This window comes from Cupressus sempervirens, chromosome 3, assembly GCF_028749045.1.
Source record: "Cupressus sempervirens isolate cs-2001-9-10 chromosome 3, ASM2874904v1, whole genome shotgun sequence".
In the NCBI taxonomy this organism is placed as follows: domain Eukaryota; kingdom Viridiplantae; phylum Streptophyta; class Pinopsida; order Cupressales; family Cupressaceae; genus Cupressus; species Cupressus sempervirens.
Window position 1 is genome coordinate 591,541,015 of NC_143120.1, and position 72,089 is coordinate 591,613,103.

Genomic DNA, 72,089 nt, shown 5'->3' on the forward strand with positions numbered 1-72,089 from the left:
CCATTCTTCACAGTGATATACACAAAATGAAGAGTTTATTTTGTAGCACAATACACCAACAACAAATGAAACTTTTTGCCCTTCATGATACTTGGTTCTTCAACATAGCCAAAGAGTGGAAGATTTATCTCTTCATGATACTTGGTTCTTCAACACAGCCAAAGAGTGGAACCCTAATCTCTTCAAGGAATCCATCTTCACTAGAACTTGCAAACAACACAAAAAAACTAGGAACCATGGAGGCTCACCTCCCATCCGAAGTCACCCACCGAGTAGGGAAACAAGGCCAAACATGATACACACATGCAACATTTGATAGAACTTGTAGACATACATCACAATAGATAATACTCCCTTCCAAGGTTTACACAATGATTCACCATTGGAATCATAAGAGCATTGGGTGAAGGTGGGCTCCTCAAGAGGAGATTAGCCATGTCAAATACAACTCACACTTATTAAATTCACCATACCTCTACAAGGCTTGCATCATACATGCCTTTATTCACAATATTCCACTTGTCACCCCTAAATTTCATATTTCCACTTATTACCCCCACTCATAATATCAAGACAATGGCTTCAATGGAGCCCATACTCCATGAAAATTTCCCCCTTCTCTCCAAGAGAAGGGGCTCTCTAATACATTGTTGAGCCCAACTTATCCCTCCACCCAAGGCTTATCTTCCCTCCAAAGGGTGAGTGAAGCATTCACACACATGATCACATTCAACATTCAAATCAAAACAAAAAAATCAAGAAGGAAAGCCAAGAAATTTACATGAACAAAAACACACATTCACATTGTCACAACACAATACCCAAATCTACAATACAAAGATTCACAACACAATGCATAATTGCTAGACCCATATTCCATGGTTTTAGATTAATTATGTAAAAATAAAAGAGAGAAAATGAACATGGTTTGATACACCAACCATGGTCCAAGCTAAAGGCAATGATAGTTGTTGTAGAACTTCCTTAATCTCCCTCCAAACCCTAACTATCTCTAAACTTAGATAATGGGTAAACAACCCACTAGTTTGTCCAAGACTCCCTAATAAGGCCTTCTCACTAACTATTTTAGCAAAGACACTAAGCCACTTCCTCTTACAAACTTGTTTCCCTCTCAATTTACTATATTTGACTTAGTGGAAACATGGGAGAAAACACATGTGACAGCTCCAATTTCAAATTGATGGAAGAATGCATGGGTAAAGGCCCCCCCTAGGCTATCTAGTCACTATCATGGAAAAAATTAGATCCTTAACATGTTATACTATCACATGGGTAGCTCATTTTCACATAAAAGAAACTTTGGGACCATGTAGTGACCCCACAAAACCCTAAAAAAGTCTAAATTTGAATTTCCTTTGATTGTGACCCATCCTACCCCTTGTCAAGTGGGTTTACTTACTCATTAAAAAGGTAATTAGTTTTAGGGTAAAATGCCACCATGACCAAAACCCTAAATGACATGTTAATTACACAAAAAATCCACAAGTGTCAAGTGACTCATAAAAGCACATTCCACATCACCATGACATGTCCCTAATGCATCTTTATGATTAAACATTTCCACATACAAGAAACTTACATTTAAAAAATAAAATACATCACAATGAGGCTTTTAAATCTTCCAAAGATTCACCTTGGTTAAATTGTGTTCACATAGGTTTGGAACTTGTTTCCTCCAAGAATTTCCATGGTTCCACTTCCTGCACATTAAACTCGAGCATCAGTAGTCCAAGGAGGTCATATAAAATATATGCATATAATTTCAAATTTTATGAAATCCATATTAACATAATCCAAATAAGATTGCCTTTCCTAGTAATTTCAAATAAATCATTCAAGATGTTAGAATATCAAATCTACATATCATAACTATCATAATCAAATTAACATCTATCTGCATATCATATTAAGTCATTAATCATCTTAATCAAATTAATGTTTTGCATCACAACAAAAATCTAATTCTATCTTGTCATAAAGTTGCATCCATATGTGTTCGATCATCCCATATACAGTATCAGGTTCTTAGTATATATCATAAATGCAAAACACTATTGTAATATCAAAATCAATAGATAAAACAAAACATTGTCTATCTAAGTCTCAAATAAGTGTAAAAATATCAAAGTCCTGAATGTCAAAATGAAAGTAAGAATGTCTATGCTATGACGGGTCAAGGTGAGGCCTCACACAGGATTAACAAAGAAGACTTGCAAAGTTTCAATAAGCCTAGTAGTAAGATCACTTTGTTCCTCATCCTCCTCCATAGAAAAATCTAGGTTGACAACATGGCTTAGATTGTCATTAGACGACCCCTCTTCCACAGGCAGTCCCATTTTTGGTAACCAACTACTTTTCTGATAATGATAACTATTGAGTAGGATGTCTATAATTTAAAGAATGTTTTTTCAAATAGATTCCACCATGCCATAAATTCAATAGGACATTTTGCATACATCTCATCCAACCACATTTGACAATGCATTATATATTGTTTTTCAATAAAAAGGAAAAAATACCTAATCAGTTATATATTTTTTCCAACAAATGAGAAAAATTGCCTAATGCAATATATATATTTTCCATCAAATGGGAAAAATTCCCTAATGCAATATATATATTTTTCCAATTAATGGAAAAAATTTCCATATACAATATATACCCTTTGTAGCAAAAAGTGACAAAATTGCCTCAATTTTATGAAATTTTGTAATGGTTGAAGAAAATTTGCATCTAACATTAAACTTTTCATTACATTAAAAAAAAATTGCCAATAGAAATTAAGTTTTTCCCCCGAAAGAAATGCTAGATTCACTATGAATTTATATTTTTTTTGGGGAGGGGGTTTCTTAAAGTTATCCCTAGGCATATTGTTGTAATGAATGCTAGGTAACTAGGGGGGGCGAGGGCGGGGGGGGGGGGGGGTGTGGGGGTTTGAATTAGGAACCACTTAAACTTCTTCTACTTGACCCATTTTGTTAAGTTGTCTAATCTACTTGCATTTAAGAAATATAAAGTAGTAAAGTAGCAACACCATAACACAATATTTGGTAACCTAGAAACCCTCCAATTAGAAGGTAACACTGGGGTGGGGATGAAAACCACAATGCTTCAGTACTGTAGTAATAAAGTTTTCTTGTTAAGGCTTACAAATGATCACTTCTGGTGGTTTTGCTCAATTAAGAGTTATAAAGATTGTTAGTTCCACCTTGTGAAAGGATTTATACAATACAATTAAGTATGTACTCTATTAGGAGTTTTTGTAAAGGATTGCTAGTTCCACCTAGTTAAAGTATTTGAGACTGATGCACCTATTAGGATGAATTGGTAGATTGGTCTATGATGTACAACTATAATTTCTTATGAAGATCATTTGAAGTAAATTTATCATCTGACTATGATAGATGAGTCTCTTCCTTTCCTTGGATTTCTTTTAGCTATCAAATAATTTTTCTTTCATATTTGCTAGTGTTCTTCAATTTCATACATCTTATATATTTGGATAAACAATATGCTTCATACTTATATCAATCCAAATAATTCCTTCATAGGTTGGTTGCAATACAACTAATTCCAAAAAAATTTACCAAGTCAGCTCAGTGCTGTAACTCAAGTCCAATGGATTACTCCGGTGATGCCGAAGTTACTCATGAAACACAATCACCTTGGCTAACTCTAGCACTTGGATGATATTGTATACTTGGTTTACATTGACCACTCGGTAGACACTCCTAACTTGGTTCAAACTGCTCTACTAGCTTGATTATCACCTTGGAACAAAATTGCTTTGTTGACTCAGTTCACACTGGATCTTGGTAGACACTGTCAACTTGGTTGACATTACAACTCGGTGTGAATTATCAACTTAGTTGACACTACAACTTTCTTCAATGTTAACTTTGATTTCTTAGTTCCTTTGTGAGCTCGATTAAAACTGCAGACTGGTAATTTGGTTACTAGTATGTTTCATTATGACTAATTTTTTTACACTAATTGACAATATATCTTTCCATTAGATTAACACATATACCATGACTAGCTATCTTATTACCAATTTTGATGACAAAAAATGCTTTATCATTAAATATTATGATCATGGAAGGTACAAAAATCCATTCATAATCACACCAAGGAATTTTAGAAGAGTATAACTAAATCCTCAGTTGCATCCTTGCACTAAACTACCTTGTTCTAGTTAGTTAAGTAATCTATGTCTATTAAAATCTATTTATGTCCAACACAAAATAAATCATTTGTCATAGCAATAAGATATAACCTCCACTATGTAAATGATTGGTTTTCTTGGATGGGATGAAGAGGGATGGACTTGTTGGTGTTTCAAAACTACCAAGAAACAAAGTACTTGATACCAAGATGTAGAGGAAAAATCATAGTCCAAGGGTTAGCTACCTCCTATATTTAACTAAAACATATTTAGATCTAGACCCAACTTAAATAGAATCACAAGGATTCTATACTCTTTATGTCTTGTGAAACCAATGCGGGTGCACCTGAGGGATAAAAAAGGTTCAATACTTGATATTGTCTTCACATTTCATTCACTCACTGATATTATTTCATCACATTTATCCCCTATAGAAGACATTGCTCATAATTTTTCTTAGATTTAGAAATAATCCTAGGTTACAACTGTAGTGCCTCTCATGTTTACAATCTATACCTTGTCCATTTTTTATTCAAGAGATACTTGATACTCTTATTATATGTACTTTGAGATGACCTAAGGGTCGAATGTCATACTTTGATTTAGTACCATAGATGCTTTACTGCTATGTTGTTCAGTTTATCATATTTGCATGTTGATGCCATTTTGAGATGATAGTAGATCTATGATGATGTCTAGTTATATGGTTTATTGGACATATTTGTTGATTATGTTATGAGATGGATTCTATGCTATGGTTATTTACTTTAGTCTTGTTCTTTAAGCTTTATGCAAATGTGAGTAGTGTAAATGGATTAATTAGTTATTTAATGCATTAATTTCTTTGGCTATTATATTATATCCAATTGCACTTGATTGTGTGTTTTAGTGTGCAAGATTGATATCCCTGGCAGTCACACATGGAGTTAATGATTTAGCTATTTATATTTTACCAATGTCATCCCTATTTGGTCAACGTATCCTTATTTTAATTTTTTTTTAAATCAAAACCTTTTAGTGATTAGTAAATTTGAACTCATATGCATTATGTGATTAGACTAGTGAGTGAGTCTATGCATTTAGAAGTTCACATTGTCACAAAAGTATTAAGTGATTTTCTATGATTTTGGGTTTTGGGGTTTAAATTTTTTTGAATTTAATTTTTGGTAGCTTTCCCTTAGGTGAATTTATATTATGAAGAATAACCTATTTTCATATGGGTGGATTCAGAGTCTAGCTATTATAGTTGGCTATTTTCCCTAATTGACTATTCACTCAAAAAGTGAATAAGTATTGAAAAACTAAGTTTATTAGGGACTTCTCACTTTTTGAAATACAAATTTGAGAGCTCTTTTGTGAATCCTCTTTTGAAGGATTCATTTTTTTTTTCATTCTAGGAGCTGTGAGCATGGGTTTTTTGCAATGTCAGTCTCGTTGGATCCGACTTGGGGAGTTTTTACTTTGCCATCACTTTTAGCAATTTTGGCAAGTTATTTATTTTATTGTGTGGGTTTTAGTTTCTCCCTCTTTTTGTTGTTAGGTAGGGCCTTCCCGTTTTATTATTTCTACTCTGTTTCAACTTCTTTTTCTTTTGGTAGTTTGTTAGGAGGCTAAGAACTAGTGTTCCCCTTCGTTTCTATTTGCTAGTTCTACCCGATTGGTCAGGTATAAACATTTTTCCTATTTTTGGGATGAGGGTTTGGGGTTTTTGAGCCATTATGCTGGCTATTTTTGCATATAGTGTCCAAACTCATTTATTTTTGGATTTTTGAGGTTTTTACACCCAAAGGCCAAATGGGTTTTAATTTTAGAATTTTCCAATTTTGGAGTTTTTGCCTCGTTTTGTGTGCCACCCTATTTTCTTGGGTTTCCTTGACACAATGTGGGTCATGGACCTGGATGATCCATTTGGATATTAGTTAGACCACTATTGCACTTTTATGTTGTATTGGGATATGTGCCACATCCATCCTCACGAATCTAGTTTTGGTTGAGTGACTTTCTGCATTATTTTCTCATCCAATCCTTGTGCTTTGATCTTCATGATAGTGGTGCACCACACATGAGTACACACACATACATATCTATCAGGTGATTTGCGGGGCCTACCCTTCCATGGATTTTCCAAAAGTTATGATCATTAGGGTTAGGTTGGGAATTTGCATGCCTACAGGCACTCATTGTTGGATAATCATGGGTAGGATAGGGTAGCATATGGAGGGGGCTTCTATCTCCATAGCCTGGTGCTTATTTTTGAAGGGTTGGCATGAAGAAGTCTTAATTAAGTAATAACTAAAGAAAACATTAGGTGGTAATAAAACTTAAGATAATAAAATATGTGTGTGAGGCCCTCTGTTGAGGAGTTAAAATGCACGATCTGAGTTTGGGCTTGTCGATGCCAAGTGACTCTCCATGACGTTGGCCCCTACTTAGTAGCCTTTGAGTGTCTGACTAGGACCTATAGTTATGCATTGTTTATGTCTTGGTTTCATTCATCATACTGCCTAGCATGTGTGTTAGCCATGGATGTTGTTTTGTGTGTTTTGTGGTTGGATCTTTATCTCCATCAACATGATAGGTATGGACCTATGGGTGCCACATGGTTGGGAGGCATGGCTACCCATACCACTACTAGGGACCATTGTATAAAGATGGTCTATTGCTCTAGCGTGACCATGGCTAGATGTTTTCACTTAGTACTTCAAGTTATAGAGTATGCTTTCATTGGAATGCTTGTATATCATGTTTAGATGATGTTAGCTTTGACACATTTTCTTATTGTGATGATTAGCATGTAATAGGTGATGTTATCTACTTGTAGGATTATCTTATGCTTTACTTCTAGCATGTTATATTTTCTTATGCTTATGTTGTAGCATGTTTAGTAGTGACATCCCTATTATGATAGTACCAACAATTTGATTGGTGGCTATGGATGTTATGCATAGGGGATGGCTAGGGCTCATGATGGTCCTATGATGTTATTGATAGTTGGGAGGAACCACCTACTTAGTTAGTTGTTTTCTTCATTGTGATGTTATTTCTATTACTGCGATGTTCCCTTCTATACTTTTCCTTCTTACTATTTGTTAGATGGTTAGTCGTTGTTTCCATCCTTCAATATTTTATTTGAGTGTTTATGCCTTGAATTGTGGATCTGGTACTCGCTAGTGTGGAGGTTTTGTACTCTATTTTATGCCTTTTTGTTGTCTTTAAGTTTTTTCTTGTTTTTCTTGGGTGACCATGTGTCAACATGGTGCGATACAATAAAGTGTCGCATGCCCATTAGAACTCTATCATGCATTTCTTGATTGTGTTGTATGCCTCTTTGAGTTTTGTTATGTGATACTTTCTAGTATTGTACCCCGATTAAAGAATTGTCATACAATACTTTAAAAGTATTACATGCCCTCGAGAAAAGTATCGACCAGTCCCATAAAGTGTCTCCCTTCTTCTTTAGAAATGTCATGCAATACTAGAAAGTATTCCCTAGTGTTGATTTAAAGTATCACCTGGAAATTGTGAAAACCTATGTGGGTAGGTAGAAAGCACTTTTTGGTAAGACCCAAACTTTTTAGAAAGTGTTTTGAGTACCCTCTTTGATTTTCTTCAATCCTATGGTGTCACATTTTGAATTTGGTTGTGCATCTTCCGTAGTCAGTCCTTGGGGTTTAAAATATATCATTTAAGTATAAGTTTAGGATATATTTTAATATATGCAATGAGTCTTTTGAGATAGGTTTCAAACCTCTTTGAGCTAAGATAAAGGTTCTAGGAAATTTCAGGGCTTCAAGATTTCAGACTTAGCCAATTTTCAGGAGTCAACTTTTGTCTTTTAGCTTGGTTGAGCTCTTATGTTTTCTTGTTTATGTTTTTGTCAGTGGTAATGCTTGGAGATCTTTAGTGGTTAGTTGTTGGTTAGTCTTCCATTTCAATCTTTATGATCCACATATGATGGTTGTCTTGTGCTTTCATACTTGTTTTTTTTTTATCTTGCTCATATTTCATCCTTGTTCCAAGGATCTCCCAGCGAGGCATTACATCAACAGCTAACTACAACACATAGAAATTAATTTCAAATAAGTGCTGACCAAAAATTGCATTCTTCATACATGAAAGTAAAATTGATTTTAATTTTTTGAAGTTTTGTTTGATGCAACTCCATGATTTCTTCAACATGCAACTAAATAAAATGATTAGTGCCCTATCCATTGGCATTCAGAGTCTACCCAAAAATTGTGACTTAATTAATTTCCTTACAATCAATTTTATCAGTAATCATCTCTAAACCCCATTCTTATGAATATCCCTCTTATATGACAATAAATCTTATAAATTTAATGAAGCATTTAATTAATTCCTTGAATTAAAAGCAACACTAAATTGATATAAAACCTATCCTAGTTGTATTAAATTGCATAAACCTTGCTCATACAATCTCAACATAACCAACACATAACAATTGAGATAGAATTCAGAGAAAATAGACATGGTAGAACATTCCTTTTTTATTAAATTTCCTTGAAAACCATATAGTACTAATGTAAATTCATAATAACTCAAGACAAGACAACATGATCCTTCAATGTCAATGTATCCTTAGATTTGCAAAGAAAGATACATCAAAAAGTTAACACTAAGACTACTCGACTGAATGCAAGACTAGCATAATACTAAAACCACATAAAATTTGGATGCTTTTTCTAGCCTTGGGATCTCATTTATATAGTATGAGATGCAACAAGCTTTAGGCCTAGAGAAAAAGGACATCTATTCTTATGACAATTACAATCTTTGCAAACAAAAGGTCGCTATCATAATAAGACAAAAAATTGTGCTCTCCTGCTTTCTTGCAACAAAATATCTCTATCATGAATCTTCTTGATCCTTGTTGCTAAGAGGCTTCATGCAATGATTGGCTAGGATGCATTTGTTGTTCCTCTAACTATGGGACCATTTGATTTACATGTGATGAATCCAATTCAAATATCTGCAAACTGATTGTGACCTATGGCTCTCCCTCTAGATCATCAGATTGGGCTACCAAATCAACAGTTCCAAATGGTTTCCTTTTTGTTTAGTCACCAGTTTGAACTTCCATATTTTTTACTTTAGTTGGTTGTTCCTCTTTCTTTTTCTTGAGCCAGTGCATCAATTATCTACAACTCATCTAGGTCCACCTCATATTCATCTGTCTCTTGAGGTATCAATTGATTGGCCCGAGAAAGATCTTCCATCCACTTGTTGAAAAGTGCATCATTTGGCCAATTGAAGCTCAAAACCTCTTGTTATTTATTTAGGTTGTCTTTCCCTAATTTCTCAATTTCATCAAAATCCTTTTTAAAAGAATCAAAGAAAATATGAACTTTCACAACTTCCTTAGTTGTCCTAGTGAACCATATGTGATCCTTTCATTTATGATTTTATTTAATCTCATGCACATTAAATTATCTATCTCCTTAGCCCATTCTTCTTTGTCCTTCAATATATCTATAGCCTTAAGTGCATGGGGGAAGAGTCCAAAACTTTAAACAAGATACTTTGAAAAATAATTGATAATTCTCCTTTGAAGCACAATTCTCTTATTGTCAAAATCATAAAGGCCATTACTCATATCAAATATTTTTTCTACTTGTTCACAAGAAGCACTAATGATCGAACATCATAAAATGGTAATTCCATTTTCCCTACTATTCCATTTATTCACAATTGGTTTTAGTGCAGCCTCATTACTTTTCAACTTATTCCACACATTCATTAATTTTAACAGCTTCTCATAAAATGTAGGCCATTCTATCCTATCTACTAGATATATAATTATGTGCTTTATTTTATTTTCATATTAGACACCTAGCTCCACATGCATTGACCATATTTTATTCTTTTTTTCTTCAAGTTCTTCAGTTGTATATACTTGTGGTCCCTATGGGTAGGTAGCATTTCTATAAGTGGGATTGTGTTGAAAGGTGTAACTTGAGGATGAGGAGGATAGGAAATCCTTGATTGACTAGATTCCTCTCCTTTTTTCCTTTTCCCCAATTGTTTCTCCATTTGATCCATCATTCTTTTCATTTGGTGTATTCTATTTCCTCTCTCTTTAAATGCTTCTAGTAGCTTTTCAAATTTAGCATTCAACTCTAGGAATTTATTTGTCTTTAGTTGCAACCACATCTCTAAATTTTACCATTTATTTAGTCATCTAAGAGACCTTTTAGCTTCCACCTCATCCATTCTATGAACCATGAGACTACCTGTGTTTTTAGAATTTGAAATCTCTTGAGTCTTGGCCTTTTCTCTTTTTTGGATGGACCACATCACCAAGGCTTGATGGTCATTACTATACTTTGACCCTTTATGGGGTTGCAAGACTTCTTTCTCAGTCTTAAATTGGGTATCCTTTGATTTCTTTACTGTGTCAAAAATCATTGCATTGACAATGTCCCACTCAGGTAAAATCAAAACTCCTAAGACCTTTAATAGATGCCTACCCCCTTTAGGGGTTATCTATGCAAATTCTTCCATAAGGTCATCTTTGACCCATTCCTCAATTTCAGAGTCTTGCCTGCCAAGTTGCTTTATTTTAATCATTTTACATTTGGCCTCTAAATTGTTAATATTCCTTCTCCATAAGAACTAAGTGAATGCCCTAGAATTAACAAAATTTTCATCATTTAAGAATTTTTTAGAAGCATGTTCCACTACAAGATCTATTTCTCAACCTTTGAAATCTCCCATAGTGAGAGCTAATGTTGGCATAGGGGGCTCTTCAAACACTCCTTCTATGTCTACTGTGGTTATAATAATCTCCTTCTCACCTCCCATTTGCTTCAACTTTTCCCTTAGAGAATCTTCATCATTTATATGGAGTGAAGTTTGGGAGGGAGAATATTCTTCAACCCTAGAAGAAGATCCTTGTTCTAATTTTTGTACCACATACCCAGTTCTTCTTTGTAATATATATTTGCATGGGTTTATAATTAATCTACTATCCAATCTATTTTCTACATAAATGGCCTTTTCTAGATAGGTTTGGGTCAAAATCTCCTTCTTTTCATCTAAAGTTTGCATAAACCCAACAAAATTATCCATAATCATATCTATCTTTGCACCCAATAATTTTTTATTAGAAAGGGGATCATAATATGTCTCAAAAGCATTTATGAAATTAAGAACCTTGCTAACACTTTCCATTTCTCCTTTCTACCCTTTTGTTCCTATAATGAAAACCTTTTTCTAACTATATCCCCAAGAAAATAAACAATAAGCTTCTAGACTTTGGCTTTGGTTCTTTCCCTAAATATTTCAAAGAAGCCCTTCAGGTCTATAAAGAGAGAATGGGATTGAGCCATATAGTATTTCTCTAAAAAATTCCCTATATGTCTCCATCACTTCTTGAAAAAGTCAAAATTATGAATGACAATAATTTTTTCAGAAATACAATAGGAAAGATAAAATTCTAAGTTAGGGGGGGGGGGGGAGGGGGTGAATCAATAGTTTAACCTTGGACCCATATATCTTTCACTACACATCTATCTCAGACATTCAATAACTAAACTGAAATAACAGTAAAATATATACATCTAAATCATGTAAACATGTAAACATTCACACACATAACACTGGATATGATTACCCAAAAACCCTGTAAGTGAGAAGGTAAAACTAGGGTGGGGATGACACCCATAAATCTTCACTATTGCAATAATAAAGTATATCTAATGAAGGTTACAATGTTTTGATCATGAGTCATGATCTACCTTGTGAAATGTCTACCCTGTTAAAGGCTTACAAAGACTATTAGGTCTCACCTTGTTAGAGGATTTCAACACCCTATTAGAAGTGTGCCTTGTTAGAGGACTTTAACTCACAATTAAGTAAGCACCCTATTAAAGGATTTCATACAACCTATTAGGACTACTCTATTAAGATATTTTGACTAAAACAACCTGTTAGAATGTCTTAGCTTTGATCCTACAGTTAGCACTTTCTTGCCTGATAACAGATCACCTCTAAACATTTGTCTTCTTGATTCTTCTCAATCAGATGTCTGTATGGTATATACTCTTCTCTATCCTCTATTCTTCTCTAACTAATTTTGAAATTCAATATCACTTCATAACTTCTAAGCCACCATAAATGCTTTATTTTCAGATGCAAACTTTTCTCTTCATTCCTTCAATTCCTTACACACTCATTCATGAAGAGTTTATGGTTTTATCCTCCTTAAGAAGACTTTGTGACTTAGGGTCAGGTATGAATCTATGATTGAGGTTCATACATTTTTCCACTTAATCCCTCCCATTTTTTGATTGGCTGCATGTAATTTCATAGGGAATCCAACTTGAGATTTGCCCTTATCTCTAAAATATCAAAATTCAATCTTAAGTTAGCTCAAAAATGGTTTACATAGTTGTTTGTGCCATTACAAATAAATATGTCAAAACTATGTCACTTGGCATCTAAAGTCTCTAATACTCGACATACACTAATCTTTTTGTTGTGACTTGGCACCTACATTTCTTAGCATCCACTGTTCACTCAGCTCCTATATCACTTGACAATTACTGTTTTCTTGGCACTTGAGTGACTCGGCATATAAGTGGCTTGACACTCACTATGACTCTGCTTGATCTATGATTTACTCGACATATGTTACTTGTTTGGCATGAACAAAATAAATAACTTAAGTGTGTTGACATTCACTTGTCAAAACCAATCTGAGATCAACAATCTCCCCCTTTGAAATGAGTGTCAAAAACACTTGAGTATACATTATCATCCTTAATATTATGAGCATAACATATATCAACTTGACTTATATACAAAACTTCAAAATTCCAAAATTTTGCAATAACTTAGATACCTTAAAATTTGATAACTCCCACTGAGTTGATATGTCTATTCTGTATCCAAAATTGGGTACTCCTATTGAGTAAATGTGTCTCTACTGATACACTTTGACTTCATGCTAATCATGCTTGATCTCCCTTAGTTGTTTCTCAAAAATATGTCTCCCTAATTCTTATTCTCTCTTTTTCTTTCTCTCCCCATAAAATATATCTCCCCCTTTTGATACTTATATCAATGGGCTATACAATGATTGTGTGTTTTTCTAGAAAAGATTTATGGACATCTAATATCATCTTAAGAGCTGCATCCCAGTTCTCACATGCTAAATCCAATGATTTGATTTGGATTACAAGCTTGACAACAAGGTGAACTAGACCATCTAATGTAGAAAGATTGGGGTATTTCTTTAGTAGGGTTTCAACATAGCCTAGCTCCTTGTGCATTATTTCTATATGGGGGGTTAGGGTTTCTTGGATGCTAGTCAGTTTGGCCCTTATGTTGGCCTCATCTACTATCAATACAACTAACTAACTCTGTGTTTGAAGCAATGTCCTAAAATGCTTCTCACTTTGAGCTAGACTCATTGGTAGTCTTGCACTTGATGCAAATATTTGGCTCTCTAGACTCAGAATGTGACTTTTGGTCTCTTGGGTGAAGAGTGTTGGGTTACATAATTTTGTGCACCATGAGAATATGTTTTCAAGTACCTTTGTCACATCCTCAACCTTAGTTTCCAATGCATCTTGTGTTAGTGCTATATCACCAGATATTTTCTCATTTACTTTGTTTTGGAACTTCTTTTCTAACCATTCAAGTAATTTGGCATTTGTATCCACATTTTCATTATTGACCTTCTCTGCTATATCTATCAGTTGATCCATTAGTGGCTTGATCTCATCTAGAGTTAGTAGACTAAATGCATCTAAAAAGATTTCTTTGATGTCTTGAAGTGCCTACTTCTGCTTGTACTCCCTTCTAAGCATTTCTTGATGCTTTTTCTTTGCTAGGGCCTGCTATAATATGCCCATTTGTTCTATTGCCATGGTATCAAAATAAAAATTTGGTAAAATTATCTCTTCATCAAGGCTCACATATCTATATTGAATTACTTCTTTAGCCTTTGATGAACTCGAGCTTGGCATTGAGATCTAAAATGGAGTAGCTTCTATGCTTGGCTTTTGAAGAGTATGACTAGATGGAGTGCCTAATACTAGTAAGGTTACCAGGGCTTGGATGGAAATTTTCTCCTTTAGTTTTGGTGTCATCTCACTCTCTTCAAGCTTTCCTTGTTTTTCCACAATGACCTAACTTGCACCTTGTCCTTGTGCAATAGATGTAGATAAGTCTATCTAACCTATTTTTATAGTAGCAACTTGTGCTTCCACTATGCTTTTCTCTATAATATCAATCTATGAAACTTTATCAATGTTATTTGATATGACTTCTAGTATCTTTACCAAAGGTTGTACATTAGTGTCTGGAGGGATGATGGAAGGTAGGTATTGTAGATTCACCTTTTCCCCTACAACATAAGTCATTGACTTCTATAGCTCATCCACACTTACCAAAATAGGATTATCACAAAGTTTGGCCTACAGTGTAGACTGATCAAAGATCTTCTTCAAATCATCTTTAGTAAGGGGATTAATGTTATGAGTTGATAGATTAGAAACATCATTGACAATTATTGTCTCAGTAGTCTCACTTGTGACATGTAGAGCACTGACACTTGGCAATTGTGTATCTTGCACTCTCTATTCTTCTAGCTACTCAGGCTCAGTTGTTGCCTTGTCATCTTCTTGCATTTTTGTTCCTCCTTCAATTGTGTCACCTTTTTCATCATCTCATTCATCATCCATTACTTCAATAGGTTCTTCTTCTCCTTCCTTTACTATTGTCAACCCTTAAGTAAGTTTCCACATTTGAGTGATCTTCTTGACAAATTCCTCAATGTTGTTTTGAAAAATACTGAAGGCTCTATATTTTGGTACAAACCTAACTGCATACTTCTTCATAGCCTTAGCAATTTCTGCTTTTGTTAATTCTAGCATCACTTGGGCTAGAGATGTTTTTCTTATTTGTTTTTCTAGGTTTATACAATAGTGCCATTTTTTCCCAATGATGTCATATAGACTCTTAGGCATTGAGTTGGAAATATCTAGTGGAGTTGTCTTGAATTTTTCCATCATGGCATATATGGCCTCCTCCACTTGATTTTTTTCTACTACACCCAATTTATCAAAATTAACATGAGAAAATCCTAATAGGTTTGCACTATTTCTAAAACATTTCCTTACATTTCCTAATACATTGGTGCATTTATTTTTTTGGTTTTGGTAGATAGATTTTGTATCAGTTTTAGATATTAGTGATTTTTCTTGACCAATCCTAGTTTTCACAACATCAGAGGCTTTGTTCGAGCTCATATATACACATTTTTAGGTATCTTTTTTTTTGAAAGTACACAAGTTTGTGTCTACTTTCTAGATTTGATATTAGTATGTAGAAGTTATAGGTGGATCTTGTACTTTTAGCATTGTTAGAATATATAGTCCACTAATATAACTAAGAAGGTTGGGGGGGGGGGGGGGGGGGGGTTGTGAATCAGTTATCAAACTATTATCACAATTATCAACCTTAAACATAACAAGATACTCATACACAATTAACACCAGATATGTTAACTATGGAAACCCTTGATTAGAGGGAAAACCCTAATAGGGATGGTACCCACAAGATGATGTACTAATATAAATATTCCTTTTTAGAGGATGGACCCTATTAGGATTCTATTACAACATTTAGTACATATTATCCCTATTAGGAGACTTTGAATCCCTATTACAAGATTCCAACCCTGTTATGTGTTGTGGAAGCTAGTTGGACCAATTACCCAAACAACTTCAAGGTTAAGACCAATGAACCCACTATCCAAATGATCTTTGTATTATTCCTTGTAGAATAATAGAAATGAAATTTACTTCCTTTCTTTTCCTTTTCCCTATCAAAAAAACTTCTACTCCTTCATATCTTGTAACCAAATCACTCAATTCACATCCAATAATCCCTTGGATTGCTTACTTGCATTCAGTAAGAACTCTAGTCTTTTTTGCATTTTGCAATTCATACAACAATGGATATGCTTTACAAACAAGGCAAACATCTTTCCTTTATACCATATCTTCATAATAATTCCTTAAGTCAGCCTTGAGACTTTCCTAATTAATTATAATAAGATAATTAATTAATTATAACTACAATAGCACTGTCGGGTCATAGTATATACAAAAATTCACATGTGCGATACTAGGGATTGACCACTTGCTGATTTCACCATATGACTATCCTCTATCATTGTGTGACTATAAATTTCTTCATTGAATTTAAGATGTAAGATAGAAATCAAACATCATAACACATCTGTAGAATACTCTATTTTATACTACTCTCAGTAAAGTAGGTACAACTGTCATATGCCTTTGACTTAGACTCTCTACACTTAACCACATCATTAAGACATAGTCTTGAACATGTCCTTAACTGTGCATCACCAATCAAACTATTTTCTATACTAGTAAGATCTCTAATTTCTATTCTCCCAATCTTTATAGAAACAATGTTATATTGAAATCAATGAAAAATACAGTCATGAATGCAACATGTTAATACTCTCAAATCCTTAGGATACTCCCCCAATGTAGAATCATCAACATTCATGCTAAAAATCTCCCTCTTTAGCATTGATAGCAACATAGATAAAAAAACATCTAAGCTCCAAGAATACCAAACTAGTACTCTATTGCTATTGTTGTTATCTTCTCAAATCTTCTTCATCAATCTAAAATAATCAAGATTCTAGAACTGGCATCAGATGTCCACACAATAAAAAAATCTCAATGCAATAGGTGCATATTTTTCTTTTGAATCAATGTCAATTTTTCACTTCACAATAAAAAATTAATAATATATTGGATGCATATCCCTGCTTCCTTACATGAATCTTTCTAAATCTTCCTAAAGAGATATCTCTCCCTCATACATACTTATAAGTTCTTCTCCCCCATTTCTTAGGAGATTCTTTTCATGCAAATTCTCTCCCATTAACATCAATGTCAAAGGCCTCAATATTACTACCTACCCAATCTTCATTAGTATATGCATAGAAAGTGGAATCACTTGATTTATCATACCAAATCCCATAACTAGATGTTCCTTTCAAATATCTAAATATTCTCTTTATTGCCTCATAATGACACTCTTTGGGATCAACTTGAAATCTAGCTACAATCCCAACTACAATTTCTATATCTAGTTTGGTGTGAGTCAGATATTGCAATCCTCCAATCATGGATCTATAATTCTACTCAATTGTAAGTGTCTCATCCTTGCTAGATAACTTGTGACCCATTATTATAGGTGCACCAACAAGCTTGCAACTCTCTAATCCAAATCTCTTCAACAAGTCATTCAAGTACTTATCTTGTGAAATAAAAATACCATCAATTTTCTACACAATCTACAATCCTAGGAAAAACTTCGTCTCTCCTATCATGCTCATTTCAAAACTCAATTTTCATCTCTTTAGCAAATTTATCACTTTCTTCAACATTACCTCCAAATATTATGTCATCAACAAATATTAAAATGATAAATAAAGCATCACCAACTTCTCTAAAATACAAATTACCATCTTTCATACCTTTAACAAATTCAATATTTGTCAAATACTTATCAAACCTTGCATACTATGTTCTAGGCACTTGTTTCAAGCCATATAAAAATTTCTTTAGTCTGCACACCATCTATTTGTCATTTGTCAAAGAAAATCCCTCTGGCTGCTCAATGTAGACTTCTTCTTCAAGTTCTATATTCAAAAAGGTTGACTTGACATCCATCTTGTATACCTTGAACTTCTTACTTCCTACCTAAGCTAAGAACATTCTTATTGCTTCCATTCTAGCTATAAGGCATATGTCTCCTCATAATCTATACCTTCTTGCTATGATTAATGTTTGTAAACTAGTCTAGCCTTGTTTCTCACAACTTCTCCTTGTTTATTCATCTTAGTCCTAAATACCCATTTGGTTCCTATCACATTCTTGTCTTTAGGTCTAGGAAATAACTACCATGTCTCATTCTTCTCAATCTTATCCAATTATTCCTTCATTTCTTGAATCCAATGATCATTCTTACATGCTTCATATGTGCTCTTAGGCTCAACTTGAGAAATTAGACACAATGCCTCATTCACTTTATTCCTTGTCATCACACCTTTATCTTTACTTCTAATTATCTACTCTAGAGGGTGATACTTTGTCATTTTTCTATTGGAGGTAGGAATTGACATCTCAACTCTTATCTCATCTCTAGATTTAGACCTATGTTCTCCTCTATGCTCAAAAAATAACACATTGTTCTAAAAATTATTGTTAGTCTTAAAGAAAACTTCGACATTCAGAAAACTTCAACATTCTATCTAAAAATTCTAGAATTGTCTTCTTCTTCATCCAAAATATAATCTACCATCTTTTCTTTAGTACCAAACTTTTCATCAATCCTTACATTTGCACATTCAACTATTGTCTTGGTTCTATAGTTGAAACATATGTATGCCTTTCTTTTCAATGAGTAGCCAAGAAACATACCTTCATCACTTCTTGGATCAAACTTACCAATGTCATCATATCGCTTAATGTAACATTTTCTCCCAAATATTCTAAAATATTTGACTAATGGTGAATGACCAAACCATAACTCATAAGGTCTTGCTCATACCTTTTTTTGATTTGTAATTTGTTCAAAGTGTACACTATTGTATTAAGTGCTTCTCTCCAGGATGTCTTAGAAACATCATTCTCAAACAACATCTCTCTAGCTACCTCTACTATTAATATATTTCTTCTTTTAGTAATCCCATTCTGCTTAGGTGTTCTAGGTGAAGATAGTTGTATTTTGATTCCATTCTCTTCACAAATTATGTTAAACTCTCTAAAGGTAAATTCTCATCCTCTATCCAATCTCAAACACTTTATCTTAACACCATATTCATTCTCAACTCTATTCTTAAATATCTTAAACTTCTCAAAAGCTTTAGATTTCTCTTTAAGAAATATTACCCACATTATTTTAGTGAGATCATCAATAAAAATCATAAAGCACCTTTCACCATAGAATCCACTTGTTCTTGAAGGACCACTTAGATCCATGTGAATGATCTCTATCTTCTCAATGGTAGTGAACTTCTTGCTCAAAAATGACAATTTCTTCTATTTAGAAAAAATACATTCTTTACACACAACATTAGTAGGCTTTGTAATATTAGGTAGGTCTTTGACGAAAAATGTGCTACTAACCTTCACAATATTATCAAAGTTTATATGACAAAATCTCCTATGCCATAACCAACTATTATCAAATTTCACAACTAGACATGTCATTTTAGTAGGATTCAATTGAAATACATTACCTCTAGATCTATTTCTAGTTCCAATCATCTTGCCATCCTTATACTTGATAATGCAGGTCATCTCTATGAACTATGACTGATGTCCCTTGTCCATCAACTATCCAAGACTCAACAAATTATGCTTCAATTCATCAAGAATAAAAACATTGTCAGTGTTAGTGGTTCCATCTAAAGTAATGGATCCAATCCTTATAATATGATAGACTACATTATTACCAACCCTAACAATACCTCCATTATAGTTTCTAAACTTAACAAACTTATTCATATCAACCATTCATGTGATGTGAATAAGCACTTTTAATTATCCAAGAAAACTTCTTTTCAACTTGGGAAATCAAAGCTCTTTCTTCTCTAATTTCTTTATCAAGATTATCTTCCTTGATAGTCACAAATTCCAATTCATCATCACTTTCACTTTGACCTCTCTCATCAGATTATTCATCTTCATTAGCATACAAACAATTTCTATCTCTATCTCTTCTAGGCTTAAACTTTCCCTTATACTTTTTCTCTCTTTTAGGACATTTAGATGCATAATGACCAAATTCATGACAAGTTCAAAACTTAAACATTTTCTTACCATATTTTTCTCTTCTCACAAGAAGGGATATTCCTTCCTTAGTCTTCATGTCTTCATCAAATCTACTGCTTCTAGCAGAATCTCCTCATGTGCTTTCACTCCTTTTAAGATTAGGTTGAATGTTTAGGGTACTGAAAATTGATTTGACTCTAGCTAGATCCCTAGATTCTCTCATATCTAATTCTACAGATTCTAATCTTTCAAGCAACATTTCCTTTGTGAAATATACAATAAAGGGCATTACTAATTGAATCATCGAAGCTACTTGCTTGAATGTTGGCATTAAGCATTTCAAGATCTTCCATATTACTTCATCATCTTCCTTGGTTCTACCAAGAGATTGAATTCCTACAATAATTTTTGATATTCTACCAATATAACTTCTTACAAATTCATCTTCCATCATCTTAGCATCTTGAAATACACATATCCAATTCTGTAATCTCATTCTTTTTGCATGTGTATCACCTTCAAAAGTATCTTCTAATGCTTTTCAAATTCATGAGATGTTTGAAGTGACTTTACCTAATTGTATTCATTCTCTAGAAGATTTGATAGTAGGGCTTCTCTAGCTCTAATGTTACACATGAACAAATCTCTCTTTTCTTTAGTGCATTGTTTAAGTTTTTCTTTATCCATGATTGTCTTCTCACTCTTTGTCAAGATCCAATTACCTAGACCCATGCAAAATAGATGCATCTTCATCTTCTCCTTCCAACTATCATAGTTGGCCCCATCAAATCTAGGACTATCCTTTTTGAAAATATTATCCACCGATGTTCCAAAGATGTTAAGCTTATCCTTCAAGGACCAAATGCTTTGATACCAATTGGTAGAATATATAGTCCACTGATATAACTGAGGGAGGGGGGGTTGAATTAGTTATCCAACTATTATCACAATTATCAACGTTAAACAAACTTAACCATATGAGAAATATAAAATGAAACCATAACAAGATACTCATACAAAATTAACACCATATATGTTAACTAGGGCAACCCTTGATGAGAGAGAAAACCCTAGTGGAGATCATGCCCAAAACATGATGTACTGATATAAATATCCCTTGTTAGAGGATGGACCCTATTAGGAGTCTATTACAAAATTTAGTATATATCAATCCCTATTAGGAGACTTTGAATCCCTATTAGGAGATTCCAACCCTATTAGGAGTTGTGCCAACCCTATGAGGAGTTGTAGAAGATAGTTGGACCCACTACTCAAATAGCTTCAAGGTTAAGACCAATGAACCCACTATCCAAATGATCTCTATATTATTCTTGGCAGAATAATAGAAATGAAATATACTTCCTTCCTCTTCCTCTATCCTATCAATCAAACTTATGGTCCTTCAAATCTTATAACCAGATCACTCAATTCACATCCAATAATCCCTTACTCACATTCAATAATCACTATGCTCCTTTTTACACTTTTTAATTCATACAATAATGGATACACTTTACAAATAAGCAAAACATCTTTCCTTTATACCATATATTCATAATAATTCCTTGAGTTGGTCTTGAAGCTTTTCTAATTAAAATATAATACAATAATTAATTAATTACAATTACAATAGCACTGTTGGTTCACAATCTATAGAAAACTTCACATGTGTGATACTAAGGCTTGCCCACTTGTTGATGTCACCATATGACCATCCTCTATCACTAAGTGACTGTGCACTTCTTCATTGCATCTCAGATGTAAGATAACAATCAAACATCATAACATAGTTCTCCAATATTCTCTTTCTGTACCACTCTTAGTAAATTAGGTACAATTTTCTTATGCCTTTGACTTAGACTCTATGCACTTAACCACATCATTAGGACATAGTCATGAAAATGTCCTTAACTGTGGATCACTAGAAAATCAAACTATTGTCTATACCAGTAAGATCTCTAACTGCTATTCTCCCAATCTTTATAGAAATAATGCTATGTTGACATCAATGACAAAACTAGTCATGAATGCAACATGTTAATACTCTCCAATGCTTAGGATATCATGCAATGTAGCACCATCAAAATTCATGCTAAAAAATTAATGGTAACATAGATGAAAAATATCTAAGTTTCAAGAATACCAAATTAGTACTATGTTGTTTCTACTATCATCTTCTCAAATCCTCTTCATCAATCTAAAATCCTCTAGATTCTAGAATTGGCATTAGCTATCCACATGCTAAAAAATTCTCAACACAATAGGTTTATATTTTTCTTCTACATCAACATCAATTTTTCACTTCACACTGAAAAATTCACATTACAATAGGTGCATATCCTTTCTTCCTTATATGAATCTTTCTAAATATCCCTAAAGAGATATCTCTCCCTCATACATACTTATGAGTTTTTCTCCCCCATTTCTTAAGAGATGATTTTCATGCAAATTTTACCTCATCAACATCAATGTCAAAGGCCTCAATATTACATACCAATTATTACATATACTTCTCCAACTCTTTAACTAGCTCAAGTGTCAAAAGACTTTGTTCAATACCAAAATACCAAATACCAAGAGTCCTCAATGACTCTCTACTCAATAGATACTCCCCCATACAAGAAACATCAACATTTAGTCCAGTCTAAAAATAGTTCTATGTACCACTAGATCAATGCATTCTCTACATCATCTACTCAGAAGTAGGTAGGGGGCATAACCCCAAGTATACCTCTTAGGTACTCAAATAATTTTTTTAGGAAAGTGCTTCATAAAGATATCTGTAATATGATCTTTATTACTTACATACTTCAATATGATCCCTTTTTCTATTGCCTTGTCTCTCAAGACACTATACTTAATAGATATATGCTTCGTCTAAGAATGGAATATAGGATTCTTATACATACTCACTATACTTGTGTTATCATAGTAAATGATAATAGGCTCTATAAACTCAAACCAAATTCCCTTCAACATTTGCTTCATCCACATAACTTGATTAGAGTTATTTATTGCTACAACATATTTTGAGGGTTTCTTTGATTGAGTGATTTGAGGGGTGTCTTTTGTAATAGTCCTTGCATTATTTCAATTTTACATCATGAGTTATTCATTTTCAAAATTAAATCCACATAACTATGCCACATGGAAAAAAAAATGTTTGGAGAAGGTTAATGAAAAAGGGCTTGATTCTCTTTGTAAATGGAACAATTCCAATTCCCTCATGTCCTAATGTTGATACTAAGGAAAAATTTGCATGGAAAATTCAAGACTCTAAGGCTATAGGAATCATTAGAGATTCCATCACTGAAGATATTTTGTTTCACATTACACCATTGAGTAGTTCCAAGAAAGCTTGGGATAAACTTGAAATTTTGTATGGTAAACTAGATGAAGATAAGGGATTTAAAATTCAAGTAAATATTCTCAAATTGGTTCATAAGAGCTTTGACACAATCCAATATTTAATGAACAAAGCTAATGTGTTGAGAGTACAACTTAAGGATTGTGGTACTACCATCAAGGATTCTCAGTTGATTCATCATAGGATGGACAATCTTCCTTCAGAATATGTTGCCTTTGTTTCAAGATACAATATTCAAAAGTTGACCATGGGAACTAAATGCACTACATATTTATTTGAGTCATTCCAAGATATGTTTATGTTGGAACAATCAAAAATGGATGAGCATGGGATTTCTCAAATCTTCAAATTCTAAGGCATTGGTAGCTAATCAATAGAATCAAGGAAAAAAGAAGCAAAACAAGTGAAAATACAACATGCAACATGAGAAAGAACTCTCAACCTCATCATCACAAGAAAAATCTAGAAATAATGGGAAATTTTCCAAGAAGGAGCTTCTTACTTGTGTATATTGCAAGAAGAATGGACACGAAGAGCATCATTTCTATGAGAAGGAAATCGATGAACTCAAGAATCAAAATAAATTAGTCTAGCTTCAAGAATGACTTCTTTCGCCTTCTTCTTCACATTGAAATATTGATAAAGGAAAGGATGAGATGGGAAATGGTCAAGCCTTAGTTTCTACTTCAAGTCATGATTCAAGGATATGACTTCTAGATTCAAGGGCTTCTCACCATATGGAATCTTCATAGTCTATGTTTTCATCATTTGATCCTTGTAATACACCACCTATATTGATGGTAAATTATACCTATATGAATGTGATTGGGAAAGTAACTACTGAGAATGGGGAGAGATAGTTCAAGAATGTGTTGTACATACCTCACCTAAGTCATAATCTTCTTTCCATATATTAGCTCACATACAAGGATAAAAGGGAGAATGTGGAATTTGCACCTGATTCATTTTTTATCAGAGACTTTGAGACTAGGTAGGGGGCATAACCCCAAGTATACCTCTTAGGTACTCAAATAAATCTTTAGGAAAGTGCTTCATAAAGATATTTGTAATATGATCTTTATTACTTACATACTTCAATATGATCCCTTTTTCTATTTTCTTGTCTCTCAAGACACTATACTTAATAGATATATGCTTCGTCTAAGAATGGAATATAGGATTCTTATACATACTCACTATACTTGTGTTATCATAGTAAATGATAATAGGCTCTATAAACTCAAACCCAATTCCCTTCAACATTTGCTTCATCCACATAACTTGATTAGAGTTATTTATTGCTACAACATATTTTGAGGGTTTCTTTGATTGAGTGATTTGAGGGGTGTCTTTTTTAATAGTCCTTGCATTATTTCAATTTTACATCATGAGTTATTCATTTTCAAAATTAAATCCACATAACTATGCCACATGGAAAAAAAAATGTTTGGAGAAGGTTAATGAAAAAGTGCTTGATTCTCTTTGTAAATGGAACAATTCCAATTCCCTCATGTCCTAATGTAGATACTAAGGAAAAAATTGCATGGAAAATTCAAGACTCTAAGGCTATAGGAATCATTAGAGATTTCATCACTGAAGATATTTTGTTTCACATTACACCATTGAGTAGTTCCAAGAAAGCTTGGGATAAACTTGAAATTTTTTATGGTAAAGTAGATGAAGATAAGGGATTTAAAATTCAAGTAAATATTCTCAAATTGGTTCGTAAGAGCTTTGACACAATCCAATATTTAATGAACAAAGCTAATGTGTTGAGAGTACAACTTAAGGATTGCGGTACTTCCATCAAGGATTCTCAGTTGATTCATCATAGGATGGACAATCTTCCTTCAGAATATGTTGCCTTTGTTTCAAGATACAATATTCAAAAGTTGACCATGGGAACTAAATGCACTACATATTTATTTGAGTCATTCCAAGATATGTTTATGTTGGAACAATCAAAATTGATGAGCATGAGATTTCTCAAATCTTCAAATTCTAAGGCATTGGTAGCTAATCAATAGAATCAAGGAAAAAAGAAGCAAAACAAGTGAAAATACAACATGCAACATGAGAAAGAACACTCAACCTCATCATCACAAGAAAAATCTAGAAATAATGGGAAATTTTCCAAGAAGGAGCTTCTTACTTGTGTATATTGCAAGAAGAATGGACATGAAGAGCATCATTTCTATGAGAAGGAAATCGATGAACTCAAGAATCAAAATAAATTAGTCTAGCTTCAAGAATGACTTCTTTCGTCTTCTTCTTCACATTGAAATATTGATAAAGGAAAGGATGAGATGGGAAATGGTCAAGCCTTAGTTTCTACTTCAAGTCATGATTCAAGGATATGACTTCTAGATTCAAGGGCTTCTCACCATATGGAATCTTCATAGTCTATGTTTTCATCATTTGATCCTTGTAATACACCACCTATATTGATGGTAAATTATACCTATATGAATGTGATTGGGAAAGTAACTACTGAGAATGGGGAGAGATAGTTCAAGAATGTGTTGTAAATACCTCACCTAAGTCATAATCTTCTTTCCATCTATTAGCTCACATAAAAGGATAAAAGGGAGAATGTGGAATTCACACCTGATTCATTTTTTATTAGAGACTTCGAGACTAGAAAGATTCTTTCTATAGGGGTGGTTGATCACACATCTTGGCTATACTACTTCTCACACTTTTCTCATGATGATAGTGATTCTTCAACAAACTTTGATGACACTTCAAATGATGATTCAAACCTTGAGGAGAACTTTGGCTACTTGAACTTGGTTATCCTCACACGTGATAAAGTTCTTGATCCATCCATTTCTTCTCCTCCTATTAATATTACATATATTTTTGTTCCTAATGATGCTTGCATTTACACATCCATGGATTCATGTGATTCAATGCTACATGATATTCCTTGTCTTCGAGACTTAATTCTATTGGATGATTAGTTGAAAAGCATTTTAGGTTTTTTTCTAGTCCTACATTGTAGATTTAGGAGACACTATTGATGAAATTCATCCTCATTTTGGTGAAGATGATTGTGTTGACATTACAGTCAAGTTTTTTTTATTAGTGACATATACACTTAATTAGATGGTTAGTAGCTACTAAGCTTATCTTATAGTTTACAGTGTTAACCAAGTAATTTAGGCTCTACCAAGTTCTACAATTACTACCGAGTTCAAGAAACAATATTTAGTTTGCACTGAGCAATTTCTACCAAGTTGGTGATTATCAGTGTAAACCAAGATTCATAGTGTTTACTAAGTTTTACAGTGAAAACTGAGTTCTCTAGTGTTTACTAAGCTCACATCTTCAGTAATGTGAATCTAGTGTTGACTGAGCTATGCAGTGTCAACCAAGTGATTCAGTTTATACCAGCTCATAGTGATAGTGTTAACCAAGCTATGTAGTTTCAACCAAGTGATTCAATTTATATGCTGAGTTTTTTAGTGTTCACCAAGTCACCAGTGTAGACCAATTTCAAACTACTTGGAAGTGATTAGTATGAGACAAGCCTCTACATCTACTGAGTGCAAAACAATTTTAAGCATTGACAATGGTTGTCGAGTGTCAAAACCTCACCGAGTTTCTCCTGAAAACTTGAGTACCTACAGTTGGGCCAACTTCATGTATTTTGGTGAAACATGTATTGTAGTTGACTTTGGTGAATTGTAAATTGGATTGGTATATATGTAATGTATTGTATCATATCCAAAAGAATGACATGAATATAGAAAGATATGTGTAAGAGTAGAATTATGAAGTAAGAAGGCTCCAAGTAGTATAAGGAGCACCAAAGATTTATCTATCATAGAAAGGTGATCATTACACTCCAAAGAAATCTCATTTAGCGAATCAAGGTTGCAGATCAAAGATCAGCCATCTTTTCAGAAAGTATACTTAACAGTCTTTTGTAAATCTCTTTACCAAGTGCATACTTGACTATATTTTTGTAAATCCTTTTGTAAGGTGGACCTAGCAATCCTTATTTCTCCTAATAGGACAAATCATTAGAAGTGATCATTGTAAGCCTTAACATGCCAACTTTATACCGTAGTACTAAAGCTTGTAGGTATCATCCCCACCCCAATTTTCCTTTCTATTTGGAAGCTTTTTGGGTTACCATATTATGTGTCAAAGTGTTATGCATGTTTTAATTCTTTCAATTACATGTATACAATTAGATCAAATTACATATGAAGGATTAATTGGTTAAGTTTTATTGGTTCTTGATTCACTCCTCCCTTCTCAATAACCTAGCCTATCTTATATTTCCAACAATTGGTATCAAAGCTTTGTAGTTCTTAAAGAAGAAATTTAACAACTTGAAAAAATATCAGAGGCAATGGAGGTATTCAAACTTGATAAGGCTATTGACAATAGAAAGCTAGATTTGGAATTGGCTATTGGGCAACTTAAGAAAGCAAAGGAGCAACTCTCTAAATCCCTAAAAATAAGAAAAGATCTTAAAATACATATGAATGAAAAACTCTACACTGAAGAAAGAAATGAAGATATCCATTCAGAAAGTAATTTGGATGAAGCTAATGAAGCAATCAAAGAACTATTAGAAAAGAATGGTAATCTTCAAGAAGTAGTAAGAAAGCTAAAAAGAGAACAAGAAATTTAGTTAGTAAAATTGTATGAAGTCATGGAAGAGAAAAATAAGATAAAAGAAAAGATAGAAGAAAAGAACAATGAAATTCAACATCTATCCCTTCAACAGGCAGACTTCATTGATTAACTTACTAATGCAAATGAAGAAATCATGAATCTAAGATCAGAGAATGAAAGATTGTAGAATGATCTAAACACTAAAAAGAAAACCAATGAGAGGATGATGAAATATCAAGTAGACATAAATCAATTAAATGAGCAAAAATAATACAAATAGAAAGGAAAAGAAGGAATTGGATATATAGAAGAAGGTGAATCATCCAAGAAAGGAGCTCAAAAGAATTAAAGACCTACTTGCAATCAATATGGTAAGTTAGTTCATACATCAAAAAATTGTTGGAGTAATGGTAAAGCTAAATTCAATTGAAAATGTTAAAATTGCAATAAGCATGGCCATAGAGCTAATGAATGTTAAGAGAAACCTAGATTTGAAGGCAAATTCCACAAATGCAAGAAGCATGGGCACAAATATTTTGAATGAAAAACCAACATATTGAATTGAATAGAGTAGATTGTAAAAGCTATATTTGGTTGGGACTACAACACATGGTGTACATATCATTACTATGGAGAATTTGGAACATTGGAATAAATTGTGTGAAACATCACATGAGATCAAGAGACACCACTAGAAGATGTTTTATTTGTACAAAACTTGGACACCTTTCCAAAAACTACTAGAACATTGGAAGAACTAAAGACGAAAAGAAAGCCAATGTTGACAACATCAAAAAGTAGATTAGACAACAATGGGTTTTGAAATCTTCTAAGAATGTAAGTTTGAGCAATGAAGCATATGTCACTCAAGAGTTGGATGACTCAAGAATTTTTAATTGATCTCCCACAAGGATAACTGGAACTAAGATTTAGAAGTAGGCATCCTACATCATTTCCAGTTAGCTAGAAGGAAAGATCCATAACAACATTCAAGATGCAAAGGGATCATTGAGTGTCTAAAAAAATTCTAGACCTTACCAAGCTAGGTCGGTTTGCAAGACCCTACTGAGCAAGGTCGGGAGTAACTAAGTCATTTTTTGGACACCAAGTCATGGATGGTTCTACTTTTTACTAGATCAAACTAAGTGGAAGATAGTCTATCACCAAGCAAGTGAATTTACCAAGAATTTATGGTGATTGGAAAATGAAATTTGTCAAAAGGATGAAATTGAATTAATTTTTCACCATGACTTTTCAAAGAGCTATATGTGAAGAGTGATTTCTGTGCATCTAAGTGATCTATGAAATTTGTTGTTGAAGTTTTCTATGTTTTTGCAAACCCTACCAAGCATGGAATCCTCCAACAATAAAGCTATGAAGGGGTCCAAGATGTTGGTTCAAGGAGTTGAGTGGAAAACACTAGACTTAAAATTGCGTCTGGAAATTGTGGAAACACTTGATCCAACTAGAGCTTAGTCACATATTCCACCAAATTTACTACTAGTTAATGATATTCACTCACATTTTCATTTTTTAATTCAATACATCAGAACCCTAGAAATGGATGAACTCTAGAAAAGCTATGTATGAATGGTGTATTGAAACTCAAGCATCAACACTTGGAAACTAAGGGTTTAATCCAAATTCCACATATGCCTTAAGAATTTTAGATAAAATGGATAAGTTTTATCCTTAGCCATGTACACACCATGAAGCTATGATTAGAGTAGCCTATTACCATAATGAAGAAAATGATTCATCAAATCATAGGGCTCCCAATGTTGGTCAAGGCAAAGACAACAAAACCCTAAGTTGAGTAGAATTGGAAAAGAAAACTCTTGCTGAATGGGATGGAAGAGGTATGAAGATCAACTATGTAGATAACATGGAGCTAACATTTGGAATTCATATAATAACACATAAAATATATAGCTTTAGTCATCTCAATAATGTATCATGTGAGGCAGTTGATCTCACTCTCAAGGTGGTGAAGAACAACATTTCCTTTGAACTTTCTGAGCTAATGCTGAACCAATTCAACAAAACATGGAGAGCATCATAACTTCAAAGAATAACTCATGTAAGTTTCTTTCACTTTTAACCTATTTATTCTTCTTTGTGCAAATTTTTTTCCCTTAAAAAGGTACAATTGTATGGAGAAAAGATGTGCCTATACTATACCAGGTCAATGAGTATATACCATAAATGGGTGAGAACTATGTCTGTGTCATGGATAACTATTTTGATTCATTCAAAGAAAAGATGAATAAAAATTTTGGAATTCCCAAAAAACTTTTAGAAGATTACAAGTATTATGTTTGTTTTCTGGTAGACTATGACAAAGTATACATACAAGTAGTCAAACCTAGAGTGGTGTGGGTTAAGCCTCTAGCCTATGAGGTTAACATTGATGACACCAAGGACATCATTGAGGCATTATTGAATGAACTTTTGGATCCCAAGGCTACATATTTTGGTACATATGATGAAGCCAAAGCTAGAATTGAACTAAAAATAAAGCTTCCTCAGGATGTCAACAAAGGAAAGAAGAGGATAGAAAAACTGAGACAAACTATTTCTACTCTCCTATTGAAAAAAGGTAAAGGAGATGATGTGATAGAAGATGAAGTAGAAGATGAGGTGGATGAAACTAAATCAAAAGAAGAAGAAAAAATTAGGAAGAAAGGTAAGGTTATCATAACTAGACCTACCAAGTCATCTACTATAGTATTCACTAGAAGGATATCTAGAAGGAAATTGAAATTGGGTGAAGAAGTAGAAGATGTTGTTTTCAAATGACCTCCACCTACATTTCAAGAGAAACTCAAAGAAATTGATTCTGGAACCGACATGAAATTTTTTAAATCATTGAGATATGAGACCAGAAATGTAGAGGAGAAGAAGAAAGTTCAAAGCATGATTATGTCTAAACTAGGTAAATGGAAATATTCACCTAAACAACTTGCACAAAAAATTCCCAATGAGCTAGGGGAAGGAATCAAGCCAAGATGGGAACATGTAAAGATAACTAAAAATGATATATATGAGAAGACTCTAAGGCAACTCATGTCAAGTCTTAATGAAAAATAAGTAAAAGAGTCCATAAAGTAGAATGAAGAAAAACTCACTTTTAAATTTAACATTTTCTTGATACTGGTTAATTTCATTGAACATGTGGTAAAGAATGCCACTTATACATGGAAGAATATCTATAATCTTCATCAGAAGAGTGATTTTGTTGATCATGTCAGCGATAAAGATGATGATGAAGATGAAAAGGAAGAAAAGGATATTTTGATGATGAAGAAGAAATAAATGATGATAATAAAGATGACAAGGAACAAGAATAGGAAGCTACTAAGTAAAATCTCCTTGAGATTTAGAGCATTGAGGAAATTGACCCTGGGAAGATTGCGGTAGCAGTTATGGCCTCATTTCCTCACTCTCCAAGAAAAGCTTTAAACACATCAAGCTTAGAGAAATATTTTGCCAAGTTGGTTGTGGAAAACATTGCAAATCCAAGCACTCAACCAAAATTTTCACCTATTCAGCTAAGTACTTTATTGATTGAAGTGATCAACACTTCATCTATTGAGAAGTCAATACTTCCTCCTTTATTAGATTTGGCTACTTAGCAACTAGGTATTTCTACAATTAGTGCAATATCTACTTTTTTTGCTAGTCCTTCTATTTCCACTATCGTTACTATTCCCAATGTACAATTAGTTAGTACAAAGATATTTGAGAGCAAGCCTCAATTGAGTAATAAGGTTTCTAGAAAAGGAAAAGATAAATAAGAAGACATTGATCTTGATGAGGATATAGTTATCTCGAATTGGGATATCTCTACTCTAAATCTTGATCAAATGCATATAGTAGGTGAGATTTTGTAGAAGAAATCTAAGCAACAAAGGCTTAGAGAGGAGAGAAATAGAGAAAATCAAGTGCTTGAAGATACAAAGAACATACTTGCAGATGCACTCAATATCGAGGTTGATACTTCTCAACCTATTGTGGCTCAATTAGTAGAAGTTGTTCAAAAATTTAATGAAGATCTAAATCAGGAAGAAAAATTGTTGCAAAGAGCAGAGAAGAAATTTGAAAAAAAAGTATTAGAGCTAGTTGCACAGAAGATTGCACTATATCAAGTAGACTTATCTACTATTCTCAGCTTATTGGAAACCTCTGCTCATAATGTCACTTTTCTATTCAGTAAAATATGTGATACATCTATCTTTACTTAGGAAATCAAAGATAAACTCTCCAAGATAAATGAAGACCTGAAGGAAAGTGCACACCAATTGTCACTTGACGCAAGCTACAGTTATGCTCATTACACAAAAATTAGACTTTTGACTAATATGCAAGCATAATTACTAAGGGAAGAAGCTAAGATAAGGGTCACACTCATAGACATAAAAGGCATGATTCTTTGAAACATAGATGCATTGTAGAAACACATTGCACATGAAAAAACTCTAATCCATGACAAAAAAATTGTCCATAGCTAATCACATGATGGAATTATCAGCAAAAGTTTAGATTGCATTGCATACAAGCAAGGTGTTACAAGAAAATTGGGACAAGATGATGTCATTGATTTTAAAGATACATTCTGACTTCTTGTCACATTTTGGTATTTCCATGTAGCATACACTTTTGGCATTTATGTCAAAAGGGGAGAAAGATAAGAAGAGAAGATGTAATATAAAGACATGTAAAGTATATTGAATATATATGTATGGGAAAACATCATAATATTATACATATACATATACAAATATTTAGATAAATATCTCTTACAAAAGCAATTTTGAAAAATCTCAAAACACAACATGTTATGGAGTTGAACATGCAAGATGGAGAATAAAGATTGTTTTGAACTTTTTGAGAAGTCAATTTTGATTAATAAGTGTTTTTGTCACTAATGCCAAAGGGGGAGATTGTTAACATTATAGTCAAGTTTATTTATTAATCACACACACACACACACACACACGTGTGCACACACGCACACACACGCATAGGCACAGGCACAGGCACACGCACACGCACACGCACACGCACACGCACATGCACATGCACACGCACACACACACACACACACACACACACACACACACACACACACACACACACACATAATCAGGTGGTTAGTAGCTACTGATATTATCTTTTAGTTTACAATATTAACCATGTAATTTAGGCTCTACCAAGTTCTACAATTGCTAGTGAGTTCTAGAAACAATATTTAGTTCACACTGAGCAGTCTCTACCAAGTTGGTGATTATCAGTGTAAACTGAGCTTCATAGTGTTTATAAAGTTTCTTAGAGTAAATTGAGTTTTCTAGTTTTTATTGAGTTTGCAACTTTAGTGATGTAAATCTAGTGTTGATCAAGCTATGTAGTGTCAACCAAGTGATTCAATCTATATCGAGCTATGCAATGTCAACCAAGTGATTTAGTTTATATCTATATTGGATTGTATATATGTAATGTATTGTATCATATCCAAAAGAATGACATGAATATAGAAAGATATGTATAAAAGAAGACGTGTGAAGTAAGAAGGCTACAAGTAGTATAAGGAGCACCAAAGATTTATCTATCAAAACAAGGTGACCATTATACTACAAAAGAATCTCATTTAGAAAATCAAGGTTGCAGATCAGAGATCAGCCATTGGTTCATCCTAATAGGTGGAATAGTTAAATCCTTTCACAAAGTAGACTTAACAGTCTTTTGTAAATCTCTTTATTAAGTGCATACTTCACTATATGTTTGTAAATCCCATTGCAAGGTGGATCTAAAAATCCTTATTGCTCCTAATAGGGTAGATAATTAGAAGTGATCATTGTAAGCCTCAATAGGCCAACTTTACTTTGTATTACTAATGCTTGTGGGTATCATCCCCAACCCAATTTTACTTTCTATTTGGAAGGTTTCTAGGTTACCATATTGTGTGTCAAAGTGTTATGAACGTTTTAATGCTTTCAATTATAGATGTATACAATTAGATCATATTACATATGAAGGATTAATTAGTTATATTTTATTGGTTCCTAATTCACCCCTCCCCTCTTAGTAGCATAGCCTATCTTATATTTCCAATAGATCCTTCTTCATTTGTTGTAAGGGAGCATGTTGGCCCTCATCTTCATTCTCTATTTGATTAGTCTTTTCAGGTTGACATGATGTATACTTTGATACAATAGTTGAAAGAGGTCTTTTTCTCTTCAAAGGAGACACTTGAGTATTTGATTCATGTTCTACACTCATCCTTATTTGATCCTTGTTTTTCTTTTTCAACAGAGTTCCATAGTACATATGATTTAGAGGAGGTGCTTTTTAGCATTGAGATGGGGAGAGTTGATAAGGTTTTAGAGATTTCCTATATTTTGATGTTTCCTTCTACGGATGACGTAGGATTCATTAATATATGTTTGATTTTGTTTCTTCCTAAGGGTAGGAATTTTGTTCTACACTCATCAAGCAGTTTCTACATTGATCTTGCAACATCTACCTTTGGTGTACACTCTACATTAAGGGGGGCTACATGGTTTCTCTTCCACTTCTTCTCTCCTATATGGACATTCTCTATTGTATATGCACAATGTATGTCATAGTGGGGTGTCTTTATTACTCCATCTATCTATGAATCTTTCTTTTATTTTCATCTTTCTTTTTTGAGGAGAGTTTCTCCCATATGGTTTTCTCTCTTTCTCCTCTTTATAAGAGATTGCATTGCATATTTTTTGTAGTTGCATATTGTACATGGGTACCTAACATGGCCTAATAGTTGTGACCCAATATCTATCTTTTGTAAGCTTAAGTTCATTCTCCTAAGTTTCACTTAAGGGGTATTGTTGTAATTAAATAATACTAATTACACTTTACTTAAATTTACTTAGAATAATGCATTTTCATATTAGTTGTCATGTAGATACCTAGAAGTTAGCACTCTATTTGAGCACATATTTCCTCACACCTCTCTTTGTGTGATACACCTCTTTATTCTTATCCTCATATTTTTGCACGTACTTTTATGGAAAATAGAGGATAATCCACCTTTGGTGGACATGTGTTTTGTTCTAATGCTTATCACTTGCATGACTCCTAGTCATCATGATTTCCTTTATATACGAGGAACTTCTATGATGTATTCATTTGGAATTAATTATCATTTTGGTCATTATTAAGATTCTTCATTGATCATCTTGTGTCTCTCTTGTGCTATTAATTGAGCTTCTAGATATTGGAATTTCTTTTCTTTTCCTTAAGAAAATTCTTACAAGGAGAAACTAAAAATCAAATATAGTTCAAAAAATATTTAATTTTGTCAAATCTCTCAAGAAATTTGAGTTATAATTTTGTCATACTAGATAGTATAAATCAAGATATGTAAAGTAATTAAATGGTAGGGTCTTTTGGATGGGCTTCCTGAAAAATCTAGTAGGTATTATAGAGATATTTTGGAATATTTCTTAAGTGGGTGGTCTCATTAATTTTGTTGTACAATTTTGAAATTTTATGCTACAAGATTTATGGAATTGATGGTCTTGTGAATTTAATTATTTTATATATTCAATTCAACATACAAAAATATAAAAAATAATAGAAAATTTGATTGGAATTAAATAATTTTCACATGATTGATGAGTATTAGATAAAACTATAAAATGCTAGAAAATTTTCTAATTTTTCCCTAAATAGATTAAATCAAGTCTTCAAACTCAAAAATAAGAATTGCTATTGTTCAATAATTTTTTGATAAGTTCTTATAGAATATTTTATACACTAGTGATAATGATGTCAAGAATTCATGGAAAGCTTTTTCTCTTCCTATGAGTAAGGATCTCTAGCCGAGAGCCTTGCAATCTCATAAGAGTGCACTCTTGTACTTGTAGGGATACATGTTTCCCTTCTTTTTTTTTTCCTTTTGTGTTGCATTTTGTATGTTTATGATTTGTTTTTTGTTTTTCAAGTTGATGAAATATTAAGCCCATAGCTCCCAAGAATCACCTACATGCAAAAACTTGTCAGAAAAAGAGAGAAGCAAATGCTATGCAGGCTGGAATTTCTAGATCCACATATGAGACATTCTTGATGAGCAAAAAGAAAAATTTTTATAATCAAAATTGAATGAATCTAAAAATTCCAATGAGGGATAAATCTTTATACAAGGGGATCCAAAACCCTAAAAGGTAAAACCAAGGTTGCATGATAATACTTGAATAAAATAATTAATTATTATATGCCCAAAGTTTAGCTTAAGTAAACTAGAGATAATAAGTGACTTAATAATTAAATTTAAATGATTAAATTAATAATATAACACTTTATTACTCTAAAAAACACCCTTAAGATAAACTTAGGAAGTACTTTAAAACCTAGAAACTACTATAGAAACTAAATTTGGGTCCTGACAGCAAGGCCTAATGAGGTACCCAAGCACAACCAAATCTCTAAAAAGAGGAGAAATAGAGAAAAACACATGGGAAAACCCCTAATCCAAAAAGAGATGGAAATAATGTTCAAAAGAACTAGTGAAGGACTGAAGAAGGCCCCAAAATAGGGAGTGTCCCAAAATATAGGAAAAAAAGATGATCATGAAGAACACCACTTAAGCAGGAAGTTGCAAACATTGCCAAACTATTGATTGAAAGAAACTCCAATGTATAGAACATGAAAAGGTAGAGAAGACTAAGTTTGAAGAGTTAATCAATCGAAGATGGAAGGTATCTTTATGGCCTCCAAAAATAGGAATGAAAGAATGTCTATATGGCAAATAATCCATCTCACCAAAATGCATAGGTATCCAGCCACTACAATCACCTAATACATAAGATCAAATATTTTATACATAACTCATTCCATCAAACCAAGAAAGTAATAGAACCAAAATAACCCCCCTATAATGTTGAGAGGTAATACATGAACACTAAAATTGAATGCAATATCTCCTATAGAAAGAAAAACTAGAAACATCAAGAATGCAAAAGAAGTGTATGTTAGAAACAATAGTCCACCAAGATAACTGAGAGGAAGGGAGGGTGAATCAATTATCCAATAATTAAAACACTTATCTTCTTAAAGAAAACTTAACCATTCAACCAAAGTAAACAAAAACCATACAAAGATGCACATAGACAATATGTTGACTAGGGAAACCCTTGATCAGAGGGAAAAACCCTAGTGGGAATGATTCCCACAAGATGATGTACTAATATAAATATTTCTTGTTAGAGGATAGACCTTGTCAGGATTATTTTACAACATTTATTACAATGAGTCCCTATTAGGAGACTTTTAATTCCTGTTAGGAGATTCCAACCCTATTAGGGGTTGTGGTATAATGTATGCAAGAAGAGCCCACTACCCAAACATGCAATTTCAACTACAAGAAGAGCTTACTTCTAAAACAAGTAATTTAGTGGTATCTTCTTCTTTCCTATGTCCTTTCCTCTATCCTATCAACTAGACCAATTACTATTAGACTTTATAGACCAGGTCATGAACCTCGAATCCAAATACCAAACCTTGGATCACTCAGTAAAACCTCAACAATGAAGTTTCCTTCACTTTCACACTACTTTTTTCAACTTCACATTCCACACTTGTTACTTCTTTTTGAACATTCACAATTCACATTCATTCATACCATGATAAAGGAAAATTTCCTTCCTTTATATTGAGTCCATAAAATGATTCCATGAGTCAATTGTTAGTCCTTCTCAATTAATTATTATAGGACATCACTAAGAATATGTTACACTTAGCAATAACCTTGATCTTCAACCTTGTAACTTGAATAACTTTTTGCACACATAATATTATGATGAGAAATCTTAGCCACATCATCCTAAACATGTCTTCTCCATGTCCTCAACCTTGATCCTCAAGATGTCAAATCTGCTAAGAGATATAACAAGTTTACCAGAACATGTCTCTGTAAACTCTATCTCAAAATATACATCACCAAAACTTACATAACTTCTTCTAGACTTATCCTTTCTACTTCCAATGTTAATTTCATATGCCACATAGTCTAAAGTATCTCCCATAACCTTGGGTGGTTATCATGATCAACTAGCCATTTGTACCAACTTGATCTTTCTGTTGTTATTTTGTCAAATACCACAAAAGACATCAAACATGCTATGTTGACATCAATAAAAAACTTAGTCATGAATGTAACATATCATCTAACCAATCCACCAAAAATATTTCCAATATTCCAACAATCTCCCCCTTTGGCATTGATGGCAACATAGATGAAAAACATCTATTTCCAAGAATACCAACAAAAGATAGACAATCTTCAAATTATCTTCATCAATCATACTCCCTCATTGATATACCTCAATGTACTCTATGCCAAACTGTTATTTCAAATTCATGCCAAACTCTCACCTATACTCATGCCAAACATCTTCTCAGCATAAGTTTTTGCATGCCAATCTCTCCCCCATTGACATTAATGTCAAAGGTTCCTGCAACCAACATCTTTGCATCAAACTTTACAATAACTGATTACTAGCTCGAGTGTCAAAAGACACTTTTCAAAACAACATCAATAAGAGTCCTAGATGAATTTGTCCATCATAGATACTCCCCCATAAGGAAACATTAGCATCCAATGTAGACAAAAAATGGTGCTCTGTTACCCTAGACTAATGCACTATTGTATCTTCTACTTTGATGTAAGAAGGGGCATAACCCCAAGCACACCTTGCAAATACTCAAAGGTCTCTTTGGGAAGAGGCTTAGTGAATATATTTGCATTTTCTCTTTTGTGCTTAGATAGTCTAATATTGATTTTTTTTCTACAACTTTTTCTCTCAACATATGTTACTTAATAAAAATGTGCTTAGTCCTTGAATGCATACTAGATTCTTATACATATTTACCATACTTGTGTTGTGACAATGTATAACAATAGGTTCACTAATTTCTATCCTTATATCATTTAGCATCTACTTCATCCAAATAACTTGATTTTAATTATTTACTTCTGCAACATATTCTACTTCTACTATACTTTGAGATGTCCAATCTTGCTTCTTGCTTAACTAAGTAACCAATCTTCCTCCAAGAAAGAAATATCCTCCACTAGTGCTCTTTCTATTATCCATATTGCCTACCCAATATGCATCAGTATAAGTACTTAGAGTAAAATCATTAGATGCACCATACCATAATCCAAACTCAAATTTTTCCTTTAGATATTTGAATATCCTTTTCATTGCTTCATAATGTGCTTCTCTGGGATCAACCTAGAATCTTGTAACATTTCTAACTGCATTTTCTATATCTGACCTTGTGTAAGTCAGATATTGCAATCCTCTAATTATAGATCTGTACTTCTTCTTCTCAATAGTAGGTGTCTCATCCTTTGTAGATAGCTTGTGTCTAGTTACCATAGGTGTTCCAATAGGTTTACATGTTTCTAAACCAAACCTTTTCAAAAAATCCTTCAAGTACTTAGTCTGAGAAATAAAAATTCCTTCTTTATTCTATACTATCTACAATCCTAGGAAATATTTCATCTCTCCTATCATACTCATTTAAAATTCTTTCTTCATCATTACCTCCACATATAATTTCATCAACAAATATTACCAAAATCATCAAACCATCATCAATTTCTTTCTAATACAGATTACTATCTACCATACCTTTACTATATTTGATCTTTCTCAAATGCTCATCCGACCTCACATACTAGGTTTTGGGTGCTTGCCTCAATCCATACAATGCTTTCCTTAGTGTACATACTATGTCCTTGTCATCTATCAAAGGACATCCTTTAGACTACTCAATGTATACCTCTTCTTCAAGTTCTCCATTCATAAATGTTGACTTGACATCCATCTGATATACTTTGAATTTTTTCTATGCTGCATAGGCTAAGAATAATATTAAAGCTTATATTTTAGCCATTGGAGCATAAGTCTCCTCATAGTCTATTCCTTCTTGTTGTGAGTAACTTTTACATACCAATCTTTCTATTTTTCTTACAACTTCTCCTTGCTCTTTCATCTTGTTCCTGAATACCCATTTAGTTCCTATCACATTATTATTTTCTAGTCTAGGGACCAATTCCCATGTCTCATTCTTTACTATTTGATCCAATTCCTCTTTCATGGCTTGTTTCCAATAATCATCTTTAAATGCTTCATCTGCATTCTTTGGCTCAACTTGAAATATAAAGCATAGTTCTTCATTAACTCTGCTTCTTGTTATCACACCTTTGTCTTTGCTTCTGATGATCTATTTAGATAGGTGATTCTTTATCATGTTCTTTCCTAAAGTAGGAGTTTTTATCTCAACTCCTGGTTCTACTAAAGGTTCCAAGCTTTATCCCTTCCTTTTCTCTCCTTCATTCTACAAATAATTGTTAGTCTCAAGAAATACCTCATCATTCCTTGGCTTAGTAACAACATTATCACCTAAATTGTAATCAACTATTCTCTCTTGTACTCTAAATTTCTCATCAATTCTCACTTTTGTACTTTCCATAATAGTCTTAGTTCTCTGATTATAACATCTATAAGCCTTACTTTTCAATAAATAACCATGAAATATACCTTCATCACTTCTAGCATCGAACTTACCAATATCATCATCTCTCTTTATATAACACTTACTTCCAAATATTTTGAAGTACTTAACTATAGGTGACTGACCAAACCCTTGTTCACAAGGTGTCTTGTTTGTATCCTTCCTGATTTGAACTTTTTTTATAGTGTAGACTATTGTAGTCATAGCTTCTTTCCAAAATGTCTTGGATACATCATTCTCTGCTAACATAGCTCTTGCAACTTCTATAATAGACTTGTTCCTTCTCTCTACAACACCATTCTATTAAAGGGTCTTCAACTCAACTCTTTCTTTTACTCTAGGATTAGATCTCTATTTTTCAATCTGATTCTCATTCTACAAATTATTGTTAATGATAACTTCCACATTTTCATGGTTAGCCTCTTGGTCAACAATAGTTAACAAATATATCTCTTCTAATACTTCATTTTCCTTAATCAATTCAAACTCATTATCACAATCTTTCAAGAATCTTTCTATGCTTTAAATTCTTCATTTCATCAAAAAGAAAACTCTATCTAGATTTCCTTACTCTCTTAGGACATTTGGATGAAAAATGACCAAATTCTTTACATTTCCAACAAAAAAAATTTCATACCTTTAGGTTCTCTCTTTGTAAGAAGATCAATACCTTCCTTTATCTTTATGTCATCTTCTATTCTAGCTCTAACTTCACTTGTGCTACTATTCCCATGTATACAACATAATGATATTGGATCTGTAAACTTAATACTCTATTCTTTACACAAATTTGATAATTCACCAAGAATTTCCATAACTCGTGTGTCAAAATTTCTTCTATTAGATGTAGGACTATCTTCTCTGAATATGTTCACCATGGATCTCCCAAAGCTATTAAAATTTTCTTCAAGGACCTAATGCTCTAATATTGTTAGAAACAATAGTCCACCAAGATAACTAAGAGGGATGGGGGGGGGGGGGGGGGGGGGGGGGTGGAGAATTAGTTATCTAATAATTAAAATACTTATCTTCTTTAAACAAACTTAACCATTCAACCAATGTAAACAACAACCATAAAAAGATGCACATAGACATTTACACTAGATATGTTGACTAGGGAAAACCTTGATCAAACGCAAAACCCCAGTGGAAATGATGCCCACAAGATGATGTACTAATATATATATATATATATATATATATATTCATTGTTAGAGGATATACCATATTAGGAGTTTGTTAAAACATTTAGTACAATGAGTCTCTATTAGGAGACTCTGAATCCCTATTAGGAGATTCCAACCCTATTATCAGTTGTGCCAACCCTGTTAGGAATTGTGGTATAATATATGCAAGAAGAGCCCATTGCCCAAACATGTAATTTCAACTATAAGAAGAGCTCACTGCTCAAACAAGTAATTTAATGGTATCTTCTTCTTTCCTCTATCATTTCCTCTATCTTTTCAATTGAACCAATCACTATCAGACCTTGTAGACTAGGTCACAAACCTTGGATCCAAATACCAAACCTCAGATCACTTAGAAAAACATCAGCATTGAAGTTTCCTTCACTTCTACACTACTATGTTCAACTTCACATTTTGCACTCTCTACTACTTTTTTAACATTCACAATTCACATTCATGCATACCATGATAAAAGAAAATGTTCTTCCTTTATATCAATTCCATAAAACAATTCTCTGAGTTGGCTATTAGTCCTTCTTAATTAATTATTATAGGACCTCATTAAGAACACATTACACTTAGTGATAACCTTGATCTTTGACCTTGCAACTTGAATAACTTTCTGTACATGCAATATTATGATGAGGGAGCTTAGCCATGTCATCCTCAACATGTCTTCTCCATGTCCTTAACCTCTATCCTTGAGATACCAACTCTGCTAAGAGATATAACAAATTTACTAGAACATGCCTTTGTAAACTCTATCTTAGAAGAGATATCACCAAAACTTACATAACTTCTTCTAGACTTATCCTTTCTGCTTCTAACATTAACTACATATAATAGATACTCCAAAGTATCTCCCATAACCTTGGGTGCTTATCATGCTCTATTAGTCATCTATACCAACTTGATCTTTTTGTTGTTCTTCTGTCAGATACCATAGAGGACATCAAACATGCTATGTTGACATCAATGAAAAACTCAGTCATGAATGTAACATATCATCAAACCAATCTTCCAAAAATCTTATGATGGCTATGGAGGTTATGAAAATGTTATGAATTATAGAATCAATTAGAGAGAATAGATCAAAGCAATGAAAGGATAGAGGAGGCATATCTAATTAGAAGGATCAAGGATTTATTAGTAAAGAGAAGATCTAACATCAAGTAGTAATGTTCTAACCAAAGGATTATTGGTAGTGGGCCATCATCCCTCATAGGTTTTAGGATGTGGTTTATCCTTTGGTTCTTCTATAAGACTATTGGTTTTATCAGGCATTGATAGGTTGATATTTTGGTGCAATGACAACAATGTCCTTTCTAACAATTGGTATCAAAGTTTGGTCACAGGTTCAAATCTTGCAAGCCATAGCGAGTGACATTGGGAGGGGTATTTTTGGTAGTGGACTAGCATCCCTTATAGGGTTTGGGACATGGTTTAACCACCTGTTATGGTTCTATAAGACTATTGGTTGTATCGAGCATTGATAGGTTAATCTTTTGGTGCAATGACAACCCTATCCTTTCTAACAAGGATCATGATGTTGAATCATTCTAACAAGTTATATAGAGTAAATCTCATAGTAGAGTAGTCCTAATAGAATTTTAGTCCTAAGAAACTTTTGTAAATCTCTTAAGTAAGTGCTTACTTAATTGTGAGCTTATATCCTCTAGCAAGGTGAGACCAAATAGTCTTTGTAAGCCTTTGACAGGGAAGACCCCTCACATGGTAGATCGTAGTTTATGATCAAACACATTATAACCATAATTGGTCACACTTTACAACTATAGTAGTGAAGATTTGTGGGTGTCATCTGCACCCCAGTTTTATCTACTTCTTGGAGGGTTTTTAGGTAACCAATTTACTATGTTATGTGCTTTTTACTTTATGCTATGAATGTGATGCATGGTTAAATTATTTTAGTTTACAATTTAAGTTATGAGATGGAGGTTGGTGATATATTTTAGAGGAAAAAATTTGAACTACCAATTCACCCCCCCCCCCTTAGAACTTACTTTCTTGTTTTTATTTCCTGCAATTGGTATCTGAGTGATGGCTCTCTTAAAGGAAAGCCTAACAGCTTTGGAGGTAAGATCTTGAAGATGGAAGTCTATAAATTGGAAAAGACTATTGATAACTAGAAGATTAAAATACAACTTTCCCTACATCAACTCCAAGAGGTAAGAGATGAATTGTTGCATTCATTGAAGAGAAGAAAAGAGATAACTATTCAACAAGATGACACTCAATATCAATAAATTGATACTACTAGACTATTTAAAGATGAAAACTCTAGACATTTTGATGAAGCAATTTTAGATCTGATGGAAAAGAATGGTGCCCTAAATGAAGAAGTCAAAAATCTCAAAAGGAAACACGAAACACAATCAATATTGTTCTGTGAGATAATTGAACTGAAAAAGAAAGATGAAGAAGATAAAGCCATGATTGAAGAAGAAAGAAGACTTCTAGCTAATAGATTTGAAGAGAAGACATTAGACATGAAAAAGCTTGCAAACATGCAATTGGATACAATGAATTAGTTGATGCTTTTAAATCAAGAACTGAATAGGAAAGACATTGAGATTATTACTTTGGAAACACAAAATTCCCTACTACAAAATGAGTTGAGGGAAAAAAGATAAAAGCTTAATAAGCCGAGTGAAGTCATAAAGTATTTTGAGAAATTGAGAAATTGATGGAATCACCAAGACCTAACAATTATACTACTAGATTGGGATACACTAATACCAAAGAAGGAGAATTATCTAGAAGTGGTGAAAAAAGGAGAAACAAAGGTAAGAATAGAAAACCCACTTGTCATAACTATGGAAAATTGGGTCACACAACAAAAGTTTGTAGGAGCAAAAATGGAAATTAGAACCCTATATAGAAATTCATGGGTCACAGTCACAAATGCAAGAAACAAGGACAACAAGTAAAGGAATGTAGGACCAAGACTACCAACACACAAAGATTTGAAGGCTATTGTTACAGCTATCAAAAATATGGACACAAGGCATATGAATGCAAATTGAAATCCAAGCAGGCATCAAACAAGCAAAAAAAACAAAACCACAATGAAAATTCATATGATTGGGATTACAACACAAGGTACAATTATCACTATTTTTAAGAGTGTGGTCACATTCCTAAAAAATGCATTAGAACACATTTCATAAGCAACTACAATAGATGGCTAAATGGTATTGTATGCTTTAGTTATTTGAAGACTAGTCATGTCAGTAGAAATTGTCCAACAAGGTAACCTACACCAAGAAATGAATTCAATAGGGGAAAATAAAAGGTTTAAATTAAAAAGGTAAAGGTTCATATGAGAAAGACATGGAAGAAGAAGGAATATTGCAGTACATCAAGTGCAGATGAGATCACTTCATCCAATGGTTCGAGTGATCACATCACCCCTAACTAGGCAATCAAGAGGTATGTGTGGAACTAATATTTGAAAAGTTATATTATGCATTAGTTCCAAGAATCTAAAATTTAAAAATATTATATATGCATGAATTAAGATGCAATGGAATGATTAGAACCTAAATAAAATCCATAGTTTTTAAATTTTCTATGTTGTTGTTGACCATGAAAGGAATTTTAGTTGTAGCCAAGCGATGGAGTTGTATTAGTATTGGTTGAGCTCACTATGTTGGCCAAGCACATTGGAAATCATGTGTTAGCTAAGTGAATTTTAAATTCTATGTTGGATGAGCTTACAATTATCTCTTCATCTACTATTAGAAAAGAGGGGAAGGAGGTTTTCAATGTTTAGTTGATAAGAAATGATGTATGACAACCCCAATTTTGTAATTATCCCTGAGATTATACATGAGGGAGACTCATTTGGTGTGCTATTCATGACACCACCAAAGGTTCTCATGATTTAGGATGTGTGTTGCTACTATACATGCAAATTTGGTGAAGTTGGAGACATGGAGCTAAGGAACATTTACAATAAACTTTGTGACAATGGAATCTTGAGGGAAGAGAATAAAATCATTGAGAAGAAAGGGTTGACACATGCCCTATATTTCCTGCAAGTGTTTAAGACTGGATGGATCAAAATTGTACTAACTAGGATACATGATAATCAGATTTGGTTTGAAAATGGACCAATTGAAATCACTAAGATGACTTTAAATAGAGTATCAAGGTACCATATCTTAGATAGACCTAAGAGCATGTGAAGTGATGCAAAGGAAGTCATTGAAGACAATATAGGTACCTTGTGGAACAAGAGAGGGATGTTAATAGACACTATTTCAAATCCTCTTGTTGTATTTGTAGTTAGAGTAATAGCTCACAAGTTCTTTTAGTCGAGATGACTAAATAGAGTTTCATGTATGGCTGTAGATTTAGGTTAAAAAATTGTGAATAGAGAACAATCCTATGACCTTCTTGAGTTACAACTACAATAGTTATCAAAAAACTTGGAGGCCATAAGAAAATCCAAAAGTACATCATGCAAGTTTGTATCCTTAATTTTTTGCATATTCTTCTATGAACAAAACACATACCCAACCTTTTGCAAAGTGGTATGGAAGACAAATAGGCTAGTAACACAATAGATTGTAAAGCTGATTGAGCAATTAGTAGATAATTTTGAGTCAATAATGACTAGTTACTTTGAGGATTTTAAGAAATCCATGAAACAAAGAAGAGGGGTTCTTGTATATTTAGTGAAACAACATTACAATGATGTGTCTTTCCTAGTAGATGTAGATTATACATATGTATAAGAAACATTACCCAAGGTTAGATGGTTAAAACCCTTTCCATATGAGATCATTTTTTATGAGGCCTTTGCAACAATTATTGTACTACCTTTAGAAGAAGTTGACAAGGATGCAACATCCTTTGGTAACTATGAGGAAGCCAATTCTAGAATAATAATTAACTTGTAGACAACTTCAATGATTAGGAAAAAGAACAAACTAGTGAAGTAGCTAAAGGAGAGATTTGGTGAAGGAGATGATGAAGAAGAATAATAAGAACAAGAAGAACAAGAAGAACAAGGCCAAGCCCCATTGGAACTTACTCAAGGCCTAAGTAAAGATAGGCAAGAAGATGTTGAAGGTGTCAAGGGAGAAGAAGCCAAGGAAGCACATAAGGAAGCAAAGAAAATGAGAAAGGAAAAGGAGATGATAGTGGAGAAACATAAAAAGACTGAAGTAGTCACAACCAAATCTTATTGTACATTCAACTAGGTCAAGCACAAGGGAAACTGCTATATAGGTTATTAAGGTTGTGAAGCTTGAGTGAAAAAGGTCAATTGCTAAAGTAGAGTTGAGCCAGCCTCTAAAGAAGACCTATAGGAAGTTGAGAAATAAAAAGAAGAAGGAAGATTTAGATGAGGAGAAGATAGAGTCATATGACTTGAGCCAATTTAAGGTGGTAAGCCACAATCCCTCTTTTAATTTTGATAATTTTTGTGATAACATTAAAACCAATGCATATTTATCTAGTTTTACACATGTTGATTTTGATAAGCTAGGGAGTGTAAATAAGAATAAGGTTGAAGAAGCCATATATGAGATGATGGTTACTTTCAAATCTACTCCACTAGAGATTGTTGACTCTTTACCTAAAATTCCATATGACCAAGTTGAGAAAAAGTGGAAATATAGTTTGACCACTAAGAGAAAAATAAAAGAGGCTCAATTAGCCCAACTAATGCTTGATTTTGATAAGAAGATGATGGCTAAAGCCATGAATAAACATAAGGGTAGATATACCCCCAAATCTAGAGCTTTTAATATTTTGAGAAATAAGATTAAAGAGGTGGTGACTCAAAGTACATTGCTTTGGAAATACATTTATGGGTTATCCACAAACAATGCAAAGAAGAAAGGAGATGATAAGGAATAGGAACCTAAGAATGGTAATGAGGAGAAAAGTGAAAAAGAAATAGAGGTCTAAATGAAAGATGGTAATTTGGATGGTACTGAGGAAATAGGAGAGGAGGCTACAACTAAAGAAGAGAAACAAGATGTACAAGTGTCGAGAGCTAGTCCCACACACATAGACCAAGTGAGTTAGTAGGACTCAATGAGAATCAAGGATGTTCTTGACACCATTCCAAAGAATGTTAATCCTTTGACTAAGGAGGATTTGAATAAAATATCGAAACACTCCATCACAGTAGCACAACTATGCACTAATCCTATATTGGTGAGAGTTGATGAGATCAAGAAGGAAGAACTTGCATCTACAAGGGAGAAACCAAAAGAAACATCAAATTTCCCCCCTCAATCAATAGAAGTAAAGGATAAAGAAACACATGATCTTAAAACACATCAAAGTGAAAACTTGATATAAGTAGTTGCTACAAATGAGACATCATTTGCAATTCCTATAATTTTATTTTAGATGAAAGAGGAAAAGCTCAAAAAATAGATTCATAAATACCAAGCCTAAATAGTTTAGGTTTTCTAGCATTAGTTATTGTTGATAAAGATGGAATTGAAGTGCATACAAGTTAGGAAGAAAGTCATGTACCTATCCCACAATCCCAAGGTAAATCTCAAAATAAAGTAAATGAAGGTGATAAGACTAAAGAGTTAAAGGTGACTACTACAATAGAGGAACAAATTGAAATAAAAACTCTGGTTACATTACCAATTTCTACTACTCCTCTTAGCAGTCAAGCTCTTTAGTAGCTAAGTACACAAGAAACACCTTTGAAAATATCAAGGCTGAGTACCAACACACCCATGAGTGTTGAACATACATGATATGGTGATGTAAGTTTAGATGAGGTGATTGAATTGTCTAAGTTTGATCTTAACACAATCTATTGAATACATGAGCATTCTTCAGGAATCTCTACTATGAAAGAAGAGGCAAGAAATATTGAGGGAGTACAAGAAAAATAGGTATTTCATGAGATAAAAGACATATTCATTGATTATTTTAGTTTCCTAGAATAAAATGAAGACAAACCTATCATTTAGAAACTTATCAATATTTTTGATAAGATAAAGGATGAAGACTTGGATTCTAATGTTGAACACTTAGAATGGTCAGAAATAAAATTTCATACAATGGTATTAGAGAAGATATCTAGTGCTATTACACTAAGATAGGTTGATGTAGCAACCAAAGTGGAAAGTGTGAAGAAGGTGTTAGAGAATATTTTCTCTCTATACGCTAAGATATGTGATGTTGATCTATTCACACAGGAAGCTCAAAGGTCTATTGACCAGCTATAGGGAGATCTACATCTCATAGGTACCACATTAAAACTATCTTCTAGTCAAATTCAGACACACTTTTAGCAGTTACTATCCACTCAAGGTAAGCATACCAAGTTGCAAACACATGATGCTACCATTAGATCTACCTTGATTATTATCCAATCCATGTTGACTCCACAGATAGAAGTGTTGCACAAGGAACTAGACAATGTTGAGACATTGATGAAGAAAGATTCCAAACTTTCTACACATGATGGCTTAGTTGGCCTTGTTCCCTAGCTAGACATTCACTATCAATCTCTAGAGGTAGCCAGTAATAATTGGGATGCAACATTGAAGATTTTTGTGGAGATCCACAAATCATTTTTGGATAAACACACTATAAGTGTACAACCCAGCTGACATAAGTGTCAAAAAAGGGAGAATATAAAGTTTTTGGAAATGAAATTTTGATAAGGCATATTTACTCAGGGGGAGTAATAGAAGAAGAAACAAAAATGAAGCATTTACTCAAGGGGAGTAATGGAGTTCTAAGGTATGATAGATAAGTCATCCATTTTGTAAATTTTGAAGTTTATGTGAACTGATTCATGAATATATATTGTATGAGTTATGCTCACAATAAGGTTATATATGCATGGAAAAGTGTTTTTGCAACTCATGTCAAAGGGGGAGATTGTTGATCTCATTTTGAATTTTACAATGTAGTGAAAAAACACTTATTCATTATCTAGCATAATTTCAGTGCAAGCAGAGTGAGTAGTGCATGCTAAGTGGTCAGATCGAGTTGAGAAATTAGTGTGAGCCGAGTAATCAAAGCATGTCAAGCATAAGTTTTTAGAAAATACATGCCAAGAAATATGACCAGTTAGTGTTGAGCACTAGTAGGTGCCAAGCAATCTATGTGTGCGGAGTCATTTAGGAGCTAAGAAAGTTAGATGTGCTAAGTGATTCAGGTGCAAAGTAAATACTGAGTGTTGAGCTATTTAGAAGCTGAGTTACAACATTAAGAACATAGTGAAGGCCAAACATCAGAGCCTTTTGATGCTAAGTAACTAGATAAAGAAATAGTTGTTTGTAATGGAATAAAATACTATGTAAACCATTTTTGGGCTGACATAAACATTATTTTTTATTGTAAAAGATAAGGATCGAGTCATATTGTGAATTCCTATGTAGTACATGTAACCAATCAGATTAAGGGATGAATTAGGCTACAATATGGATGAACCATAGCCATTCATTCTACCCTAATCCATTCCACCTATATTTATTTAAGAAGGAAAATCCCAAAGAATTTGTATAATGCATGAGAGACAAATGCTAAGTGTGGAGAGAGTATTCATGATGACTATGGAGGTTATGACAATGTTATGAATTGCAGAATTAGTTAAAGAGAATAGAGAAAAGAAGTGAAAGGACATAGGAGACATATCTGATAGGATTTATTAGTAAAGAGAAGATTTGACATCAAGCAATAATGTACTAACGAAAGGATCATGGTGTTGAATAATTCTAATAGGTGATATAGAGTAGTCCTAACAAGCTTTTAGTCCTAATAGACTTTTGCAAATCTCTTAACTGAGTGCTTACATAATTGGGATTTTAAATCCTCTAGCAAGGTGAGACCTAATAGTCTATGTAAGCCTTTGACAGGGCAAACCCCTAATAGGGTAAATCATAGTTTATGATCAAACACATTGTAACCATAATTGGTCACACTTTACAAGTGTAGTAGTGAAGATTTGTAGGTGTCATCCCCACCCCAGGTTTACCTTCTCCTTGGAGGGTTTTTGGGGAATGAATTTATTGTGTTATGTGTTATTTACTTTATGCAATGAATGTGATGCATAGTTAATTTATTTTAGTTTACAAGTTAAGTTATGAGATGGAATTTGGTGATATGTTTTAGAGGCAAAAAATTGAAGTACTGATTCACCACACCCCCCCCCTTTCCCCGAAAAACTTACTTTCCCATTATTATTTCCAATAGATTAAACCCCTTAAGGCACTTTATAATGTAGTGCAAGAAGAAAAAAACAAAAAGATGTGCAAGATCTTGAAATGTAATAGAGTGAGACTTTATCTCAAAGTGTGTGCAAAAATACTAGAAAAGGGTGTCAAAAAATATCAAAATAGACATAAGGCTAATATAAGAGATAGTACAAGCCGTGAAAAATCATCTAAAGAAAAAAAATTGATCTCTAGGCCTAAGATAACCAAGATATCCACTAGAATGCAAAAAAAGAAAAGAAAAATTGAATTGGATGTGCTTGGAGTAGAATCTAGAAAATGAATGTCTCAAGATATGTCTCCCAAAATGAAAAATAGAACTTCTAAATTAGACTACATAAACTAGAAACAAAATAACATCAAAATTCCAAATAAACATCATGACCATCACAATAGGCTCAGAATTAGCTTTTTGATGATATCTCATTTATGAAGAATAGAGTCTGCATGCAAACACTAGTTCATTTCTCATTATTTTTCAAACAAAGGCCATATTGGCCTATGATTTCTCCATTTTTTTAATGCCCAAATTGGTCAAAATTTTGACCAAATAGGGTTCATAATGAAAAAAAGAAAATTGTATTCATCATTTTTTTATTTAGTGAGTTTGTTTGGTGGGTTTGTTTGGTAGTGGAAGTTTGTTGTTCATTTTGTGCTTTGACTATATAGGAACACCTCTTAGCATAACAAGACCCTGAGGTTGGAATGATATATATGTAGCATTTTCTTTTTGTAGAACTACATAAATTTTGCATAGAAAAAATCTATATAAAAATATTTAGGGTTGAAGCATTTTTTTCCCCCATGGTGAATATGAGATTTAAACTAGAGATTTTTGTGGATTGGGGTATTTGGTACAATTGCTGCAACCACAAGAGGATCCATATTGGCTATGTTGTGTCCATGTAACCAATCATGTATTTAGACTTGCAAAGCTTTTTTGTAGGCTTATGTGCTATAACTTGTGCTCTTTAGGTGTGTAGGGCTCATTTGCTAGTGTATTGAGTATATGCTTTTGGTAGATTTAGAATGCCTATAATGTATGATATTATCATGTTTTTGAGTTGAGCAGGTATCTACTTGTAACTGTGATATCCAACATATATTTCAAAATTACTTAAGAGAATAAGAAAAATGCCCTCCTCTTCATTCTTTGGAACATGGTGAATTTAGGCATTGCATGATTAAATCCTTTAATTGAAATTTTCCATAGATCCAGGCTTACACATCATAACTTGTGCTCTTTAGGTGTGCATGGCTCTACGTCACTATATAAATGTATTGTGTATATTATTTTGGTAGATTTTGAATGCTTATTATGTATAATATTATCATGTTCTATAGTTTAGAAGGTATCTACTTGTTACTATGACATTTAACATAAATTTCAAAATTACTCAAGAGAATAAGAAAACTTCCTACCACTTCAATCTTTGGGGCATGGTTAACCTAGGTATGATGTGATAAAATCCTCTCATTGAAACATAGTGTAGATCCTTTCCTATGTTAAATATTGGCAACTTGAGCATCATGAAGGTCTGGCCTTTGGAGTCTGGACATAATGTTGATTTGAAGAATGGTGTTACCATTGAATATATAGATTCCATTAGGATAATGATGAGGAATGAAAGGATGCACATTAAAAAATTATGAATTCTATGATCTGCTGTCATTCAATAGGTAACTATGCTCACTAATTGGTAGGAGAGAAGTTGAATGAATGTAATAGTTTAAATACACAAAGATCTTCTTACTCTTGTATAACTAAGAGATGTATTCAAGAAATATAGATAAATGCAATATTTCTAAGGATTATCTTTTTGAGCAAGGTGATCAAATTTTTCTTTCAAAACCATATATGAAAATATAAATATTAAGTACAACATGTCCAATAATTTTGCAGATATATTTTCCTGTGAAGAAAGGCCAAGCCTCACAATAATGAGACAATTGCTAGATTGTGGTCTCAGCTCTAAAGAAAAGTTGATAAATGTAATTGTCCTTGAAAAAAGTGTTAGGGCTTAAATAATCAAATAATTTTAATCATAACATCCCAGAGTCATTGTAAGCAACATGGTCACATTGAAGGGGGCCAAAAATTTCATCGATTGGTGAATGTGGGTTTTCAATTGGAGGAACATGGAGATGTGAATATGCAAGATGAGGATAACACTTCCATGGAAGAAGATGAAAATGTGCTAGAGGACATGATTAAAGAAGATGGTATTGGCTTAGCTAATGAAGATGCTTATAATGATGGTACTATCACATCTAATAATGATAATGAAGATGATCTTAATACACCTATACTTGAGAAGGCACATGAGCCCCTATATGAAGGCTCCCAAACAACTCTTCTTTTTGCTATAGTTTTGTTGGTGAACTTGAAGGTTATGAATGGTTTATCTAATGTAGCAATATCATGTATGCTAAGGTATGCCATTTTTGTCATCTTCAATGTTAGTATACCATTACAATTTATTATATTAATAATTCATATTTGTTGTTGTAGGTTGATAGGTGAGTTTTTGTTACCATCATCAAACATTCTGCCTCATTTGTACTGAGCATTATCTACCATTATAAATCAAGCTAGAATGAAGTATTAGACAATACATGCATGTCCCAATGATCAGATTCTATATCATAAACAACATAAATTTGCAAAAGTATGCCTTGATTTTTAGATTAGTAGATATTGGTCAGATCAAATAAAAAAAAAGGTGCCTCATAAGTTTCGCTGATACATTCCCATTATTCAACATCTTAAATGATTATTCAAGTGTACTAGCTTGGCACAATTTATGGATTACTATGCACATAATAGAAGTCAAGATGAAATTATGCAAATGTTTGTGGATGGTTATGAATTTAAAGAGATAGAAGAAACGTGGCCACACTTTAAAGAAGAACCTCATAATCTCAAGCTTGCGTTGGCAACGGACAGTGTCAATCCATTTGGAGATATGAGATTTGTTTACTTAGTGTGAGATGTTTTTGTTATTAACAATAACATTCCTCCTTGGATGTCCATAAAAAGGGAGCACATAATGTTGTCAATGATTGTACTAGATTTTTTTTTTCATTTAATAGTTATATAAATTAATTTATAAACAATGCATCAAAATGGTCATAATAATTATGTAATATTTATGTTCATTTAATTACTAGGTAAGTACCAAGTTAAAGATATGAACGTGTATATTGAGTCCCTTATTGATTAGTTGTTAAAGTTATGGAATAGGGTCACTATGTATGAAATCTCTAAACCAATAAGACAAAGAGAATTTCAATCCCATGCAATTCTTGTATGGACAATACATGATACCCTTGGGCTAACTCATTTTTATGGTATGTTATATTATTAAGGTCACATATTTTTGGTCTTTTATAGTGCTTACACATTATTTTTGTATGCTCAAGTTGTGCACGATAATTGTACATGATCTTTTTGGTCTTTAGACAAAAGGAAAATTCGCATATCTAGTTTGTGGTTTGAAGATGAAATCTCATCATTCAAGAAGTTTAGGAAAGTAGGTGTTCAATGAGTTTAGGTTTTTTCTCCATAATAATCATAAGAATCAAATTACTGAAAAACATATTTTTAATGGGAAAGAAGAGACAACATCAAGGCCATGAAGAATGCCACCTCATTTATGGAAGTTGAAATACAATCGATGAAATCACTAAGGTAATGTCCAATTTGTGGTTTAAAGTTTGAAATTTATATTTTGATATTGTCTTTTTTTTAGTAATGATGTAATTGATGCTCATGAATGTTGGTCTTAGATTGGTTTTGACAATTGAGTGTCAACACAATTAACCAATTCTCAAGATGATGTCAAGTATAACACAGATGCTGAGTTATAGTATGTGTCAAACCAAAGATTCAATAGTGTTGAGTGAACTTTAGGTGCCAAGCAATATTCAAGTGCTAAGTGATAAGTGATGTTGAGTCACTATAGGTGCTATGCAAAGTTTAGATGCTGAGCTAAACAAAATTACTATAGGAGCCAAATGAGACAGAATTCCTATATGTGTCGAGCATTAGAAACTAGTAAGTACCAAGTAACACATAATCAACATATGAGTTTGTGCCTTCAAAAACTTAGATGTAAACCATTTTTGAGCTAACTATGGATGAATCTCGAGGGATCTTGAAGATAAGATCAAATCTCTTGCATTCCCTATGTAATCAACATGTAGCCAATAAGAAAAATGGAGAAAGTATGCAACCAATAGGAAATGTGAAACAATTGAGTGGGAAAAGAAGAATGAATACTGATTGTAGATTCATACCTTACCCTAAGTCTTTGAAACCTTTAAAAGGAGGATGAAACCCCATTATTCATATGTGTGTGAAAGTATTGTATGGGAGAATGCTAGTGAAGTTCAGAAGGGTGTAAAGACTTAGAGAGAAGAGAAACATTAAAAAATCTAGTTGGTTAGAATAGAGATTTAGAATTTTGAGGAGAGACATATTAGATCGAGGAAGGGTCAGAAAAGATAGAGCAAAATGAGGATCTGGAATTAGCAATTGAAGATTGCAAGTCATTAGGTCAAGACTTTCTAATACTCTCTAGACATTGTATTAGGAATGAAAATCCTATAATGATAGTTTGGTTTAATAGCCATGTTGTAAGCCTTTCAACAAGGTGCTAAATCCTTTAATAGGGTAACATTCCAAGTGGATGTTTGTAAATCCTTTAACCAGATTGCTTTTAATAGGGTGTATAGTCTTTAACATGATAGGCCTTTTACAGGGCAGACCATTGGAAGTGGTCAAACTTTGTAACCTTAAATAGTTACATATTGCTATAGTGATACTTTGTGAGTGTCATCCCCACCCCAGTTTTATCTTCTCATTTTGGAGGGTTTCGGGGTGACCAAAATCTTGTGTTATCTATTTTCATGCATGTCTTACTTTTATGTTAATTAGATATGGTAGATTCATGTGAATGATATCAACTAAAATGTTTTAAAAAGTTAAATTTAGTTACTTCTAATTCACCCCCCACCCCCCAAGAAGTAAACCTTCCCACTTGTAAATTCCAACAATTGGTATCAGAACAAAATTCTCACAAGGAGCCTTATAACTTGGAGAAAAGATCTAGACATGGAAGTCTACAAACTTGGGAAGATTATAATGAATCAGGTAATTGATGTACAACTTGCTCTACATACTTTGGAAGAAGCTAGAGAAGAATTGAGAAAATCCTTAAAGAGAAGAAAAGAGATTCCCATAGCTGAGAATGATACACAATACAAGGAGATTAACACCACAAATTTTTTTGCAAATGAAGATTCCAAAGAGTTTGATGCATCTTGAAGAAAAATGACAAATTGGTTAAGAACTTAAAGGCTAAATTTGGTGAGTGTACTACTAAAGAAGAAGAAGGTGAAGAAGTGGATGAGGATGAAGAAGAACAAGGTCAAGGACCATTAGCATTGACCCAAGGCATGGGTGAGGATGCAGAGGAAGAAGAAAGTGTTGAGAAAGAACCCAAGGCTGAACCCAAGAAGAGAAAGGCACAGAAACAACTTACTGCACAACCTAAAGGGAAGAAGGAAGAAGCTAAGCCTAGCCCAGCAGAGCCTACTACAAGGGTAGACACCAGGGCAACAACAAAAGTTGCAAAGGAATAAGAAAAGCAAAAAGTCACAGAACAAGGAGGGGTAGTAGAAAAGAAGAGAAGAAAGTATGTTGCACCCCCAATGTCAGATGAAGAAAGGACATAATCTAACAATGAGCAATTTAGAGTGGTAAGTCACACCACCAAATTTGATCTTGAAAATGTTTGTGATAACATAAGGGATAATGTAGATTTAACTGGTTTAAAGAATATTGATTTTAATAAGTTAAATAGATAAGAGTAGAACATATTGGAAGAGTCTATCTACACTATGATGGCCATGTTCAAAACTACCCCACTTGAACTAGACAATTCTATGCCTAAGGAGCTAACCTCCATTGTTGAAAATAAATGGCATTATTGCCTAAAAATGGAGAAGGAAATAAGGGATTCAACATTGGCTCATGTAATGTCAGACCTCACAAAAGGTCAAATAAGAAAGGCTAACAAGAAACATGGCAGAAAATTTGCACCCAAATACAGAGCCTTTAGTATTTTGTAAAATAAAATAGAGGATGTTGTAAAGAAGTCCACAAAAATGTGGAAATTGATTTATGGATTGACTAATATTAAGGAAGGGCAAGAAGATCCCTTTGAAGGAAGAAATTGTGAAGAGGAAGGAAAGGAAAATGAGAATGAGGAAGAAGGAGAGAAAGAGAAAGAAGAGGTTACAATGGAGAAGAAGACACATAAAGGTGATGAGGCAACAACTAAGGAGCAACAACAAGAATAGAGTGTCCAAGACACCTAATTGCCACCACCCAGTCCTCCACATACAACACTTACATATGTAAAAATTGTAATTGTAAAGGATGTTCCTAACACCTTAGGTTAGAACATTAATCCATTGACTGTATAAGATCTCAGAAAGATCCTTCACCAAACAACATTGTAATCACAGTTGTGCACAAATCCTATTTTGGTGAGTGTAGAAGAGTTAAAAAAGGCTATAGCTGAAATAACCAAGGAGAAGGTGAACACACAAGAACCACCTTAACAACCTCCTACAACTACAAGTGAAGAGGAAGTAGTACAAGACAAAACTACTAAGGTTGACACTTTATTTATAGCAATTGCTAAGGAGCAAGATAAAGAGTAGATTGGAAACAAGGAAGGGGAGAAAACCCCCAAGGAAAGAGAGCAAGAGGCAATACAAAATTTGGTAAATTTTCCTACCTCAAGGACTTCTACTAAGAAACTAAGCACTAATGTAGTACCATTGAAAATTTCAGCACCAAGCTCAAGCTTCACCAAGGTAGCAAGGGTACTTCATTATGGAGACCCTATACTTGATGAAGAAATAGTCATACTGAAGCATAGATAAATGAAGTACAAGAGGCACTGGAAAGTAAGAAGAAATAGGAGATACTTAGAAATGAGTATAGACAGAGGCAAGCACTAGTAGAAATCAAAGACATCTTCCTTGATGCATTCAACTTGCCAGTACCTGATGAAACAAAGCCCATCATGGAGCAACTATTCAACATAGTGGACCATGTACAAAATGAAGACCTTGATACTAATGTTAAATTATTATAATGGTTTGAAAAGAAATTTCAAATGAAGGTTAATGAGAAAATATCTAGTGAGATAACACTATCACAAGTATAATTGACCAAGAAGATAGAAAAGGTGAAAACAGTACTTGAGAACATATTCTCATTGTACTCCAAACTATGTGACTTTTCATATTTCACACAAGAGACTAGCTAGAGAATACTAAACTTGGAGAGGAACCTTAAGATATCTAGCACACAAATACTTAAGGATCCAGCTCAAAGTGAGAAGCATTTTTCCACAATGCTTCACACTCAGGAGTTAGCTATATTAATGGAAGAAGAGGCTAATATTAAGGCTAAATTAATAAAAAATTAGTCTTCTATCATGCCACATCACTACATAAAGAAGTGGCCTATGCAAAAATTTTTTAAAAAAAAGATCCTAATCTTTCTACTTTAGAAGGCCTAGTACATCTTGTAGTAGAGACAACCATCCAACTCAAAACACTGGAAATTGCCTTAGAAAACTGGGATGCTTCTCTGAAGATGATAATGGAGGTAAATAAAACATTTTTGGCTAAATATTCCATTCGTTATTAGGACCCTTTGACATGTGTGTCAAAATGGGGGAGATATAATATTTTGGGGAAGATATTATAGGAGACAATAAGAATGGGGGAGATATTCAAATTTTGAATCTTAAAAGGATAAAGCCAAAAGGATAACAAAAACTAAAAGGAGATGTGTAAAAGAGGGAGCATAAAAAAAGGGGGAGTACAAACAGAGCAAACAAAAACTAGACATGGAGTAGAAAGGGCAAAGAGTAACAAACACATCACCATGAGACAAATTTAGCTTAAGGGAATTTTGGTTATAGAAATGACACATAAGCTTAGGGGGAGTTACAAGTTTTTGAGGTATATAATCATCTACAAAATTTTGAACAAGATTTTGAAGTTTTGTACATTTTTTGAATAAATTGTGTAGTATACTCATAGAGATCAAATTCATAATGTTCAGTTAAGTATTTTTGTCACTCATTTCAAAGGGGGAGATTGTTGGTCTCAAATTGGTTTTGACAATTGAGTGTCAACACACTTAACCAATTCTTAAGATGATGCTAAGTATAACACAGATGTTGAGCTATAGTATGTGTCTAACTAGAGATTCAATAGGTGTTGAGTGAACTTCAAGTGCCGAGCAAGATTCAAGTGTCGAGTGATAAGTGATGCTGAGTCACTATAGGTGTTGAGCAAAGTTTAGATGCTGAGCCAAATAGAATTACTATAGGAGCCAAGTGAGATAGAATTCCTATATCTGTTGAAAATCAACAACTAGTAAGTGCTGAGTAACAAAAAATCAACATATGAGTTTGTGCCTTCACAATCTCAAATGTAAACCATTTTTGAGCTGACTCAAGATGAATCTTGAAGGGTCTTGAAGATAAGATAAAATCTTTTGCATTCCTTATGTAATCAACATGCAGCCAATAAGAAAAATGGAGAAAGCATGCAACCAATAGGAAAAGTGAAAGAATTGAGTGGAAAAAGAAGAATGAATATTGATGGTAGATTCATACCTTACCCATTATTCATATGTGTGTGAAAGTATTGTATGAGGGTGTAAAGACTTAGAGGGAAGAGCAGCATTGCAGAATCTAGTCGGTTAGAATAGAGCATCAAAATTTTGAGGAGAGACATATCAGATCAAGGAAGGATCAGAAAAGACAAAGCAACATGAGGATATATAATTAGTAATTGAAGATTTCAAGTCATTAGGTCAAGACTTTCTAATACTCTGTAGCCATTGTATTAGGAATGAAAATCCTATAAGGATAGGTTGGTTTAATAGCCATGTTTTAAGCCTTTCTACAAGGTTCTAAATCCTTTAACAGGGTAACATTCCAAGTGAATGTTTCTAAATCCTTTAATCAAGTCTCTTTTAATAGGGTGCAAAGTCTTTAATAGGATAGGGCTTTCACAAGGTAGACCAATGGAAGTGGTCAAAATTTGTAACCTTAAATAGTTACATATTACTGCAGTAATACTTTGTGGGTGTCATCCTCACCCCAGTTTTACCTTCTCATTTTGGAGGGTTTCTAGGTGACAAAAATCTTGTGTTATCTATTTTCATGCATGTCTTATTTTAATGTTAATTAGATATGGTAAATGCATGTGAATGATATCAACTAAAATATTTTAATATTTTAAAGTTAGTTACTTCTAATTCACTCCCCCCAAGAAGGAAACCTTCCCACTTATAAATTCCAACAATGAAGGTCATCAGGGCATTAATGACCAACTTCCTAGAGGAATAAAAAATTATCCTACTTAATTTAGTAGGTTACTATACTACGATGATCTCTTAATCATGCATTTGTTTGATGCTATGCATATTGGAAAGAATGTAAGAAAGACACTATGGAAAATATTGGATGGAAGGTGTAGTGATAGAGAAAAAATTGCCAAAATTTGTAGTGACATTCACACATTAAAAGATTTCATTAAACCAAATAGCAATGGAGACCACATAAATACGAGTGCCCTTCCTTGGTTATTAATGGAGCAACAAAGTGATGCATTAAAAGAAGTCATAAAATTTTTTTCCCATAGGATTCACTGCAAATATAAGCAGTCTTGTATGAAGGAAAGGTGATTTTGGGCCAGGGTTGAAAACACATGATTGGCATACCTTTGTCAAGGTAAGTCATGTTCTCTATTTACAATATATTTGTAAAATTATGTGTACTACATATTGTATTATTTTATAAAATATTGAAAAAACCATTTTTTAATGATTGTAGTATGTCCTACCTCTATCCCTCCAACATTAGTTTGACAACAATATTAAAAAAATTATATATGATCTTGGAAATAGATGAGGTTAGAAGTTTTATTTCTTAGATTTTTTTACATATATTATATTTATGACTTGCTTTACTTTTTATGTAATCTATTGTATATTTTTATTTGAAATCTCGTTTATATGTTCTTGAGTGTTGAATCTCTTTTAGGTGGTCATCATCTAAAGAAATTGATAAAAAAAGATATAAACTATTGGAATAGAAAAATTCTAAAGATTATGTCCTAAATAAAAAAGTGTCTACCTTCAACTTTTTTCAATGTTCAAGAATAGTACCTCATACATCAAGATGAGGAAATTGAATTGTGTGGACTTGTAAATACTAGGTCAATATGGATGGTTGAGAGGCACTTGAAAATTTTGAAGGTCTTTGTTCGACAAAGAGAATGTCTTGAGGGTTCTATAGTAGAGTGATATATGGTATACTAGACCATGGTGTACATTACTAAATATCTTCCAAAGTTTGCAAAAAATATCCATGTAGATCGCATCTGGGATCCCAATTCTATTAAAAAATTTGAAGGGGAGTACTTGATAGAGAAAGGTAGATTGAGGAGAGTGAGAGGTAATTATAATATGCTATTGTAGTTAATTAATTATTATCTATCATTAGTATAAGTTGTTTCTAACTAGTGTAGTTGTTTTCTTTATAGTTGGTCATGAGTGGGATGCACTACATTTGTATATTGCAAACAATCTTGATTAGATAATGGTATCTTTTCAACAATCTCAATAAAATGGTCACTCATTAATATGGGATGGTTTTGCATCATTGGTTAAAGAAGTTCATCGTAGTAGAGATCCCAATGTTACACCAATGGTACTTGATCTAGCATATGGCTTAAAAGATAGAAAGGTACATAGAAGATTACTAATCATGACCCAAAATTTTAATATCAACTCATAGATAAATGCACATAATCTTGAAATTTTTGAATAATTATAGAGCAAACACCAAAAATCTATGCACAACCATCACCATAAATTTTGTATTAAAAAGTTAGATGAAACAAATCATTTTTTTAATTCTGGAATAAGTGCAATCTTCAAGGTCACCAATATTTTATCTAGAAATAACATACATCCTCAACAATTTTAAAATAAATACTATGAAATTTTGGATGATATACTTGAGTGATACTTTAATTCATTTAGATTAGTTCAATTTTTCATCAAATAGTACAAGCTATGACTGAATCAAAATGATCTTGATAGGACTATTCTTGAACATGATAGTGGATTTACAATGATTAATACAAGGTCATTTGAGCCATCTAGAGATAAGCCCTATGTTCTTCCAAATCAGTGTGAGAAAGTGTTTTACTTTGAAATTCCACATAAATTAGGTTGCTCATTTATTGTTACACATGATCCAAGAGGAAGGTTGGTAAAGTATAATGTGATGGAAGAAGAAGATATTGAAGAATCAAAAGAAAAATGTAAATAATGATCATGGAAAATTGTTACACAATGATGAAGAAGAAGAAGAAGAAGATTCTGGTGATACTGACAATGATGGTGATGATGATGATGATGGCAATCATGATCATGTTGATGAAGATGATGATGGTCATGATAATGGTGATGAAGATGATGGATGATAGCAATAAAGATGGTGGTGGTGATGATGATGATCAAAGTGACAAGAATGATGATGGTGATGAAGATAATGACATGGATGAAGATGATGATTAATGACATGATCAATGAAATGTCTATTGTTGTATGATCAATGTCAAGTATGATTGAGTCATGATTTATTAATATAAATTTGTTTGACTTGTGTGTTTTTATAATTAAATTATTATGTGTTGAAATCTACTATCATGAAGTATATATAATGATATTACATAGCTACTACACAGAAAGTGGAGGTAAGGAATTAAAATATATACAATGATTTCAATGAATACATCATGTAATTTTTGTCTTCTACTTAATTTGTAGTATATTGATGGAAGCCCAAAAGAAAAATGGAATATTACAAGATTTATATATTGTTCTTGATCTATGTCAACTAAGAATTGGCCGAATTGTATATTTAAGGCACATGAGGGAAATTGTGTTTTTGTATGTGTGATAAAATTGGTAAGTGTAGGGGAAGAGCTTCTGATAGATTACAATTTGAATCATGTGGATACAAAAAAATTCCCTATCATGGGATTTGTAAGTATAAAACTTAAACCAATTGCCTCCAACTAATATTGACTCCAATATAAAATCTACTATTTTTTTTTTTGGTAAGTCTATTACTTTCATTTCACTATTGATTGCTAAGAATTACTAATTATTTTCATAAGGCAACATGGATACACCATAAGGCATAGGCAGGGATGTACCAATTCACACACCTTCTTCAACAAAGGTAAAACTTAATTATTGTAATTATAAAAATTATATAGAAATAAATGTCATATTATTATGTTCTTCTCTTTATGGATTTGGAGTTATTTTTATGGAATTTTACTAAAATTGATGTTACAACTTGATACTTATTGATAGGGAAAAGCAAAAATGACAGTTAATCAAATGTGATCTAAAATACGGGCATTATTTCTAGATGGCATCAATCGTAGTGCTAACCCCATATTCATGGCCCACCAACTCATACAAAGATACAATGATAAAATTATTAACATTATCCTTGAGAGAAACCTAACCAAGGGGACATAGGCACTGAAAGAAGAATTGATACTTAGAGTCAATTGTTTGAAGGTAAGCAGTAATTAATCTTAAGCAATAATAGAAGTTCAATAGATTTTTATAATTTTACAGTATCTTATGGATCATGATCTAAAATATTATGTGTTCTTCTACAAGATTTTGTGAGACTTACGAGATTGCATGGTCAACATGGTGAGGATTGTAGCACACAACCTTCATGTAAGTAACACTTCTTTTTACAAAATTACTTCAATATTATTACACTGTTGAGTTTATTTAAGGTAGATTTAGTTATGACAGAGTGATATTCCATACTTGGGTCTCTATTTGAACTAGTCAAATATATATGCCAACTTGGTATATATTTAATCCATAAATTCAGCAAAAATAAAAATTATAGTATTATTAGATTTTCTCTTTAATTAATACTTTCTCATACTCCTATGAGAAGAAAGAATGCATTATTTGTACATATTATGAAACAATATGAGCAATAACAAAAGATTGTGGCCCTACTAGTGCAACATTGTTTGTTTTCATCAACATTATAACATTTAACTTTTATTTTCAGATGCTTCTAGCTAGTATCCCATTTGATCTTTATCCATTCCAAATGTCTTTGCTAACAATTTATTCTTTAGCTCATAATGAAGTGTTGACACCTCTTTTGATTGCCACTCTGATATTATCGAGTGCATTGTTGGAAACAAGGAGTTTGCAAACATCTTCAACTATGCCAAGTACAACTAGTAAAACCTTGTTTTGCTATATTTTGTAATGTGATAATCATGCATTTTTTTTTTGTTGAGTGGATTTTATACTCATGGAACTATTTTGTGTACTAATAGATAGACCTATAGTTGATAGAATAGAGGAAATTACTACTAAAGATGAACCATTTCCTAGAGCAAGCCATGTGACTAGTAGTGGTTCATTTGTAGGGACACTATTGCTAAACAAGAAAACTAAGTTTCCATTAAAATTATGAAAGCTTCTAGGTGCTTTAAAAGTGTTATTATTTATAGTACAATTGTAGTTTATTTGTACATAATTATTTTGGACTGGTAATCCCATGATGTTTTTGTAGGTAATGATGTTTTCTATGATCATCTTTTTCAAATGACATTGCAGCTATTTGGACCCACCATATGTAAAAGGTACATAGTTTCATATCATTGCTACAATATTTTTATTTTCTTCCATTTATTGTACTATATGAAAATTATTGATCTAAATTTTTCTTTTTTAAAATGTGGAATGAATAGGGTCATGAATTAAAAAATCAACTCATTATATCTTTTGAGGACCTTTTTGAAGAAAACATTTTTAACACTGCCCTACTTCTCAAAAGAGCATCTAGGCATATAAATACTATGAGAGACCAATATAGAAGGGGTCTAAAGGATAACCCAAAGTCTGACTACCCTCCTATGATTCCATTGATGGAGTGGAATGAAATAATAGAATATGAAAAAGAGAAAAGACTACATGGTAAAGAAACTGAACTAGAAAAAGGAAAAAGAAGGTATGTAATGATAGTATTAAGTAGAAAGTAATCATGTACTAATTAGTGATCTTTGTAAATATATAATCTAAACTGGCTACAAAAGCAAGACTAGAGAAGGTTGGCCAACACAAACTTGGCTCTAGTGGCTATATGAATCTTTAGTCTTGACTTGTAAGTAGTAGTAATGGAATTTCATATATATTTTTTTAATATAATGTTGCAAACAATTTTGTTTAATCAAATCATACATGCAAAAGTGGTGATATTAAGGAAAAAATATAGGGCACAAAATTCAATGTAGAACCCATGGATGAAGATAAAAAAAAATTTCCCTAAGGGAAGGCTATAAAGTTGTGGCTACATGCCTACACCAAGAATTTGAAAGCCATACCCAAGAATTTGATGCAGCAAATGAGACATAGGTAAATTGGTCAAATGAAAAGTAAATCAAATTAAATAGTTGAGAAATTTCTTTTTTGGTGTTAGTTTCCAACATAAATTGACTACATGACAATGCACATAACATTTCACTATAGCCTTCATATCCTATCACAAAGCCTATGCATGATGAAGGTTGTGATGTGCATCATAGTGGTGAAGGTATTAATTTTATATTGGGAATTAATTATACAATTATGAATACAATTTAACATCTTTAATTGCAATTTGACGTATAACCTTTTTTTGAATATTATAGAGCATGTTGAACATCATGGTGAAGGAGTGGAGCATGTTCCAAGTGTTTAGTGTGTTGAGATGGAAATGGATCAAAATGTTATTGTACATGATGTGGCATTTTCAAGTAAGAAAAATGCAAGTTATGTTCTACTAGTTAATTAAATACCCGTATTTTAGTTTTAAAAGAAAAAGAAAAATAGTATGTTAATTTAACCCATTTACTTGATATTGCATCAGAGCCCACTTTAGTGTAGTACACTCCTGCTCCTCAAAATGGGAGGCATCATAATTTGACATTACATGTGCCATAAGATGAGGAGAATGATGAAGATATTGATTCTCCTATTAGCTTTTACTTAAAGAGAGCTAAGAAAAACAAAAAGAAGAAATGTTTTTTTTAAATACTCTTTGATTGAATGTTATGTGATTGTATTGATTGGATGTTATTGTTCACAAATGGATGATTGAATGAATGAAGTATGTAATTATATGATAATAGGGAGTTTAGGTTGATGTTGCGGGGGGGTGGGCGTAAGGCTAGATGAGCTTCCACCTTCATGTGGTTGGCCTTTTTAAGTAGAGAATATTAAAGTATTGTCACAACCAAGTGAAGTTCAAGCTAACATACCTTCATTAATTAATCAATTTCATTCAAAAACTTTACCACTTGTCTCATTGTGGGTCTTGCAATTGGATTTAGGGCTAACATTGAAACAACATTTTTACATGCAATATGTGGTTGTTGATAGTAATCAAATGACAATAATGGTGAGTAGATCAGTATGAATTTTACATAGTTCAATTGTTTTGATTAGGGTTTCATTTTATTTATAGTTGGTGCAAAAGTCAAATTTCAAAAGCAAGACTTATACTTCTAATGAAGTATTAGAGCTAGTTCATACATACTTGTGTGGTCCCATTGAAATACAAAGCTACAAAAGTGACAGATACATAATGCTATTTGTAGATGACTATTCAAGAATGATGATAGTCATGTTCCTGAAACAAAAATCAGATGCATTCCAAATATTCAAGTGGTACTTGGCTCGAGTTGAGAAAGAAACTAGAAAGAGCCTAAAATGTCTCAGATCTGATAGAGGAGGTGAATTCACATCAAAAGAATTTGAAAAGTTCTACAATGAAAGAGGAATCAAAAGGCAAACATCAGCACCTAGGACTCCACCTTAGAATGGTATAGCAGAAAGAAGGAATATATCAGTTATTGACTATGCTCAGACCTTAATGATGGGGAAAAATGTTGCACTCAAGTACTAGAGAGAAGTTTTAAGTACTGCAGTCTACACACTCAATAGAGTTCAAGTCAAAAAAGGTACAAATGCAACACCTTTTGAATTATGGTATGGGCATTCTCCTAATGTAAAACATTTCAAAATATTTGGATACAAATGCTATATATATAAAGAGTCTAGAAATGGAAAGTTTGATGCAAAGAGTGAGGAAGGCACATTTCTTGGTTATTCTACTAGAAGCAAAGCTTATAAGTGCTTGAATGTTAACACTAATAGAGTAGTAGAAAATACAAATGTAAAATTTGATGAGCTTGCAAAAGTTCAAAGTATTGAAAAAACTAAGAAAGCAGAGGAATACAAGACCTTTGTATACTTTTATGAAGGTATATCTAATAATGGTGAAGTTACAACTCAGAATGACCATCAGCAACAAAATTTGGTATCTGTCAAGTCACAGACAGTGAATGCTGAATAGGAGACACACTCAAAAGTTGAGCTGTAGAATATAGAAAATGTTCATCCAAACTCAAAGAATAGCCAACAAGAAGAAAATGAACAAATACTTGATGAAAATATCCATGAGGATACAGATTTTGAAAGAGACAACATGCAAACAAGGAAAGAACTTGTATTGGAAAAGTATGTGAAAAGACATCATCCTGTAGAGAAAATTATTGGAAATAAAGAGGCAGGACCAATTACAAGGAATAGACTCAGAAATGAAACATGTCTGCTCAGCAAAATGGAACCAAAAATAGCAAGTGAAGCCATAATAGATGATGATTGGTATACTGCTATGAAAGAAGAGATATAACAAATTGAGAAGAACAAGACATGGACCTTAGTCTCAAGACCACCTGACAAGAATGTGATTGGAACCAAGTGGGTGTTCAGAAATAAGTTAGATGAAAATGGTGAAATCACAAGGAACAAGACAAGACTAGTTTTCAAAGGATATGCACAAGAAGAAGGATTAGATTATGGAGAAACTTTTTCTCTAGTTGCCAGAATGGAAGGTGTAAGGACCTTACTGGCAAATGTAGCCTTTAAAGGATTTAAAGTCTATCAAATAGATGTTAAATCTGCATTTTTGAATGGTATACTTGAAGAGGAAGTCTACATAGAGCAACCAGAAGGTCTTGTTGATGAAAAGAAAAAAAATAAGGTATGTAAACTACATAAGTCCCTATATGGATTAAAGCAAGCCCCAAGAGCTTGGTATGAGAGACTTCACAAGTATTTGGTGCAAATAGGATTTGAAAGAATTGATGAAAATAGCAACATGTACATCAAATCAGAAGAAGGTAAGGATATTCTTGTATCTGAAATATTTGTGGATGATATAGTCTTTGGAGGAAAGGAAGTGCTTTGCAAAAGTTTTTATGAAAAAATGAAACATGAGTTTCAAATGTCTATGTTTGGAGAAATCAAATTCTTTGTAGGATTGCAAGTACATCAACTAAAACATGGTATATTTGTGACACAATCAAAATACATCAAGGAGATACTCAAGAAGTATGGATTGGAAGACTCCAAACCAATCAACACACCAATGGAAACAAGACATAAGCTATCTAAAAATGATGAATCTATTGAAGTCAATCAAAAAATATATAGATCCATGATTGGAAAACTGTAATATGTTGTACATAGCAGACTAGACATAGCACTAGCAGTTGGAATAGTGGCTAGATTCTCTGCCTATCCTAGGGAAAATCATCTTATGGAATTAAAAAGGATAATGAGGTATCTCAAAGGAACTAATGATGCTGGCCTATATTTAAAAAATAATAAGAAGTTTGAGCTCAATGCATATATAGACACAGATTGGGAGGAAACATTGATGACAGAAAAAGCACAAGTGGAGGAGCATTATTCTTAGGAAAAAGGCTAGTTACTTGGACTAGCAAGAAACAAACATGCACATCTCAGTCCACTGCAAAAGAAAAATATGTGGCAGCAGCAGTCAATTGCACAAATATTGTGTGGCTTAAAATCTATTGAAAGGAATGAAAGAAGAGGTAACTAAACCTGTGACACTGCATTGTGATAATACAAGTGCTATAAATATATCTAGGAATCTAGTAATGCATGCAAAAACCAAGCACATTGCAATCAAGTATCACTATGTTAGAGAATTGGTGGAAGACAAACAAGTGAAGATGGAGTACATTCACACAAAGGAACAAACTGCAAATATCTTCACCAAACCATTGCCCAAGGATGCATATGAATATCTTAGAGGCAAGTTGGGGGTAATGCACCTAACTCAAGTAGTCTAAAGGAACATAGAAGCTGCCCTACATCAATAGGAGTAGATCATTGAAATATCAAAAGAGTGATGTAGAGGATGACAACAAGAGTTGAAACTCTAGATCAGTCACAAGCATGGTGACAGAAGGAGAAAAACATGAAAATGCAAAGCTTATATTTAGCATGTTGAAGATGCTACATCTTTGGAATTTATGTCAAAGAGGGATAAATATAGGAGAAACTGATCAATACAAAGTAAGAGGAAGATATATGAAGATATGCAGCGGTACAAAGGAAGAAGCAAAATAAAGGATTTAAATTTTGGTGGTAACTAAGTTGATCAGCTTAATCATTTGATCAGTTTGGTTTGCCATCAATGCCAAAGAGGGAGATTGTTGGAAATGTTTGAAAAGATCATGAATGAAGGATAATGGAACTAGTAAAGAATTTTTTCAATCATTGTTTTGTCATTGATTTTAAACTTTCTACTTGGAGGAATGACAATTGCTTTAGTGATCCAAGTACTATTAATTGGTTAATTGACAAGGAGGTGGCAATCAATAAGATGTAACTAAAGTACATAGAGAAAGGTTGAAGTTAAGATGACGTAATGAAGTATAAGGATCAGCTAAGCCATTGATGAAATAATGTATTGATGACATACTCTAAGAGGATGGACATAATGTGATACATTAAAGATGTAAGGATTAGCTAAGTTCATTAGAAAGAATCAAGTAAGCTAGTTAGAGTCAAATAGATTTTTAGTTGAAGCCAAGCAAGTTCAACTTCAGTATAAGTCGAGTGATTACTCAGATGCTGAGTAACACCAAATCCTTCAGGTGCCAAGTAGTAGCAAAAGGTAATGAATGTTGAGTAAGTCTTCAAGTGCTAAGTGCTAGTAAAGATAACATTAAGAAGCCGAGTAACACAGAAGGTTTCGAGCATCAGTAAACCAATAATGCCAAGTTGCTGCATTATTTTGAAAATCAAAGATTTGCCAGATCTAAGCCAACATGGTAGTTATCTAGAATTTTGTGAACTAGGTAGAAGATAAGAATAATGAGCTGGTGGCATAGAACACTATGTAAAACATTTTTTGTAAATGCAAATGGATTTATCATGAAGTTTCCAGAAGAAACAATTTGGAGGGAAAAAAATACAATTTTCTCAAGAGAAAATTGAGATTTTGAGAGGGAAATCGAGTATAGAACTTCTATATAAGGAGTTATAGGTCAGAGATCAAGTGTGCATGAAAGAGAGGGAATTGGTCATAAGTGTGATCATGTAAAGAAGCCTAGAGGAGTAAGAATAGAGCATCAAGACTCTGAGTTGATCAAGTGACCAAAGATATTGCATTGGCATAACAAGTGGAAGAACTCAAGGAGATAGATCTTGAAGGGTGAACAAGCTGTCGGTACTGCAAAGGAGAGAAGCCAAGCAAAGAAGATAACTGAAGAGTGATCTGAAATCTGCATAGTTAGAATTGCAAATCTGTATCAGGTCAAAACCCTTCTAATACTTTCTTACCATTGTATTAGATATTAAAACCCTACATTGCTAGGTTAGCTTAACAGATAGTTGGATAAGCCTCAGGAAAAGAATAGAAGATCCCCAGGAGAAGGCCAAAGAGATCCTCAGGAGGAGGATAAGAGATCCTTAGAGAGGGATGAAAGATTCTTTTGAGAAGGTGACTGAAAATCCCATGAACTTGGGTGAGCCTAATAGCTCTATGTAAATCCTTTAACAGGGTGACATTACAAGTTGAATGTTCTTAAATTCTTTAACAAGGTCACATTTAACAATGTGTTGTAGCCCTTAATAGGGCAGGCCTTTAACAGGGCAGACCATCAAAAGTGGTTGAAATCAATTGTATAGTTATTTTGTGGGTATCATCCCCACTCTAGTTTTACCTTCTTATTCTTGGAGGGTTTCTAGGTTACCAAATCCTTAGTGTTATTTTGTGATGCATGTTTACTTTTCATGGTTGTTTGATGTTCAATTGCATACATGATAACTTTAGTTATGTGCCATTAAGGATTTGTAGAAAAAGTTTTATTGGACATCATTGGACCTTGGATAACTGATTCACCCCCCCCAGTTATTCTAAATAATTCTAACACAATGTTGAGTGTAGACCCTTGTAGCTCACCAACAATATTGGTCTCTTCAAAAGATACTAATTTATCCTGTCTTCTAATTTGGTTTAGCATGAAAGATGAACTCAACTCCCATCCTAGAAAGAAAAGCATCACACTATTTGTTGCAAGCTCTTTGGCTTCTTCTACTATGAGGACCTCACCACTAGGATCATATTCTTGCAACCTTTGTACCATCTCTATATTATTCCAAAGGGAACTCCTAGTTGCAGTTGTAAAGTAAGCTCACTTTTCTTTACCTTGTATAAGAATGTCTAGAATTCATCTGTCTTGATGAATTCATCATCCTTCATGAACTCTTGAGCTTGAATGATTCTTTCATCTAGCATTTGAATATATAATTTAGTTTTATTAGGAATCTTCTCATCCTCATCTACTTGCTTCAGCAAGAAATTGTGTCTTATGGTATCAAAAAAATTGGATCCCTTAGGCAAAATTTGAACTACCTTTCTTCTGACCTTGTCAAGGATCTCAATCATTTTTTGTTTCTTCCTCATGCCCATGAGGAACTTTCTAGTTGATCATCATCAACCTCAATGGTTATGAAATCCTCCTATCGAGAGGATTGAG